This window comes from Silene latifolia, chromosome 9 (genome assembly GCF_048544455.1).
Source record: "Silene latifolia isolate original U9 population chromosome 9, ASM4854445v1, whole genome shotgun sequence".
Lineage (NCBI taxonomy): Eukaryota > Viridiplantae > Streptophyta > Magnoliopsida > Caryophyllales > Caryophyllaceae > Silene > Silene latifolia.
In genome coordinates this window covers 67639106-67711194 of record NC_133534.1, presented here as the reverse complement: position 1 = coordinate 67711194, position 72089 = coordinate 67639106, and the positions used below count along the sequence as shown (strand labels likewise).

The 72089-nt window shown below is 39.1% G+C and overlaps 2 protein-coding genes, 1 long non-coding RNA gene and 1 other non-coding gene across 5 annotated transcripts; 2 read left to right on the top strand and 2 right to left on the bottom strand.

The window, feature by feature from the left end:
- Positions 1-19300: 19300 nt before the first annotated feature.
- On the top strand, positions 19301-19407 carry LOC141603374 (small nucleolar RNA R71). The gene has a single exon (XR_012525254.1). It is a non-coding gene; the product is annotated as a small nucleolar RNA R71 (small nucleolar RNA).
- A 23336-nt stretch (positions 19408-42743) lies between these two features.
- Positions 42744-43070, top strand: LOC141601157 (uncharacterized). The gene has a single exon (XM_074421427.1). It carries the CDS (start codon positions 42744-42746, stop codon positions 43068-43070), a length of 327 nt encoding a protein of 108 aa, XP_074277528.1.
- A 9466-nt stretch (positions 43071-52536) lies between these two features.
- LOC141599889 (uncharacterized) lies at positions 52537-53471 on the bottom strand. The gene is made up of 2 exons (XR_012524005.1): positions 53144-53471; positions 52537-52919 (listed from the first exon to the last, which is right to left on the bottom strand). It is a non-coding gene; the product is annotated as an uncharacterized LOC141599889 (long non-coding RNA).
- A 1476-nt stretch (positions 53472-54947) lies between these two features.
- Positions 54948-57522, bottom strand: LOC141599888 (uncharacterized). Of its 2 annotated transcripts, none has more exons than XM_074420017.1 (2): positions 57396-57522; positions 54948-55541 (listed from the first exon to the last, which is right to left on the bottom strand). In XM_074420017.1, the coding sequence occupies exon 2, from the start codon at positions 55533-55535 to the stop codon at positions 55191-55193; it is 345 nt and encodes a 114-aa protein (XP_074276118.1). In that variant the 5' UTR covers positions 55536-55541; positions 57396-57522; the 3' UTR covers positions 54948-55190. The 2 variants fall into 2 exon arrangements, with proteins under 2 accessions (XP_074276118.1, XP_074276119.1); XM_074420018.1 differs by lacking the exon at positions 57396-57522 and adding an exon at positions 57185-57339.
- Between the last annotated feature and the right edge of the window lie 14567 nt (positions 57523-72089).

Here is a 72089-nt window from a genome sequence, read left to right as displayed (position 1 = left end):
AATGAAATGCGGCAATTCCTAACATAATTAATCTTGATTAACATCTTCATGTCAATCCATGCGTTTGAGTACTCTAAAACTCTATTTACTTTTAAAGAGACCCTCGCCTTAAAGTAAATCTACTCTTGAGTAACAATCTTTGGATTGTAATGCTATGGCTTGTATGCAACAACGTCGATTTGGGACAAGGTCATAATACCATTGCTTTCGCAAACCAACATTTTAACAACAAGACATGTGTGCTAAACTCCCACTGAGCTATACTCCCATTCTATCTTTATAGATTATAGTTCCATTACTTTCTCAAAGTAACACTTTAACTATAAGACATATTTGTAACGATCCAATCTACTCCCACTCTATCTCTCAGAAATACATCTATCTTTTTGAGAGATAGCTTTGTGAGTTACAAACATATATATGGTGGAGTATTGGGAGTTTCTCAAGACAAACGCATTAGCTCATAAAAGACCAGCTCTACAATGGCAGCTTGATTCACGTTATATACGAATCTGATCCATGTAATTTGTTAAATAGACTCTATATTTCAGGTATTTCCTGGTTGACCATTCGTTTAGAATTACTTGTCCTTTATGGGTAGTGACACTAGATCATAATCCATATTATAATAAATCAAATTCATTACTTAGATCTTTGCCACTACGATCGGATCGTAATGCTTTAGTACTTTGTTCAATTGTTTCTCTACACCATTTAGAAATTTCTCAAATTTCTCAAATGCTTCACTTTATATTTTATTAAGTAAATATACTCATATCTACTTTAATCATTGGTAAAAGTGACGAAGTAGTCATCAATTCCCTTTGCGGTGATGCTCATTAGAACACATACATCGGCATGTATTAGTTCCAATAAATCACTTTCTCATGTCCCTTTACCCCTAAAGGGAGTACAAATCATTTTGCAAAGGAGATAAGATTCGCATATTCCATATGATAGTAAATCAAATGGTTTAATAATTCTAGTCGACACTAGTGTTTAATGCGTTTCTGATTTATGTGACTTAATTGAAAAAGCCAAATGTACAAATCATTTGGATTAATAGTTTGAGTCTCTTGGATCGTATTATGAAGATATCTTTGCTCGAGTTGGAAGTGTCTAAAACTTTTATATCATAAAGATAAGTGATATGGCTCACAACGATGTCTATTTTCAACAAATACAACGATTGTTTTTTATGGCAAAATATAAATCCTTTCATGTCTAACATTGAAATGGAAATAATGTTTTAGACAAAATGGGTACATAATAACAACTATGTTGATTACAACTCAAAGCTATTAGCTAAAACAAGTACATAAGTCCCTCTTGAAGTGGTGGCTACCCTAGCTCCATTTCCTTAGCTTATCGGAGATTTATATCACTCTTGTTTAGTTTTTCCACATTTTCAAGTCCCACTTGGAGTGATAAGTCCAACTTTGATATCTCTCAAATACTTAGGGCAATTTCACTTCCAATGGCCCATGACATTACAATAATGACATTCTTTATAAGATTGGGCACCCATCTTGGTCTTGGTTGTGGTAGTCTCACTATCCATTTTCAATTCATTATCAGGTTTGGGTTTCTCACCCATCTTTGCCTTTCCTTTATTAATACCAATACTCCTTTCAGTTGCAAGGCCACTCTTGCTAGAACTCCCACTGAATTTAATATTTCTCCTTGTTTCTTCAAACAAGGATGCCTTGGGTTTAGCAAGATTTTCTTCACACGATTTTCTTACTAAGGTGGTGGGCATTAATATTGGAGTGGGTGGTGTGGAGGTGGTAAAGAAGCAAAGATTTTCATCCTGACCAATGCCACAGCGTAATTCTCTAATCGTATCATTGTCATACGCGGAGCGCTTTTCATCGAATGATTAGAGCCATGAATCAATCGTGATTGGTTTTGGAGTATTAGATGAATTCATTGCGAATAAATAACTACAAAAACGGAAATGAAGGAAATAATTAACATCTATCGTTTTAATAATACTTGTAAACACTTTTAAACAAGTTTTAGCATTTATATAGTGACCTTTACCCAACTATCATAAATGATTCTGAGATCCAAATTCATATTAACTCGGGCACGGTGAGCCGATTCATCCCTTATTAATATAACTCGGTGGATTAACTCTTTAATCGATTCTACTTCTAGAACTCTCGGTCGATAAAAATTACTTTAATATTTATCTTTGGCCCGGAACACATGCGACTACGGTCACGAATACTTCCATTGAGCTCAATCCAAATTTCGATGTAATAACATTTTATTACCCACTTACCCAACGTAACAAGTTTAGTACCCCGGTGAGCCGAGCCTACTTCCTCATGAAATTGGGACTCATGGTTTCTACTATTTGGTAAGGCTAATTCTCAATTATTAATATGTGAGAGGTCGTATCAATCTATTATCTATCACGTTTTAAGTGAACTAAAGCGGTAAACTACGATAATTATAATTGACACGGTCGATGACTCGATATGATATGCATGTGTTGTTATGGCGATTTGGCAATGCATGTAACATATTAAAATAAATGCTAAGCAATAATAATAAATTCCTAGTATGGCCTTCCTAAAATAGAAAATAAAATAATCTATTACATATTCGGAAACCAACTCCTTTGGTCCCTTAAATATTCAAGTGGCACGCCTCCCAAGAACACCGTCTTTGTTAGAACGCCTTTCCGAATGGCACCGTCTTGAAGAAGCTCCATAATTACAAATAATAAAAATACAACGTTATTCCTATTATACATTTGTAAGATGAAAAACTAGTAAAAATAAAAGTGATACGAGATCACATTAAATTACAACCGAATCAATATTCCCTTTCATTACGGTTATGTCGATTAAAACTAAGGTCATACTAAGATAAAATTACATAATTCAAAATTATATAAATAAAATAAATTCAACAATTGAAATATGCAGCATTATAATATGTATCTATCCTGCCAAACTATGTGCCAAATCGCCCTATTTAACTTATATCGTATATATAACCCGGTTTTATGGAAATGCGTGATAATAACTTCTTAAAATCACAAATTAACACTTAAATCACATTTAATCTCAAGTTAATTATCCTAACACTCTTAGGACTCAAAATTTAGTCATCACTCAATTTTTGACAATAATTCAACTTGATTTAATTTTTATGCTCATTTTTGACCTTAAAATCATAATATTTATGAAATAAATCCAAATTAAATTACAATAATTTTGAATTTTGAATTTTAAATTTTTGAATATTCTGGAATAATTCCATGACACTCATAATTTCAAAATCATGGTTAAAATTTTCGAATTAATTTCGAGAAAATATAGTTGCAATTTATCGGTTTTATCTCATAAAACATCTAAAGTATCCAAAAATCAATCCAATCAATTTTACAACCTTATATCTGATTCGTCGGATATTTATGCAACCTAAAATAATTTTCTCATACCATGCAATTCGTTTTAGCTATTTATGCTAAAATAATCACTATTTATGCCATTTTTACACTAAAAATTCATAAATCATGCTAAATGAGATCGTTTCATCTCAAAATTTACATATACTCTGTAAATCATACATGTGACAACATATTAAAATCTCATGGCCTAATTCGAAATTTAACTATTTTTAACCATTTTACCTATTTTAATCCATTTTTATCTAATAAAAATCATAAAACATGAAATATTAATCAAATTAATACGAGATTTTACACACAACTTGTAAAATATCCATGTGAGTTTATATAAAATTTTCAAGGTCAGAAACTAAATTTAGCCATTTTTAGTCATTTAACCTCCATTTATTCCATTTTTATCTCATAAAAATCATAAATCATGAAATATTAATCACATTAATATAAAATTTTACATGCAATGCATAAAATATTCATGTGAGGTCATACTTAAAAATCACGGCCAGTAGTGATATTTAACTATTTTTAGTGAATAAAAGTCCATGTTACTCATAAAAATGTAATAAAATCACTAAAAATCATTAAAATGAGCAATAAATTACTATAAATCATAAAAATGACCTAAAACATTTTAGGACCAGAATATATAACATGTATCATGATTTTGTGACCTACTCTTATAAATCACAAATTTTTAGTTTTATATGTTAACATTTTAACTCGGGAAAACAATAACCGATTATGCATGCAACATCCTATGCTCTGATACCACTTGTTAGGTTCATATACCTATTATTAGACTCTTCTAATAGTGAACTAATTAACTTCTTAATATTTGTTCTTTAGATCTAGTGCATGCATAACAAAATAAGAAATTAATAAGAAAAACAATGTCCCTTACATTGTTATTTTCGGTTTTATGGGCACAAGTAAGGTATCCTACCTTCACTTGTTCTTGATCTATGATGAATATTAGGATGATCCTCCAAGATCCCAATGTAGAGATCCTCCTCTTGATTGCACCCAAAATTAGCCCTTATCACTACTAAATAATATTTGCTAGATATTTATTTAGTAATCTACCTTAAAATTGATTACTAATACTCATATATTACATTAATAATATTAGTAATATTGTTGAACAATTTGGATCATCATTTCTCAAGTTTTAGAGAAAGATGAACAAGAATGTGTGAGAGAGGAAAGTTTTTTGCATGTAAGATTATTGAATGAATGTTGAATGTGTAAGAGTATATAATGAAAGAGCCAAAACTACTCTTAAAAGAGTAGTATGGCCGGCTCATATAAGGCCAAGAAAGGCATCTTCCTTTTTCTTTTTCTCTTATCAAAGTGTAGGTTGTGTAAGGCTAGTAGTGTAGGTTCTATTATTTATCATTTTATCACATAAAATAAAATAATCACAACCCACTAACACTCCCTCCATTTCGGTCCAACACATAAAATGGACTACTATTTTATTTTGTCAATATGTCATTTGTCACACAATATGTCACATGTAGTATGTTACATGTTATTAATTACTTTAATGCATATTTATCACATAAATATCATTTTATAAATTAATTAAATTACATACAACAAATTGATTAGTGATACTTGATCACATAAATAAAATGGGTCGTATAATTATAATTCACAACATCTTGTAATTATAATTAACCATTCATTCTCATTTATATTGTTTCACAAACAATAAACAATTTTAGTAATAAAATATTTCAATTACTAAAATAAATCTTATTTAATCCCATTACAATAAGATATTAATATTCTCTCTCACAATTGAATTGTTCAATTTTAAGGAATTGATTAACTTGTATCGTCATACAATTAATCAACTTTACTGATAAGGGCATCATCCTTTAGGTGTGACCTTAAGGGATCAACTGACCACCACCGTCCTACGACAGTAACGTCAAACTCTAGCAAGCCAATCGTTACCGATTAATGTTGATCAGTTGACTATATAAATGAATCATTTCTTACGTATTCTTAATATGAGATTTAATTATGATATTAAATCATGTGATCGCACTATTGTTGAGGACACATACTCCAACAGCTTCCTCAAACTTCAACCAATTCCTCAATCAATTTAGGATTTTCGAAGTCTTGCCCAAACCCTAAAAAATTAATTCAATTTGTGAGGAATTTGATGTTTAGATGGTCTTTTGTTGATAAAGGAGTGATTTAATCTTTTTTTGAGCAAGTTTTGTTTGAATGGTGGTGAATTTTGTTGAAAAATTGGTGTTTTTGAATGGGTTGATTGAGGGTTTGAGTGGGAGAAAAGGTGTGTGTTTGTGTTTTTGAAAGATAGAAATTAATTGGGAAGGAAGGTAGGGGAGTCCTGTGTTTTTGTTAAGTACAGGCTAGGGACGCTCGGATCCTTGTCGGGACGCGCGGATCGTCTTACAGGATTTCCTGAAAAATTAATTCAGTGCCAGGATGCGCAGATCCTCCTCAGCTCGAGCGGATTTCTGCTGGGATGCTCGGATCCTTCCTGGGACTTGCGGATTTCCTTACAGGAAAATTTGATAAATTTTGGAACGTCTCAGGACGCGCAGATTTCCTTACAGGACTTTTCCTTCAATTCAAAACTTCCCAGCTCCCACGTCCTAAGGCCAGGACGCTCGGATTGATGTTGGGGACGCTCGGATTCTCTTGGGGACGCTCAGATCTTCTTCAGCTCCCACGTGCTCAGGTCCGCTCGTGGGGATTCCTTTTCCCGTGTCATCCTTTCTTCTTCTCCTTTCTTAAATGTCGTGGGTGCACTACAAAGGCTTGGTTAGCCTAGGCATTTGCCATCCCTACACTTGGTCAAACACTACACATCAAAACACGTTAAAATACCTCCCTCACTTGCTCTCATATCAAAAATCTTGATCAAAGCACAAAAATGCAAATCCAAAAATGACAAAAATGCAATAATGGAAATAAAATGCGAGTTAAGGGGTTAGAATATTTATAAATGATGGTTTAGGGAGGACTCCACCAAACTCTCATTCCTGGATGAGATGTCAAGGGGACAAAGCCAAGGTGTTGTTGATGTTGCTCAACAACTTGTAGAAGTAGTCGAAGACTTGCTCATTTTCATGATATAGGTCTTGGGTAGACATTTGCAGATTGTTCTCTTCATTGTTGCATTCTAAGTCAAAGTGATGACAAGGATCAACAAAGCCTTGGTCTAAGGTCATAGCATTTCCAATATAAGGATTGACCAATCCTTCAAATTCATCGTCCCATAGACCTCAAACTTCACTAGCTTGTTCCCCAATGATGTCATGAGTTGACAAGAGCAACTCTTCTTTCTTGTTATCTTGGCCAATGAGGCCTTCTTCATTACTTGTCATGATGGGTGAGCTATTCAAGCTCTCATTGTTGTTGAAAATTCCTTGCTCTCCGAATAGAGCTACTTGAAGGTCATCCACTTTCTTCTTCCATATGGGTGGTGTTTCTTTACCCATGGCTTGATCTTTGCATAGAGATTCTAACTTCTTCCTATCACATTCTTGGCTATAGTGATCGACCATGAAGCATGGCTCATGTAGTCGGGGAGCTCTCATTGTTTTGTCAAGATTGAAAGTGATTGTCTCGTTCCCTACTTAGAGTGTGAACTCTCCATGTTTCACATCGATTACCGCTCCGGCGGTATGCAAGAAAGGTCTTACTATGATGATATGAATGTTGAAGTCCTCTTCCATGTCTACAATGACAAAGTCTACCGGGATGAAGAATTTGCCAATTCTCACGGGCACAACCTCCCATACCCCTAAAGGTATCTTTGTTGATTGATTCGCCATTTGAAGAGTAATGTTGGTGCATTTGAGCTCTCCCATTTCTAGCCTCTTACATACCGAGTATGGCATGACACTTACACTTGCTCCAAGATCACATAATGCTTTGTTGATTGTAGTGTCGCCAATGGTACATGGAATAGAAAAACTTCTCGGATCTTTGAGCTTTAGAGGGGAACTCCCTTGAATAATAGCACTACTCACTTTGGTGAAGGCAATAGTCTCCAACTTTCGGATGGAATTCTTCTTGGTAAGAATGTCCTTCATGTACTTTGCATAAGCCGGAACATGATTGATCAATTCCGTGAATGCATGGGATTGAGACTTCTAAGTTCTTCACAATTTCCATGAACTTTCCAAGTTGGTCATCAAGCTTAGGCTTAGCTTGGCGACTTGGGAATGGAAGTCGAATCACAATAGGCTCTTTTTCCTTAGCCTTATCTTCATTCTTATTCTTTGAAACTTCATTGGTGGTAGGGTCTACCTCCTTAGAGTTCTCCACAACTCTTTGCTTGTCACTAGCATCCACAATATCTTCATCAATTGGCCTCTTCGGCCCCTCATATCTTGTACCACTCCTCAAATGGATGGCACTAACCGTCTCATATCTTGGGGGATTACCTTGAGGCGGTAATTGCCCCTTTTATCATTGAGAGCTAGAAGATGCTAATTGAGTCATTTAAGTCTCTAATATTTTGGTATGGGACAAGAATGTTGTTGATGGTGATTTCCTTAGCTTGGCTATCCTTTTGCATTTGGGTGAAAAATTCTTGTTGATTCTTTTGCATTTGGAGGACCGCTTTTTGAACATAAAAGCTTTGGTCATTTGATTGGTTGTAAGAAGGTTGATTTTGATAACCTTAGCTTTGGTTGAAAAAGGGTCTTTGAGCTTGGTTTCTCATTGGAAGTAGGGTGTATGTGGGTTGGGGGTTTTAAACATTTTGGCTCTTATATGAAAGTGTTCCGGATGTAATTCCGGAGCAGGATTGTGACCACTTAAGCTTGTAGAATGATGTCGTTGCTTGTCTCTTCCTTTCACTCTCTCCTGTAAAGATGAACAAACTGAGGGCTCAGCTTGGTACCGAGCGTACTCACTCCGACGCTCAAGTCAGTAAACTTAAAGAGATAAGTTGTGTGTTAACTTGGCAAAGTATATTGTAGAGAGATAAGTGAGTTTATACCAGATTAAGATGATATTCGGATAGTTTTTGGGATCCTTTTCTCAATGAGAGAAGTGGAGTATTTATAGACTTTCACCTTCTGTCACGTAGTGGCCAAGTGGCCAAGTGGCTAGCAGGTGGAAAGACTATCTTACCCTCGGCCAAGGGACCCATGCCGGGCCGGCAGGCCTGGTTGACTCCATGCCGAGGGGACTGGATGTGAGTACGCGGATATGCTTCTCGGCCGGCTAGCTGCCTAGCCGAGACCCAAGTGACAGGCCGATAGGCTTCGTCGGTTAGGCTGTTAAGCCTTGACCTTCTTCAATATGTTGACTCGGTCAGCGGGTGCAGAATATGCCCCATCAATTTGCCCTCAGCGTAGTCTATGCCGTGGTATGGACCTTCGATGAGTGTTGAGCGTATTCTGCGCATGTCGAACTTCCTCCTCGGCTTGGTTCTGTTCAGGCCGTACCATATCCCCCCTCCACATGGTTGTGTAATGGACATCGAATGTGGAAAAGGAAATGGCGTTGGCCGAGACCAAGGTTGAGAGTGTCGTGTGCCTTTGATTGCCCCCGGCCGGTGCTGTCAAGCTTGGTTGATCAGCTGGCCGTTTGGCAAGTAGGTACCAAGGAGCGTGTCGAAGAAGATTGGTACTGTATGTCGATTGACATTCCGTGGCTGCATGCTTGACACGTGGCCTGGTTTTGATTGGTGGACGCTTCATGGGCTTTGCTCTGATTGGTCCACTGAATGGGCTTTGCCCTATAAATAGAGCAGTGTGCCCCTCATTTTGACTTGCAAATTTCATTTTCTTCAAAAAATTTCTCTCTCTAGTTTTTCGAAGAGTTTCTTTCTCTCTCTAATTTTCGAAGCGTTACTCGGCGTAACACTTTCTTTCAAGGTAAACAAACAAATTCTTCCCCAACTTTTACTTGTTAATTAATTATTGTCACCATGTCTTCTGCTGATGCTCTGCCTAGTACCTCAACTCTGGGGGGCGAACCGTCGCATCCTGATGAGCAGGAGCCACTGGTTGTCACCCCGATAGGGTTCGGGGGCCGCAAGTCGCCTTCTCCTGAAATTGATGAGAAATTTTTGGAGGATTTTGATGATGACGATGATGAAAAGACCTAATCAGACTCAGAGAGGCCGCATTATTCGTGGCACGGCGAAGCCTGCTCGATTAATCCTGATCGCGTTTGGACAAACAAGTTCGCCTCTGTCTCCGGGCCTGAACTTTTTGAAGACCATTACTCCTTCGGCAGGGGGTATAGAATTATTGTCCCTGAGGGTGATCAGGCAGTCTGTTGCCCTCCCGAAGGCTGTATCGGCGTGTACATCAGACATCTGGAGTATGGGCTCCGATTTCCTCTTAATGAACACGTCGGGCCATAATTAAAGCCATGAACGTCGCCGTGGCACAACTGCATCCGTTGGCCATCAGGACGATTATTGGCTTCGTATGGTTATGTCTCTTTAAGGGGGAGGCCCCGACGGTGAACCTTTTCCGCCGGCTCCACCATCTTCGGCAGACTACCCTAGGCGGCACGGGGTGGTATAACATACAGACCGAGCCGGGTTATGTGACCGTCTCTAAGCTGACCTCTTGCAAAGACTGGAAGGGGCGGTGGGTATACGTCGAGGTTCCGGAGGACTATCCACTGCCCCGGTCCTTCCAGAGCCGCGTCAATTTGCGGTGTGAGAGTCAGGGGGAGCATGACAGATATGTCTCCCGTAATAAGATTAAGATGGACGCCAAGAAGGTCTATCTTAAGGAAGACGAAGTGCGGGCAATGAGGCTGTTTGAGGCTGAGAAGGATGGCACGCCGAAGGGATGGATGCCCCCGACGCAGATCGTCCTTCAAGACGAGCCGCTTTGCCACGTCGGCCTCATACCGGCCCTCGGCCAGGGTGAGTGGGGTCGGTATGAGGCCCGCCTTTGCTTTTTATGCTTCTGTATTAGAGCCTTTTTTACTTCTTTTGCTTAACTGTTGACTTTGTTTCTTTTGCAGATCGATTTGGCCGGGATCTGCCTGTCTCCATCCTAAACAAGTTGGGACTTGACCAGGACGGGATAGTTATTGAGCTGCATCCTAAGGCCGCGCCGCGTGATCGCAGACCGGCCCCGCACAAACTTATGGAGCAGGCGTTGAAGGCAATGGATGTGGGGGCGACTCAAGCGGAGATTGGCGGTAACGTGCCGCGACGGAGACCAAAAACAACGTCTACGGCGGCTACGACGCCGACTCCAACTCAATCTCCAATCCCCGCAATCCAAAAGGAGAAGGTGGTCGTCAATGTTGACGAGGACGTCACCGTGATGGAGGGTCCCCCTCCTTCAAATAAGAGGAAGGAAGCAACGCCTGCTGCTGCTGTTACCGAGGCAGGGAAAGAGAAGGGGTCAGCCGGCCCTCTGTCCAAGAAGGCTAAGACTGGTACGGATCTAACCCATGGCTCGGATTTAGCAGGTTCTTTAGGCATTCCTGATGACAGGCTTTCTGATATGTCAATGAATGTTGACATGGATGCTTTGTCTGGGTTTTTTATAGATCAGCCGTCGCCGGCTGTCATTCTCATTGAACGGCAATTGGAGAAGCAGCCTGTGCAGACAGGCGATAAAAATGTCACCGCCGACTCCTCATCCCAGAAGGTTTCCTGCGATCAGCTCAGGGCGGACGGCGTAAAGTTGGCCAAAAGGCTGGTGAAGTGGGCTGAACTAGCCGGCACTCAGCTTATCGAGCAAGAAAAGCTCATGGCTCAATCTGCCCCTGCGCTCGAACGGCTTAGGCTTGAGCTTGCCGCTGCTAAGAAGGAGGCCGAGAGGATGAAGAGGGACTTCCTCGCCACCATGAAGGACTTCCTCACCGAGCGAAATCTTAAGGAGGAAGCTGAGAAGGCGGTCCTAGCCGAGAGAACCAAGGTTGAGGCTGCGTTGGCTGATGTTGCTAAGCTGCGGGAGGAGAGAAACAAGTTTGAGGGCGGCTATAAGGCCATGGTTGAGCAGAGGGAAAAATGGAAGTCCCTGCATTCGGCCGAGGCGAAGGAGCATAAGAGCACAAAGGCTACCCTTGCTCAGAGGGAGAAGGATATTGAGATGCTTAAAACCGTCATCATCCCTGAGATGTGTGCCCGATACCGGGACCAAGCTGAAGATGCTACCAGGGATGCGATTAAAGAGCTCCTTCCTGAAGGTACCTTCCCGTGGCAAGATTTTGACAGGCTTCTTGATGAGAAGGCGGCTGCTGCGGAGGCCAAGGCCGCGGATGAGGCAAAGGCTGCTCAGGAAGCTGAGGCCAAGGCGGCCCGTGATGCTAAGGTGAAGAGGCTAGAGAGGAGGCTGAGAGGGCAAAGGCAAGTGAAGCTGCCAAGTGATCCTCCGGGCCGCCCATCGTTGGTGATGCTGCTACCGCTGCCGGTGGCGAGCAGCAACAAGCATAGGGAGACGGGCGGTCGTCACCAGATTCACCCGGCCCTTCGGACAGCTTCAGCTGTTCGGGGGCCAACTATTGAGCGTTTCCTCCCTGCCATCCTTTTGGCGCTTCATGTCTTATGTTGTAATCTTTTGTTGTACCTTCTTTTTCTGTTAAACTTTGGTAGGTTGTGTTTAGGCTATCCCTATGGGGACGGCCGTCGACTTCGTTTTGCCTCACTTGTAAACATTTTTCAATAAGGTTTGTTTATTTGCCTTCGGCTTGGCCGAGGCTTTTGATCTCATCCTCCATTAAGTTGTCTTCTTACGTTTTTAAACATATTGAGCGCTTTTTTTCGTTTTACCTTCGGCTTGGCCGAGGCAGTTAGATTGCGTATCTCAACTGTACTTAAACGTTTTTAAACAAGTTGGCATGTCAGTCGCTTCCTCCTCCACTCCCGGTCTTGGCCGAGGCGGTCGATTTTGCGCTTCCTAATCGCTTTGTTGTGAACATGTTAGCGTATCGGTCGTTTCCCCGTCACTCCCGGCTTTGGCCGAGGCAATCGAGGTTACGGCTCGACGGCGTTCGTATCTATAGACATATTGATCGCTTCCTCTGCCACTCCCGGATTGGCCGAGGCGATCATTGCGTTCTCAATCAGTACTTATACGTTCTTAAGCATGTTGGTCGCTTTCGCAGTATCAATCGCATTTGTAGTATTGCCGGCTTTGGCCGTGGCGTCTACTTTGGTACGACTACGGAGGGGACAAGCATTTCGATGGAAAACTTGGATCACTCTTCATAAAGTATAATCACGCGTTGGGGTGCCCACAACGGCCTCGGACACCTCCGCCGCTATACAAAATATTTCCTAAGGTTGTCTGTGTTCCAGTGGCTCATTAGAGGCACACCCTCCATGTCTGTCAGCCGGTATGTCCCCGGCCTCATTTCTTCAACCACCTTGTAAGGTCCTTCCCAGTTGGCCGTCATCTTACCATGGATGTTTCCTTTGTTGGTTGCGGACGACTTTCTTAGGACTAGATCTCCTACTCTTAAGTCCCTTTTGTGGACCCTACGGTTGTATGCTCTTCTCATTCGGTTTTGATACACTGCCAAGTTGAGCCGAGCCGTGCCGTGTCTCGACTTTCTTCGACCAGGTCTAGAGAGGCTCTCAGGCCTTCCCCATTTTCGACTGGGTCAAAGGTTTGCGTTCTGAATGCTCGGCACCGCCGCTTCAATTGGCAGGACGGCCTCAGACCCATAGACTAGGTGGAATGGACTGTACCCTGTTGCTTCTTGCTCCGTGGTTCGAAGGGACCACAGGACGCCGGATAGTTCATCAGCCTATCTTCCCTTTAGATCTTCAACCTTCTTTTTCAACCCGTTCAGTATTGTTTTATTAGCCGCCTCCGCCTGTCCGTTGCTCTGAGGGTGGCAGACGGAGGAGTATGCAAATTTGATACCGAGCTCTTCCAACCAATTCATCACCATGTCGCTCCAAAACTCTCGGCCGTGGTCAAATACAATGACTTGGGGTAGCCCAAAACGAGTTATGACGTTCTCCCAAATCACCTTTCTTACGGCCGCCGTGGTCTTGGCAGGTACCGCGACAGCCTCGACCCATTTGGTGAAGTAGTCAACGGCGACAATCAGGTACTTCCTTCCTCTGGTGGCCGTCGGAAATGGTCCTAATAAATCCATCCCCCACTGTGCAAATGGTAGGGGACTAAGTACTGGTTGCAGGTCTCGGGAAGGTGCATGTATCACCGGAGCATGCATCTGACAATTCTTGCACTTCTTGGTTTTTGCCCTGGAATCTTTCAGCATGGTAGGCCAGAAGTAGCCGGCTCGGAGAGCTTTGTGGGCTAGCGTTCTTGTCCCCATGTGGTGTCCGCAGATGCCTTCGTGAATCTCTGTCAGTATGAGCTCCGCGTCGGCTGGGCCGACACATTTCAAGAGTGGTCTTATCACGGACCTTCTGTATAATTCTCCTACGAACACCAAGTACCTTGCGGCGATCCTTCTTATCTTCTGAGAGAGACTGCGGTCCTCCGGTAACTCTTTTGTCAGCTTGTATTTCATTATCGGAGTCATCCACGTCGTCTCGGCTTCGATGTCGCCCACCATGCCGACGGTCTCAGTGATGCTTTTAGCATTCCTGATATCCACCAAAGACGGTTCGACCGACATTCTTGGTGCTTGAACGGCAAGTTTTGAGAGAGCGTCGGCTCGGTTGTTCTCGGACACAGGGATGCACTGTATTTGGAAAGATTTCAATTTTGAGGTGTCAGCTTTTACCCTTTCCAGGTACCTCGCCATCCCATCGTCTCGAGTCTCATACTCTCCTCTGATTTGATTAGTCACTAAGAGTGAATATGTTTTCACCACAACATGCTCCGCCCCGGCGGCTCTAGCTAACTCGACTCCAGTTATCACCGCCTCATATTCGGATTCGTTATTTGAGGCCGAGAAGGTAAACTTCAAGGCGTACTCAAACTCGTCTCCGTTAGGGCGATGATAAGGATGCCGGCTCTGAGTCATTCGCCGTGGAGGACCCGTCGGTATACACTTCCCACACGCCGGGATGTGATTCTTCTTGATATGTGCACTCGGCCGGGGAAGTCCGCAGCGCGTGCCCCTTTATCGAAGGCCTCGGCTTGTCTTTGTATGCTTGGCCGGAAAGCTCCACCGCCCATTTGATAAGTCTGCCGGATTTTTCGAATTTTTCCAATGCTTTCTCCAATGGCTGGTCGGTTAAAACCGTCACGGGATGTGCGTCGAAGTAGGGTTTCAGCTTCCTTACGGCAATGACGACGGCGAGGGCTGCCTTTTCGATTAGTGGGTAATTTCTTTCGGCGGCCAGCAGTGTATGGCTGATAAAGTAAATTGGGTGTTCTTTGCTTATTTTCTTCCTTGACGATTACGGCACTGACCGTGGCCGAGGTAACTGCTAAGTATAGATATAGCGTCTCCCCCAACGTCGGCCTGGACAGAGTCGGAAGTGTTAGAAGGTGGGCTTTCAGATGCTTGAAAGTCGTGCTCTGTTCCTCCCCCCAGCTAAAGTCTTTATTCCCTTTCAGCACTTTAAAGAAATGAGTGCTCTTGTCGGCCGACCGAGAGATGAAGCGGGCGAGAGCCGCCATCCTTCCGGTCAGCGTCATAACCTCTTTTCGATTTCTCGGCTCCGGTAGGTCTAGTATCGCTTGGACTTTCTCTGGATTGGCATCAATTCCCCTGGCGCTGACAAGCACGCCGAGGAACTTGCCGGCCCGGACACCGAAGCTGCACTTCTTTGGGTTAAGCTTCATTTTATATTTCCTTAGTGAACAAAATGTCTCGCTCAAATAGGCCAAGTGCTCGCTGTCAGACTTGCTTTTTACAATAGCATCGTCGACGTAAGCCTCGATGTTTCGCCCTTTTTTATCTTGAAACACTTTGTCCACCAATCTGGTGTAAGTTGCGCCAGCGTTCTTCAAACCGAACGGCATCATTTTATACATGTATGTGCCGTGTATCGTGATTAATGCGCACTTAGGCATGTCTTCCTCGGCCATGAATACCTGATGATACCCAGAGAAGGCGTCTAGCAGGCTTAACATAGTGTAGCCTGCCGTGGCGTCAATTAAACTATCTATTCGAGGCAAGGGATATCAATCTTTAGGGCACGCTTTATTAAGATTGGTAAAATCAACACACATCCTCCACGCCCCTGATGACTTCCTCACCATTACAACATTTGCTAGCCACTCAGGGTAAGTACAAGGCATGATAAAGCCCGCCTCTAATAATTTGTCTACTTCAGCTTTGATGGCCTCATCCTTCTCGGCCGAGGAGTTCCTCATCTTCTCGCTTGACGGGCGAGCGGTGGAGTACGTTCGGCTTGTGAACGATCACCTCCCGGCTCACGCCGGCATCTCGCTCTTGAGTATGCGAAGACATCTTTGTTCTTCCTCGGCGGTCTAGGAGATCGGCTCCGAATTTTGGCTCCCGGTCGGCACCGACGATTCACGGTGCGCTCCGGTCAATTTCCACTTCCTCGGTCTCGGCTCCTTCGACCATGCCGACGTTGGTATCCATCGATTCGCCCTCCTGCTGTAAGGATGGGCTCTTCCCTTTCTCTGATTTCTTCGCCACTTTGAGGGATTGCATGTTGCACCCCCTGGCAGACACCTGAATATTGACGATTTCATCTCTCTCGTCCTTTGAGACGAGCTTTTGTGCTTCCCCCGGTCCGAGACGTACATTAATGTCGGGGCCGGATGGACATCACAAAGATCGGCCTCGCTCAAAGTGACCCGGCCTATGAGAACATTGTAGGCGGACGAACCATCAATAACCACGAACTCGGATAGAACATTTTTGGCCGCATTCGCTTGGCGAACATCACCGGCGACTGATTGACCCCGGGGTACCAGGCCGGCCCCGGAGAAGTCAGTATAGCGGGTTAGTGCGAGGGCTCGGGTCTCCAATCTTGAGACCGAGATTGAGAAAGCACTCCCCGAACATGATGTTTTTGTAGGCGCCCGTGTGTCAATCGGCACCTTTTGACCAAGTGGTTGGCTATATCCGGTGGACTACAAGCGGGTCGTTGTGCGGGCAAACGACTCCTTCGTAGTCCTTCTTTCCGATGGTTATATCGGGGATGGTGGAAGCGGGGATCGCTGTTTTGGGCACAAAGTTGATGGCTTGGTACAACTCATTTAGGTGCCGTTTGTGCCCATTAGCTGACCCACCGTTCTCGTTTCCCCGATGACAACCTGGATCACTCCCATCCTTTGGAGTACTGATTTTCTATTCGCCCCGTCGGAGCTTGTTTCTGGGCCTCCAGCTACATACTTGCTGAGGGCCCCCTTTCGGATCACCTCTTCGATGGCGTTCCTCAGATGCCGACAGTTGTCGGTCTTATGGCCGGTGTGGCCGTGGTACTCGCAAAACTGGCTTGTGTCGCCGTCCCCCCTCGCCTTGGGGGGCCTTGCCCACTTCTGCCCTTCATTCTTGCTTAGGGCAAAGACCTCGGCTGGAGATTTGACCAGGGGGGTGAGACTACTGTACCGCTTCTGGGTGTATGATCCCGAACTCCCCCCGACACCCGCCGAGTGCTGTTTCCTATTAAATCTCTCAGACCGTGACCTATTCCCATCACGGCGTCCTTCATCTACGTTGTCCCGGCGGCTCCTCCTTTCTGGGTGCCCAGCTTCACTGTGGCCCACTCAGGTTTTGTGATAGTCCTCCACCTTTACGGCTCGGTCGGCCATCTTTCTGGCGGAGTCTAGGTTTAGGTCTTCACACTTGATCAGCTCGTTTTTGAACTCGCCTTTCGGGAGGCCTTTCATCAGTGCGAAGGCCGCCAGTTCGGTGTTCAGCTCACGGATCTGTTGGACCTTAGCGTCGAACCTTTTCACATAGCTTCGGAGGGACTCGTCCTCCCCTTGTCGGATAGTTAGGAGATCCGAGGTTTCCACGGCCCTTCTCTTATTGCAAGCGTACTGGGCTATGAAATTGTCTCTCAGGTCGGCATAACAGTATACCGAGCCATTAGGTAGCCCCTTGTACCAACTGTGAGCCATGCCATGGAGGGTCGTTGGGAAGACTCGGCACCACACCTCATCGGGTTGCTCCCACACCGACATGTACGACTCGAAAGCCTCGGCATGGTCGGTTGGGTCGCTATCCCCTTTGTATGATAGGGGCGGCAGCTTCAGTTTAGTCGGCACAGGGAGTTCGAGGACATAGACACTGAGGGGCTGTCTGACCACGTGTCGAATGACACGCGGCGATCGGCTCCTCGCAACCTTAGTCCGGCTTCTCTCCCTCTGGTGGGAAGGGCTCCTTGTTGTCCAACTTTGGTGAGTCGGACTTCTTTCATTCCTTCGGGGGTGGCCTCGTTGTTGCCGCGGCGACGCTGTCCTCCCACGAGTGGGGGAAGGACTTAGGTCTGCCACTGGCACCACGGGCTCTGTCGGCGTCCTAGCATGCCCAGCTCCTTGTATCGCTCCGGTCAAGTTGTTCGGAGTCACTTTATGGGCTCTGGTCACCTGTGGGTGCGCTGCCGTCACCGTCGTCGTGACAGGGGTGACCGGCGTACTACCCATCAGGTCCAGGAATAGCTTTAATTTGGCTGCATCGACCACGTGTCCCATGACAGTGACTTGGCCGGTAGGCAGCGGTGTTTCTGGCTCTTTCGGCATCCCATACACCGGTTCAGCGACTAGGCCGGTGGGGGACTGCCCGATCTCAGAATTAGGGAACGTGTCATCCTGGAAGAATGCAGTTCCTTCAATCACAGTTTCTTGTTGTTTTGACATCTTCTTAGCTCTTTGAATGGTTTTGGTTCTTTTTTTTTTTTGTAAGGTAGGTGACTAGCTTTTAGTATCTATCCCCACAGACGGCGCCAATTGTTCCGGGTGTAATTCCGGAGCAGGATTGTGACCACTTAAGCTTGTAGAATGATGTCGTTGCTTGTCTCTTCCTTTCACTCTCTCCTGTAAAGATGAAGAAACTGAGGGCTCGGCTTGGTACCGAGCGTACTCACTCCAACGCTCAAGTCAGTAAACTTAAAGAGATAAGTTGTGTGTTAACTTGGCAAAGTATATTGTAGAGAGATAAGTGAGTTTATACCAGATTAAGATGATATTCGGATAGTTTTTGGGATCCTTTTCTCAATGAGAGAAGTGGAGTATTTATAGACTTTCACCTTTTGTCACGTAGTGGCCAAGTGGCCAAGTGGCTAGCAGGTGGAAAGACTATCTTACCCTCGGCCGAGGGACCCATGCCGGGCCGGCAGGCCTGGTTGACTCCATGCCGAGGGGACTGGATGTGAGTACGCGGATATGCTTCTCGGCCGGCTAGCTGCCTAGCCGAGACCCAAGTGACAGTAAGCGAGGCTTAAATCGGCTAGGGTCATTAATATGTTGACTTGCTGTCTATTAGCCTTAACCTTCCTCAATATGTTGATTCGGTCAGCGGGTGCGGAATATGCCCCATCAGAAAGATTTGGATGGAATTTGGTGTTCTCATTATAGTAGTTGGAATAGGGGGTGCCATTCTTGTATGCTTGGAAAGCATTAACTTGTTCATTTGTTCCTCTACATTCATTTTGATCATGTCCCAAGGTTCCACAACTTTCACATACTCCACTTGGAATTGAGGATGATGCCACCATAGCATTAACATGTTGTTTGGGTGATTTGGAAGCTTCATCAAGCTTAGCCATGGCCTTCTCAAACTTCAAATTGATGGTGTCGATATGAGCACTTAGTTGAGCACCCAATTGAGTGATGGAATCTACCTCATGCTTTCCTCCTCTAGTGGCCTTTCGGGGCCTACTATATTGGGAATTATGAACAGCCATCTCTTCGATTTTGGCCCATGTTTGATTGTCATCAACTTCGGTAAACATCCCATTGGATCCCATATTAAGAACATTGTGGATTGCGGGAGTCTTCATATAAGCCGTTCCAAAATTGTTGCACAAGGAACCACACACAAAGTTCATGGTGTGGACAAGAACGACAAGTGTCCTTAAATCTCTCCAATGCTTCATATAATTATTCCTCATCCTTTTGCTTGAACCCGGTGATTTGAGCTCTCAACATATTAGTCTTCTCCGGAGGATAGAATTTCTTGTAGAAGGCAAGTGCTAACTTCTTCCATTAATGAATAACAAGGGTGGCCTTGTATAGGCTCTTCAACCATTGTTTTGCGGTACCGATCAAATAAAAAGGAAACAATACCCATCGGATTTGGTCTTGTGTAACTCCGGTTTGAGAAATTGCATCACAATAGTCACAGAAAGTCTTCATATGTGAATGAGGGTCTTCACTAGGCATCCGTCCAAATTGACTTCTCTCAACTAATTGTATGAATGCGGATTTGGCAATGAAATTACCGGTTAAATGTGGTGGTGTAGGTGTACCGTTTGGTAGGTTCTCCTCGGTTGGTACGAAATGTGATGAAAATTTAGGCATTGTGGGTTGATTTTGTGGTGGGTTTTGAATTGGGTTATCCTCTCCTTCTCTTGCAAAAGGGTTGACAAACTCAATGTTATTTGGTTGAATGTCCACAATCTCACCAATACCTACAACTCTTGAAGTACCTCCAGCAACTCTTCTATTGTTGGTTAAGGTCCTTTGAATCTCGAAATCAATAGGTAATAAATTACCTTGTGATATCCTAGTCATGCAAAATATCAAACAACTCGAAAACCATTAGAACAACCTTGAGAAGATTGACTTCTCCAAGGTAAAGAAAGACACAACTAAAAACAATTAACGAATATCAAATCAATTGATCACCGTCCCCGGCAACGGCGCCATTTTTTATCCGGATTAGACTCGTCGTCAAAAGCTACCAACCAAAACAATATTTATAACTTCACAAACTACTCTTAGTAAAGAGGTAAGTAAAGGTCGGATCCCAAGGGACGGGTATTAATATAGGATTTTCAATTGCATGTAGCTATGTATTAGGGTGTCACAAATTGGGTTGAGATGAGATGTAATCTAAACTAATCAACAAGATGAATGAAAATAAAGTAAAGCAAATAAAGGGGTTGTAAACAATTGATTAAAACCACTAGGGTGTCATGGGTTCATAGGGGATTCATGGAAATAGATTATACAAACGTGTTCTCAAATATATGCAAGGACTTATTGTTGTGATGGGATCGAGTTAGTGTATATCTTACAATCACTAGGAAGATTTAGGTCCCGGAGCCGAGTCGTCTAGAATGTACAACACCTACAAGTCGACTTAGTCTCCTCCTATTCAACTCTATGCATGGTCTAATGAGACTCGAGTTGGTTTATGTCTTACAAGCCTCATTGAAAAGATAAGTGATGGGTAAAAAATGCAAGGATTCATAGGCTCGCATTTCATCAAACATCACATGTGCATAAGTTGAAATCACAACAATCAAGCAATTTAATTATGAAAACATATTAGATTAAGCATAGATCAATCCCCGTGTTTGTTTCCCCTAATTCTCCATTAACCCTACCTAAATAACTACTCACTCATGATCAACTTTAGCGTGCTAATAAGGTTTCAAACATACTAACAAAGCAAAACGTGATGAATAGATGATGTGATTAACAATAATTAAACAAGGGTAAAAAGGGATTATACCTATTTGATGATCCAAATAATAAAGCAAAGAATAATAGAAGTACTTGATGATTGATGGAAGGTTGTCAATCCTCCAATAAACCCAAATAATCTTCTAATTACCTAAATAAAACTAAGAACAATTGAGAAATTAAGGAAAGATTAAGATGTAATTAATATTGAGAAGTGTATTATAACTAAATTAAGAGATGATTAAGGATTTATTAAAGCTTGATTAAGAATTGATAGAAATCTAGGTAGTACAATGGGGTATTTATACTAAAATTAAGTACAAGGATTAGGGTTACTAAGGGCTTAAATGACTATTAAGACCCTAAGAGAAGCTTGAGGAATTACAACTCCCGAGGGACATGCGCGAATCATGCTTGAAACTCCCACCGGGATCCGCTCGTCCTCACTTGAAGCATGGCATGTCCTGTAAGAACGATCGCTCAGGCTGGCAGTCAGGACGCTCAGATCGAGCTCTGGTACGCTCGGATTATGCTCAAGGGCGCTCGGATCATTGCTCTGATCTGCTCGTCCTGAGCTCGGGCCGCTTCGATCATTGGACAGGGTTCTTCTTTTGTTTGGCTCCTTAACAATCCGCGGGGATTGTGTTGGGGATGCAAGGATCTTTTCATCATTGCCCATTTCACTCTATTTATTTACTTAGGTCTCTAGTATCGGTCTCCTCCTCGATGCTTGGTCATTAGATGCAATCCATTTAGCTCCATTTCGCTCCATAAATGCAAGGTTAGCAATCCTCTCCTACCAAGGCACAAAACCTCAAAGAATATGCAAAATGGGAAACTAAAGATAAGAAATGACCCTAATATATGCTAGAAAGCATGGGAACGAGGTTAACTCGGGGACTAAATGTGCTCAAATATGAGTCACATCAATATGCAAAGTAGGGAACTAAACATAAGAAACGACCCTAATAAGTACTAGAAAGCATAGGAACGAGGCTAGTTTGGTGACTAAATGTGCACAAATATGAGTCACATCAAGTATCCCCAAACCAAACCTTTGCTCGTCCAGATAAAAGAGGTGACTAAAACTATGACCCTTATTAATACTACTAGCCGATGTGAGACAATGTCTCACTCCGCCCCTTCAACTCACAACAAGACACCTATGAGGTAAGATGCCTTCTTGCAAGGCAAGGTGGAACTTGCCAAAATGGCGATCCGTCCTATCATTTAAGCACACAAGATCGAGTAAGGGATGCATCTACAAAAAAAAAATAGCCACTTTCCTCATCTAAGTGGCGGAAATCATCTAAAGGGAAGGAATCTAAGGGTACACATTCTATTGTAGATATTATTTCTCCAAGTTACTAGGTCTAAAAGGATACCAACAAATCACCTCTAAGTTGTGTCAAACTATGGTACTTTTATCCTCAATCGCTAAATGCTTTCGTCAAGAGTTGGCTCCCCATGGTGTTAGAAACACTGTAGGATCACGGAATTCCCCCTCTTGGCTAGACAAGAAGAAGGGTCGTCCCCTCTCCACCATGTAACAAAGAAAGGATCATCAATGGATAAAAGGGATCAATATGCTTTGAGTTTCACAATGGTAGTTTGCTTTTGTTTTTCCCCCCAAATTTCTTGTGGCTTTTGTCTTTTGAAAACTTTTCTTTGCCATTTTTTATGTTTGACAATTTGATACTTGACAATTCTTTGCATTCTTTTTGAACATTTTCAAAGTAACCCCACTTTGTAGCAAGGGTACTTTTATTGAAGCATAGGAGTCTATTTTTGCTCCTCTTTTCATTGATGCGATTTTTGCAAACTTTTTTACTTACACTTTGGTACTTTGAACTCAAATTGGAGATTTATTGTGCCCATTCCCTTTTTGTTGGTGAAACATGATGATAAAAATGAAAGAACGGTTGCATGGCTTCAAAGGTCACCTTGGAATAAACGGTAGCCAAGGAGTTATCACACCACAAGGTACTCGATCTTGACTAGGCCTTAGTCCATGGGTCAAAAGATACTAGTATGACACATCCTAGGGTGTCTTAAGGGTATTCTAGCAAACAAAGTCTCAAAGAGAACAATTATCTACAAGGGCCTATATACACTTGCCAAGCTTCCCAACTAGACATTTTCACAAAATCTTTCCTAATATGCAACTACATGCCATGATGCAACTAGCGTATATACAACATAATGCAAATGCTAATATCACTAGTATGCCATATAATCTAAATGCAACTCCTATGATCACATTGGTTTGTACCGCATCAAACAAAAAGAAGCCACATTGTCATTAACATATAAGAAGAAAAAGGAGGTTTGGAAAGATCATAACATGTGGTCTTCATATTCCTCATGCCTCGAATGTGACGTATTCGTCCAATGTGATAAGAGTGAACATCAAACAACAAATATATACAATATATACATTTCTACACTACAAAAGGGAAGAACATGTTTTTGGATTTTTGAAAATTTTCAAATTTTTATCATTTTTGAAATAAGTGTTAGAAAGTGTTAGAAAAGGGAAGAACATAGCTTCACTTTTATGGACCATAAATGATTTTCCCCTACGGTATTCTATCTGGATGGTCTACCGCGAGACAAAAGGCATGCCCTTATTTCATGGACAAGAGCAAAGCATTTTGGCTTCCTAATTCCAAAAAAATAAGTTGATTTGATTGTCATAGAACCTTCTTATCGGATAGACATCTTCATAGAAGGAATAAGAAAGCTTTTATTAAAAGTAAGGAGGTGCTTGATGATGCTTCAGATCGGCTTTCAGGAGATGAGTTATGGGAGTTGATACGTGATTTGCCATATAGTGTTGATGGTGCTGAAAAAGAATTTAAAGAGTTGAAAAAGAAGAAGAGCAGTTCGTTTAGAAGAAGCATTTTTTGGGACCTTTCGTATTTGAATACATTGTTAGTTAAGCGCAATTTGGATGTAATGTACATAGAGAAGAACTTCTTTGAGCAACTCATTCATACGATTATGGATGTAGAAGGAAAGTCAGGTGATACTATTGCTTCAAGAAAAGAGTTTAATAACTTTTGTGATCGTCAAAAACTTCACATTCGTAAGGACGGGTCTAAGCCAAAAGCTATTTTTGCTTCTGACAAAGCTCAAAGGAAGGCATTGTGTCAGTGGTTAGGAAAGTTGAAGTTTCCTGATCAATATGCATCCGATTTCAAACGTTGTGTTGATCTTAAGAAACTAAAGTTGCAAGGGTTGAAAAGCCACGGTTGCCATGTTTTCATGGAGCGCTTATTACCCGTTGCATTGAAACGTCTCCTTCCACCTACCGTGTGGAATGCAGTAACAGAGATTAGTCAATTTTTTCGAGATTTATGTTTGTCCACAATATCGGTTAATGACATGATTCATCTTGAAGACCAAATTCCAGAAGTATTATGTAAACTTGAGATTATCTTTCCTTCTTCATTTTTTAATTCCATGGAGCATCTACCGGTCCATTTGCCTTATGAAGCAAAAGTTGGTGCGCCCGTCCAATATAGGTGGATGTATCCATTTGAAAGGTACGTAGGACTTAACTAGTATTGCAATTATAATTGTTATTGATTTATATAATTAAGCCTATTAATAATTAACCTCATCAATCATTGTATAAGTGCTTAATCATTTGAAGAAAAAAATTGGTAATAAAGCTCTGGTGGAAGGTTTTATTTGCAATGCCTATTTAACGGAAAAGATTGCAAATTTTTTGCTCTCTTTATTTCGGAAAAATATATAGAAACAAAAGCGAAAAACATAAATATTGATAAAGCCGATCAAGTAGACACAAGTTTACCGGAGTTTTTCCAAACTCATGATGATGAAGGTTAATTAACAAGTGGGGAAACAAAATATTTGGATTATAAAGAATATAATCGTGATCACCTTTACGTTATTTCTAACTGTGAAATCTTGGAGCCATATGAAACACAATTTGTGAGTGATTTCATTAAAGAACATCCAAATGTGAGCAAGAATGATGGTTGGAATAAACATGAGGATCAATTTCCACCATGGTTTCAGAACCATGTAGTTGAGTATAATATCCAAGATGATTTGGTAAGAAGTTTGGCCTTTGTTCCTTCACGAAAGGTTAGAACGTTGAATCGATATTCAGTTAATGAGTTTAATTTCAAAACATTCAATTACGGGAAGAGGAAGGCTAGATGCAATTATGATGTTACAATTTCTTCTCTTAATGACAATAATGAATATTATGGCATATTAGAGGATGTCATTGAGTTGTGCTATAATGGACGTGACCGTACTTATAAAACCGTCTTATTAAAGTGTGAATGGAAAGATAATTTCGTAGCCGGAATGAGAGTCCATGATCGTTAGAAACTCGTAGAAGTTAATCATATTCGAACATACTTGACGTATGATCCATATATACTCGCAAATCAAGCTCATCAAGTGTATTTCGCTTCTTATCCAAGCACGAGTAATGATAAACATCAAAAACAATGGTGGGCGGTCTTTAAGACAAAGGCAAGATCAAAATTTGATACAACATTTTTCAAGACGAAATTGTTTCAAAATCAGTTTTATCTCCAGTTAATGAAATCATTTACGTGAATGAGAAAGAAGCGAAAGGGGAGGAGTTGGAAGAAGAGGAAGAGGATAATGGGGGGGATGATCATATGGAGTTGGAGTTGGAGGAGGAGGAGGAGGAGGATGAGGATGAGGATGAGGGGGAGGATGTCGATGACGAAAGATAATTGGGTATTGTTTTTTACATATTTTTGCTAACAATTTTTGTTATTGTGTTTTATAATATTTTTTTATGTTATTGTGTTTTATTTTAATAACACTTTATAACAATTTTATTTCTACAATTGTAGTTATATAAATGGCAGGCGTTCGAGGTGGTAGACAGCGAGGCAGCTCTAGTAGGGGCCGTAGTACGCAGGAGGAGGAGGAGGAGACGGAGGAGGAGGAGGAGGAGGAGGAGGAGGAGGAGGAGGCTAATCAGGGGGGTCCCTATCACGTACAACGAGGATCACAAGATGATACTTGACATAAAGGGCCTTTGGTAAGATTTTCTCTTTATTTATTTTTATTAATAGTTGACTTTTTTTAATATAAACATTTTTTAATCTAAATACGTATTTAACAAATTTAATTTCTGGTTTACATCTAAAATTGTGGTACGGGGAGTTACATCTAGTACTAAGTAAAAGATGACCAAAGGTGTTACTTGTTGGTCACAGGTGAGTAAAGAAGACAAGTAGGGATGATTCAATAACTTTTTAGTATGTTCTTTAATATTTAATGTACATTTATTCTAATTACTTCTTATTAGTGATTTGTTTCTCTAACGAAAATTTTATTTTGTGTAGCAAAACTGTTATTAGCCTCCGGAACAAAAGTGTTAAGTTTGGGAGACGTTCAACGACATCGGCAAAAAGCGGTTAAGAGATAACATGTATAAGATTTCTTGAAGGAAGAAAGCGCCACAGTTTATGCAAGGTATTTAGTTACTTTTGATGGTTGAATTTAGTTCAAATTATCGTCAAATTTATCTATTTAATTAGTTAATAATAGTTTAAATATTTTTTTATTATAGGTGGTGCATATGAAGAATTATGCAGCAAAGAAATACCAAAGAATTTAAGGAAAAGTCGGTTCAAGCACAAAACAATAAAAAGGGAGGAAAGAAAGATGGTGAAGTTGAGGCTACTCATTATGGAGGTTCTCAATCGTTCTATGACCACGCATTGTCAAGTGTACGTCGTATATCTAATTTTGTAAATAATATAGATTATATTTGAAATTAGGACTGAAACTATTAATTAGTCTTTATAATTTATCCTTTCTTTTTCTTTCCGGAAGGCTAAGAAGAATAAGGGTAAGATGCCTACGATTTCGGAGCATTTCTATGAGACGCATACCAAAGAGGAAGCTTAGGGTAAAATGGTGTTCAGTTCGAAGAAGGACAAAGATTTATATGTAAGTATCAAACAATTTTGTAGTGTTTTGATTACATATTATTATATAAGTATAACCTCTAATCTTTAACATTTTCATTTTTTAGAATCATTTTCAGGTTCGAAAGGCGAAGAACCCCGATGTGTCCGATAATGAGCTTTGATTTGACTTAGTGGAGGGCTTCAATAAGGAGGAGATGTATGGAACTGGAACGGCAAGAGCGTTTTTCTACGACCAACCAAATGCGAGAACGCCCTCCTCTCAAAAGCAAACATATGTGCCCGAGATCGTCACTCAACTTCAAACTACACTTGAGGCCGAAAGACAAGAAAGGAAGGTCAAAAGGGAAGCAAGGGAGGCCGCAAGGGATGAAGAATTGAGTAAAATGAAGGAGCAAATGGAGTTGATGACCTTTTATTTCTCGTCTTGCAATCCGGGATGGCGTCCACAAAACTAAGACCCTAAAGATCCTTCCGGAGGAGGTGGTAGTGGAGCGGGAGCTACTTTGCCGTGTAGTTGAGTTGTAGGTTTATCCTAGTGGTTTGTCCGACATGTCTACCAATAAATTAACTAATTAATCGACAAACTTCCCAATTTATGTTATTATGCAACAAGGTGATATCATGATGCCAAATCCACTTTCCTAACCATGAGAGATGATGAACACTCAACATTAGTATACAAACAAACTCTAATGACTTACTTACTCATGTTATCATACAATTAATACATGTATTATACAATTCATGACAACTAATGTACAAGCAAACACCCATATTATCAAAGCTAAGTAGGTAAACCCTACCTCTTGTTAATCTCCAAGAACTCAATCAAGCAAGCTAGAAGGGCTCCTCAATGAAGTCTCCTACACAAATTATGACTAACTATCATAACAACATACTACAACAATAATAATACTAATTAACCCCTTAATTAGCCTACTTAATTAGTCAAAACCATAATTAAAATCTCATAAGACAACATACTAAAAACTAGGGTTTACAAACTATGAATAAAAGAAAAAGTGTGAAAGTATACTTACAAGTGTAAACGATTGACAAAGGATGTGAATTGGAAAATCAAATTTTCAAGGTATGGGTAAGATTTGAGTGGATAAAGTTTGAGAGGATTTTTTTGGGATTTTGAGAGATAGGGGGATAGTTTATGAGTGAGAGTGAGTGGAAAAATTGAAAAGAGGGTTTAAATACCAAATTCCAATAACAAACCTCAACGCGAAAAAAAAAGGACTGAGCAGTGGCGCACGGCCGAGTGCACCAGCCACTCGGTCGAGTGACTCACAATTAGAGTTTGGTCAAAAGTCCCACTGGCCACTCGGTTATCCCACTCGATCGAGTGAGCATCCACTCGGTCGAGTACTCGGTGTGCTTGGTCGAGTACTCGGTGTACTCGGTCGAGTGCAGCACTATAAAATATGAGGTATTACATGCTGCTACTTACCTTTTTACTAGACTTAACTTTGTTGTTGTTAAGGGAGTGGGAGCTCAGATAGTATCTCGGCTGCCCACTAATTTATTGCAAAATTTTGTTTGATCTCAATAAAAGTTTGCAGTTTTTATAAAATAAATAAATAATAATTATAATAAAACAATCTATTGTTTGCCTAATGTTAAATTTAACATAGGACATTTTTTTTTTACTTTTGGCATGTTTGGCAACTTAAAATTGGAATTGAATTCCGTAATTAAAACATTTCAAGTGTTTGGGAACCTCTAGAATTTGGAATTAGAATTTGACTCAATTCCTTACCAATTCCAACCTAGTTAAAATTTGAGCCTCTCAAATTCCTACCATATAGTAGTCATTTCAATTTCATCACTATTTACGTCTTTTTTATATACAAATTTAATCGCAGTATTTTTATTTTCTATATTTTTTTCCAATCGTAAATATTTTCCGTGAAAGTTTTTATTTTTTTCCAATAAAAACATTTCCCGATAACCTCGACCAATATCGGTCCCGCCCAATTCCAATTCCAATTCCAATTTCAGGGATTTCCCCAACGAACTTTTTGAATTGGATTTGGAATTGAATTCAAACATTTTGATTTCTACAATTGAATAATGAAAATGAAATCAATTCCTACTTTCCAAACACTACCTTAGAGTATTTCATGCATTGTGATTTGTGATATGTCAATGATTCAAGAGCAAGTTTCCTAAGCCAGTCACAAACTTACGACGGATCAAATATTTGATCCGTCATAAGCTTGCCACAGATACGCCCGTCACAAATGAAAATTTGTGATGATTCAATGACTTGCCCTTTTATAAAGTCTGCATTGTTTAAGTGTTGGTTGATAAGGTGTGTTACCTGTACTGAATTGAATTCTTGTACATTTAAAAAGAAAATTGCAATGAAGTCTAAGATTTATTATTCTTTAATTTTAGATTATGAAGGAATAAATAAAAAATGCTCCGCTAAAGAGGTTGTGATATTTCTCTTGTGAATTAATGGTCTTTCAATGCAGTTTTCGACGTAATTTTGATCTTGGGATCATTTGAAAAAGATCTATTTATATTGCTAACACATAGTAAAGCTGCATACAAAGACACACAGGTAAGACTAGGTATATCAAACCGCCTCACCCCTTACGCTACCATTTGCATTGGTAACGTTTCTATTGTAAAATATAGGAAAAATTCGAAATTACACCCTTATATTTACAGTTTTTTCAAAGTTACTCCCTTTTAAAATAAAATTTCAAAATTACTCCCTTATAACAGAGTTCCGATTAAAAATTGCTACCAAGACCTAACTTTGGTAGCAATTTTTGATCAGAACTCTCTTATAAAGGAGTATTTGATATTTTAAGAAAACGTCGTCGTTTGTCCTCTATAATTCTTCTCAGTTTTCCAAGGCTCAACTAAGGCCCTGTTCTTTCTGGCTTTTTAGAGCTGAATCAATCGAATCGAATCAATGGAGCTGAATCAATCAATCGAAATGAATCGAATCAATGGAGCCGAATCAATCAATCGAATCAATCGAATGGAGCCAATCAATCGAATCAATCGAATCAATAGAGCCGAGTGAATCGAATCGAATCAATAAAGTCAATTGAGTCAATTGAATCGAAATAATCATATTAATAATAATAATAGTATTCAATATTATTGTTATTATCAACTATAATATATTAATATTCATAGTATAATAGTAATACTAAAATTAATATTTATAAGTGATGGGGCATATTCTGCACCGCTGACCAAGTCAACATATTGAGCAAGGTCAAAGATATCCACAGCAAGTCAACGACTTAGACAGCCTAGCCGATGCAGCCCATCGGCTGTCGGCTGGTCTCGGCATGGCAACCGCCACCGGGACACATACCCGCGTACTCATATCCAAGACCCCTCGGCGGTGAGTCAACAGGGCCCGCCGGCCTGCCATAGGTCCCTCGGCCGAGGGGTAGATCAGTCTTTCCACCTGCTAGCCACTTGGCCACTTGGCCACTACGTGACAAAAGGTGAAAACCTATAAATACTCCTCAACCTTCATTGAGGAATGGATCCACAACTTAACTAAATACACTATTCATCTGGTAATATCTTCCTTATCTCTCTACAATACATACCTAGCCAAGTAACACAACTTAATCCTTTAAGTTTACTGACTTGAGCGTCGGAGTGAGTACGCTTGGCGCAAAGCCAAGCCCTCAGTTCGTTCATTGTTGCATTAGAGGCCGAGAGGAACAACTAAGGAAGGAAGGATTCAACCAAAGACATTATTCTACAAGCCACGGGTGGTAACAATACTTGCTCTGGAATTACACCCGGAATAATTGGCGCCGTCTGTGGGAAAACGCTACTAGAAGCTAGTCACATTCATTCCCAAACAAAAAAAAAACAACAAAAACCCACCCAAAAAGCTAAGAAGATGTCGAAACAACAAGACGCAGTCGTGACCGACGAAACCGCATTCTACCAAGATGATACCTTCAACAATTCTGGAGTCGTGCAGCCCTCCACCGGCGGAGTAAACCAACCGGAGTTCGGGATGCCGATAATACTGACACGCCGCCGCCCACCAACCAGTCACCATCATGGGACATGTGGTTGACGTAGCAAAACTGAAAATGCTCCTGGACTTAATTAGTAATACGCCTGCTCACACTGTCACACCGACAAGAGCGGCGGAAACCGTCCAGGAGACCAGGGCCCGAAACGTGACTCCGAGAAATTTGAACGGAGCACTAGGAGAAGCTGACCCAGCCAAGTCGCCGGGGGAGCCCAAAGTGGGCGTGGTAGACCTAAGTCCTTCCCGCACTCATGGGAGGACAGCGTCCCCGCAGCACGAACGAGGCTTACCCCAAAGGAGCCAGAGGAGTCCGACTCAGCAGAGTTGGAGAAGAAGTCCGAGTCGAAGAAGGAGTCCTTCCCGCTACGAGGGGAGGAGCCGGATTAGGAATGCGAGGAGCCGATCGCCGCGTGTCGTTCGACACGTGGTCAGACAGCCCCTCAGTGCCTACGTCCTAGAAGTCCAGGTGCCAACCAAGCTCAAGTTACCACCTCTATCATACAAAGGAGATAGTGATCCAGCCGACCACGCTGAGGCTTTCGAGTCTTACATGTCGGTATGGGAGCAGCCCGATGAGGTCTGGTGCCGAGTTTTCCCAACAACCCTGCATGGGATGGCTCAAAGTTGGTACAAGGGGCTTCCCGACGGCTCGGTATACTATTACGCCGACCTAAGGGACGCCTTTCTAGCCCAGTACTCTTGCAATAAGAGGAGGGCCGTGGAGACGTCGGACCTCCTAACTATCAAACAGGAGGGGGGCGAGTCTCTACGAAGCTATGTGAAGAGGTTCGACGGAAAGGTCCAGCAGATTCGAGAAATTAATCCCGAATTGGCGGCTTTCGCGCTGATGAAAGGCCTCCCAAGGGGAGACTTAAAAAATGAGCTCATCAAGTGCGGAGGCCTGGGCTTGGACGCCGCCAGGAAAATGGCTGACCAAGCCATCAAGGTAGAGGACTATCACAAGACCTGGGTAGGCCCCAGCGAGGCCGAGCACTCGAAAAGAAGAGCGCCGGAGGACAACCCGGATGAAAGACGCCGTGACAACAACGGGTCACGGTCCGATGAAAGACGCCGTGAGAATAATAGGTCACGGTCGACAAGTCTGCCCAGAAACGAGCTCGGCGGATGCGGGGAGCTCGGGAACGTACTACAAAAAACGGTACGATGATCACACCCCCTAGTCGTATCGGCCGCCGAGGTCTTCGCTTTGAGCAAGAACGAGGGCCGAAAGTGGGAAAGACCCCTAGGCCGAGGAGTGACGGTGACACGAGCCAAGATCGTGAGTACCACGGCCACACCGGACACTTAACCAACGATTGCCGACATCTGAAGAATGCCATTGAAGAGCTGATCCGGAAGGGGAGCCTCGGCAAATATGTTGCCGGAGGCCAGAAACCAGATGCCAACAGGGGCAACGGGAACGATGGGTCCGCTCATGGGCACAAACGGCACCTGAATGAACCATATCAGGCCATCAACTTTGTGCCCAACACAGCCACCCCCGCTCCCAACATCCCCGATATGACCATCGGACAGGAGGACTACGAGGGAGTCATCGCTCTTCATAGCGACCCACTTACAAATCCGCCGGACATAGCCAACCACTTGGTGAAGAGGTGCCTGATTGACACAGGCGCCTACACGAACATTATGTACAGAGAATGCTTTCTCAGCCTCGGTCTGAGGGTTGAAGATTTGAGCCCCTGCACCAACCCGTTGTACAGCTTTTCTGGGGCCGGTTTGGTACCCCTGGGGTCAGTCAGATTGCCGGTGAGGTTCGGTGAGGGAGGTGCAGCCAAGAATGTTATGTCTGAATTCGTAGTCATCGACGGCACGTCTGCCTACAACGTTCTCATAGGTCGGGTCACTTTGAGCGAAATCGACGCTGTGATATCCATCCGGGCCCTGACATTGATATACGTCTCGGACCGGGGGGAAGCACATAAAATCGTCTCGAAGAAGGAGAAGGATCCCGGCGTATGGGAGATACACACCAACGGCCCTTCCACGACGGATAGCTCGAAAGCCAGCATCATTATTTTTAGCCCGGACGGAGACGTGTTTGAGCACGCCTTGAAGCTTACCTCCTCGATCTCAAACAACGAATCCAAGTACAAGGCAGTGATAACCGGAGTCAAGCTAGCCAGAACCGCAGGGGCGGAGCATGTCGTAACAACTCTGAAAGTTAGAAGACAAAGAAGCCCTTGAAAGTTTAGAAAGAAGAAAATTTTGGAGAATGAAATTGGTGGCCAATTTCACGGAATAACTGCCCTATTTATAGGGAAAAGCCCATAAAGAAGGACCAATCAGAGAACAGCCCATGAAGCGTCAACCAATCAGCGAACAGACACGTGTCGGACATGCAACCACGGGATGTCAATCGTTGCAACAGTTGAACGTCAATCAATGCAACAGTGACCAAGCGTCTTCAACACGCCCATTCATGTCTCTCCGCCTATTCACCTTCCTCAACAAATTCTCAAGCATCTGTTCTCCGCCGGCCGCATGATCAACCAAGCTAAGTAGCGCCGGCCGGGGGCAATCAAAAACAACCGGCACTCTCAACCCTGGTCTCGGCAAGCGTCACTTTCTTTTCCACATCGGATGCCCTTTACACATCCATGTGGAGGGGGGATATGGTACGGCCTAAGCAGAACCAAGCCGCAGAAGAGGCCGCCGCAGAAGAAGCCGATGCAGAAAATTTTTTACAAATTACTTGCGCAGAATATACGCTCAAACGAACATCGGAGCCCATACCACGGCATAGACTACGCTGGGGGCAAATTGATGGGGCATATTCTCACACCGACCAAGTCAACATATTGAGCAAGGTCAAAGATATCCACAAAGAAGTCAACGACTTAGACAACCCTAGCCGATGCGACCCCATCGGCTGTCGGCTGGGTCTCGGCATGGCAACCCGCGGTAGGGACACATACCCGCGTACTCATATCCAAGACCCCTCGGCGGTGAGTCAACAGGGCCCGCCGGCCTGCCATAGGTCCCTCGGCCGAGGGGTAGATCAGTCTTTCCACCTGCTAGCCACTTGGCCACTACGTGACAAAAGGTGAAAGCCTATAAATACTCCTCAACCTTCATTGAGGAATGGATCCACAACTTAACCTAAATACACTATTCATCTGGTAATATCTTCCTTATCTCTCTACAATACATACCTAGCCAAGTAACACAACTTAATCCTTTAAGTTTACTGACTTGAGCGTCGGAGTGAGTACGCTTGGCGCAAAGCCAAGCCCTCAGTTCGTTCATTGTTGCAGGAGAGGCCGAGAGGAACAACTAAGGAAGGAAGGATTCAACCAAAGACATTATTCTACAAGCCACGGGTGGTAACAATACTTGCTCTGGAATTACACCCGGAACAATAAGAAAAAAATTATAATATTATATATGAATAATCATAAATTATAATAATGAAAAAATAGTATTTTTCTACTAATAATATTTTTAATAACAATAATAAATAATAAGGTCATATTAATAATGATATTAGTAAAATAATTGTTTATAATAAAAACACTCAAGTAAGCGTTGCTCGAATTCAGGTAGTAGCTCAAGTAGTCTTACTTCTAGAGAGAGGAAGTTGTTGGTGAGAAGTTTTTACCATTGATTGGTGAATAGTGAGATATTTATAGGTTTTATGTGTACCTCAAATGATGGTTTGGCAAGCACGGTTACCATATTCGCTATGAATACGCCTTACCGATTCGCGATTCGCTTATAGAAAATGTGTTACATGTATTTTCAGTAATCAACTTGATAGAATTTGCTTTTAACGATTTGTGATTCGTAGGGTACCAAGCGAATTTGTAACAATGTTGGCAAGCGTGTTGACTTGTAAGACCCCGTATTGGCAAGTGAGTCAAGTCGGTTCGGTGTGCCTCATTAATAATATTAATAATAAATGTTATGAATTTTAATAATAATACCAATAAATGTTATGAATTTTAATAATAATACCAATAATAATTATAATAACAACGACGACAACAACAACAACAACAACAATAATAATAATAATAATAATAATAATAATAATAATAATAATAATAATAATAATAATAATAATAATAATAATAATAATAATAATAATAATAATAATAATAATAATAATAATAATAATAATATCAACAACAACAACAACAACAACAACAACAATAACATTAACATTAACATTAATAACATTATTATTCATTTTAATAATAATATTCATCATCATCATCATCATAATAATAATAATAATAATAATAATAATAATAATAATAGTAATAATAATAAATAAATAAATTATTAACAATATTATTAATTATAATTATAATAATAATAAATAGTAAATAATATTAAAATAAAAAAAATAGTATTATTGTTAACAAAATTAATAATAACTATTATTTAAATTAGTAAAGGTGAAATGAAATTTGAATTTAATGGAATGAAATGAAATGAAATGAATGAATCAATCGAATCGAATGAATCAATCAATCAATCGAATGGAGTGAATCGAATCAATCGAATCGAATGGAGTCAATCAATCAATCGAAATGAATCGAATCAATAGAAATGAAATGAATCAAATAAAATGAAAATAAGCGAGAAAAAAGCAGGCCTAAGTCCTAAACACATAGAAGTATAACTTTTTAATCAGTCTCAGATCTAAATTGAGAAGGCCAATTCAACTCAATCATCCTTTTAAAAGAACTGGAGTATTTTGTGTATTTTAATATACACAAATTCTTGTTTATATTTGCAGCATATCAAATCATCTTGAGTGACGGATAATAAATTTACTTTTTAAGATTTACTTTTTTCTTTCGCAATTATATTCATGTGGTCCCCTTTCATCCATAACCCATTTTTATTCTGTTTTAATCACAAAATATCCGCACAAATGGTAACGTCACAAGGAGACCAATTGTTTAATCAATTGGTCTCCCTTGTGACGGACGGTACCATTTGTGACGATATTTTGTGAGATAAAATGGAATAAAATGGGTTAGTGGAAAAAGGACCACATGAATAGTGTTGCGAAGAAAAAAAAATGCGATATCATGAGTAAAAATGGTATCCGTCTTCAGCTTGTGACGGATATGTCATGTCTTCAATGAGAATTTGTGTTGTTTAATATAAATGGGGGACATGGGTACCTAAAGTTGTCCCAAAAAAGTAGGGAAAGGTGGCATGATGAGAACCAATGGACTAATGAAAGAGGCATATATGATACAAATTGAGCTGGGTTTGGCCTAATCTTTGCACATGTAATTAAGCAGAATAATTTTGTTATAGATCATGAATCATCAATGAGTTAACACTTTTTTATTGAAGAAGTTTCGAGACTTGACAAAAATGGTGTACTAGTGTACTACTACTGACACTGTATGAGCTCTCTATTGATAAAGTTGGGAGTACAATGGACCCCACCATGTTAGTGCACTAGTAGTGCTGCTGCAGTATAGGTCAAAACCCCAACTAATCTTAACTTAAAGACTAGATCGATATATTTTTATCAGCTAGTCTTGCTATAGACGGATATATCCGTCTATAGCTAAAGATGGGTCAAATAACTTGAAAGTGGTGAAATTTTTGACCCCTATCACCCCACTTGTTGGTTGTCCTATTAGGAATGTGGTATTGTATTTGGTCCGTCTTTAGTTATAGACGGATATGTGCCGTCTATAATGAGATTTTGTGATATTTTATAATCTTTTCTAAACTATGAGTTGTAATCATTTAATTAAAATAAAACAAAACTGATATAAATCTAAAAATTATAAATTCCTAAATCGTTTATTAGTGTTATTATTATATACGGAGTATTAGAGAATGACTTAACACATAAATACCCTGTATAAAAATAAACTATAAAAATATTTTTAGTTTCATAAAAAAAATTCAAGAAAATTATTTGATAAAATATATAAATTGAAATCATTAATTTTGTGTTAAAACAATATAATACATATTTCATGACTTCACACAATTCTCTTGATTAATTTTCAAATTCATTTTTTTTTCTCATCTCTCTGAACTAAAAGAATACAAAGCGTCTTGCTTGTGACAGGCTAATCCCGTCACAAGCTGAAAATCTCTCACAAAAAAGGGAGAGGGGACAAGGTGGGGCACCCCCCATGTGCTTCTCACTCACCTCTCAATGGGTATTTTGTGAGAGGAAACGGTATCCGTCACAAGCTTGTGACGGATATCGCCGTCTTCAATGAGATTTTGTGAAAAGAATAACTCTTACTTTATGTTTTTCCGCTCAACTATTTTAGTAAAGAGTTGGGCTCTATTAATTGTTAATTTGTCATTATTCTAAAAGTTGAGTCTTACATCTAATTTTTTTTCTTTGGTTCGCGTCCCAAGGCTGAAATATCTAAGGGGGTGTTTGGTTTGTTGGGGCTGGTGTCCTTTATAGTTAGTGCAAGGACTTATAAATCTCTAAAAGGATCAAAGGGCATACTTTTGGTATAATAATCAGTTGGTCCACGTTTATCAATAACGGTTGGCTTGCTAGATAAGTTTGACGTTATTGTCATACAGATGGCGGTGATCAACTGGTCCCTAAAAGTCACACCTATAGGATACGTTTGAGAGATGTGACGGTATGAAAATACAGTCATGTAGATGCCAAATTTGACTAACCATTAGTCAGTTATTTGACTAGTAATTAGTCAAAAATGTGATGTTGAGATATTTTATTTAATACGGATTAAATAATAACGGCTAAGGCGAATTAAGAAATTAATTCGTAAATTAAATATAAACGATTATATTTAATTAATGTATATTGAATAAATTATACAATATCGTCTTTGTCGGACATATATTAATACTTCAACTAACCCGTGTTATTAGTTGATGTTTTAATAGCCGATAACCGATGACGATTTATAAAAACCGCGTCATATACATTTTAGCGAGACGAGTCGGATCAGTCGGATCACGAGTTAAATGAGGAGAAAGTGGAAAGCCCACTCCCTCCTCTCATGACCCGCGGACCGAGACCACAAAAGGAGAGGCTCCCTCTCCTTTTGACCTAGACAATTTCATTTACAGAAAAACTAGGGTTTTGGAGATCATTTCTCTCTGAAACCTAGATCTCACATCGGTAAAAACCTCACAATAGCTCTCTCGATATTGCAAGTCAATTAGAGAGCATTTCTAGCACAAGGGCATATTCTCAGACGGTCTTGGGTGCAACGATTAGGAGGAAATCTCTGTTGATTTCTGTTCTTTACGCCGCACTACAAAGGACCCGAGGTTGATTCTTAATCTTTATCGTTTCATTGTTGTATTTCGTTTATGACCATATTTCACATGTTAAATTTACGTTATAGTCCTAAATTTAAAGGGTCTTATACGGATATTACCCCACATGGTTGAGGGGTATGGAATGGAATGGATATTACCCATTCAAGTGTTTGATTGGCCACTTTTGGAATGGATTTAGAAACCCAAGGGATTCTCAATCCACCCCAACCCCTTGGAATTCCATACTTTACCCATTCCCCAAGTTTCTAAATCCAATCCCCCCTAGATACAAAACCTAAAGTTAAAAAAGAAGAAAACAACCCAAATTGCTGTTGTTATATTCTATGTAAGTCTTCATCTTCTACTTTCATCATATTTTTTTGCTTTTATAAAACTATAATATGCTCTATATTCATGAAATTTTATCGTATGTTCTTTTCGATTCGTATTTATATATGGACTATGTGTATTTGAATAAAAATCTACACTATTTCTACACTATAACCGTCATTGAAAGGAACTTTGTTTTTGAATATGAATCCACGCTATTCATCATGCTTTTTTTTTAGAGAGAATTTGTTTTTTAATAAGAATGCACACTACTTCCGTCTTTAGTATAGATTGTGATGTGTATGTGTTAAATCAGATTGTTTAAGCCTCTTCATTCATAAAAAATACACATTGGTTTTAGAGGACAATGCTAGTGATGCAGGAGCAATGTCGAGCTCTAGCGCACTCTCACTTAACGCTAGTCTGAATCCTTATTTTGGCGCTAAAAGAAATGCGAGCTATGTCACAATGATAAGTTGGACGTCCTTTGATAGTCCAACTGCTCAATAAGTCGTATTCCTACAGTCCATCAAGAAATAATGCGAAGTCAAGTTCATCGGTATTAGCACAAGCTAGCTCAAACCCGTGAGGGCCCAAGAAGTGTCGTCCAAAAGAAGAAGAGTGATGCCCAAGGGAGAGGATGAATCTAGTCTTCCTCACCTAGTTTTCCTCGCCTAGTTTTTACAAAAATCTAGTATATTTTTCTACATAGTTTTAAATAATGCCTTGGAGCCCAAGCACACTTAGGAAATTGGCCCTAGCATTTAATGTTGCCTTGGAGCCCAAGCACATCTTTTGCTATATAAGGGCCAGAATACCCCTTTGTAAATCATCCAATTTCAGAAATACAAACCCAAGTGTCGAGATCTTTTCTCAAACTTTGAACTCTTGCGAGTGTTCTTGTCTTCCTTGCGAAGTTGGCGCCTTGTTTCATCCTTGTTTACTGTGTGTTCTTGGTTGAAATATCCTTTGTTTCCTTCATTGTTCCTGTTTGGTCTTGGTTGGAAACGTTAGTTTTAGTTGAGTTGTCTTGCGAGGTTTCTTAACTAATCCATATCCATTTTACTTAACATTTTCCGCTACAATTTAAACTCTAAAAACACCAAAAAAATCACTCACAATACTTCACCAAATCTGGCCCTTGTCGAACAACTCGGTCTACATCAGATTGGTGGTTGTTTTACATCAAATTGGTATCAGAGCTTCGGCTCTTGATTTTCCATAAGCAAGACGATCTATTGCTAGTGTTATTATCTTGAAAAAAAAAAACTACTGTTCACGTCCTGGTACTGTTCACCCGTGAGAAAAAAAAAAGATGTCTTCTCATGATGGTTCATATCAAGAACCATGGGAGGAACGTATGGATTACTTAACAAAACGAATGGCACAAATGGATTACAAGATTGATCAGATTTGTAATCATACTCTTAGAAATAAGGGGAGGAGGCACGTTGAAAGTTCAGATTCCGATGAGGGCCATCATTCCATTCCTGAACCAAGGAGGAATAATGATGATGATCGTGGATTAAAACTTGATATCCCGGAGTTTGAAAGGGAACTTAACGCTAAAAAATTCTTAGATTGGGTGAGACAAGCAGAGAGAGTCTTTGAATATAAAGGCTATGATGAACACAAGCAATTCAAGGTTGCTACCTTGAAAATGACCAAGTATGCATCCTTGTGGTATGAGAACCTTAAGAAGCAAAGAAGGCGTGAAGGAAAAAGTAAGATTGAGACTTGGAATAAGTTGAAGAAGCACTTGCAAAAACGCTTCATGCCAAGAGACTATGAACAAGAGCAGTACTTGAAGCTTACATCTCTTTCTCAAGGTAATTTAAGTGTGACTGATTACATTAAGGAGTTTGAAAGACTAATTATGGTGTGTGATCTTGAGGAACGGGAGGAGATGCAAATTGCTCGATTCATTAAGGGTTTGAGTCCTTCATTGGCCCAACGAGTTGAAGTTCAGAATTTCCTTGATTTTAATGATGTGTGTAAGCTTGCTCTTAAGTTTGAAAAGCAGGACAAAGGAAAGAAACCCCTGGTTGCTCGTGATGGTTCTAAGGGTGTTAATCCTTTTTATAAGTCAAGCGCTACATCATCGTTCAATAAGGAAGCCAAAAAGGAAGAAACCAAAGACAAAGGCAAAGGAGTTGCTACTGATTTCAAAGATATGCGTGCTAGGAGATGCTTTAAGTGCCAAGGTTATGGACACATCGCTAATGAATGTCCCCAAAAGAGAGCGCTTAATCTTCAAGAGTTAGGTGAGATTACTCCATGTTTCGTGGTGACAAATGAGACGGAGGTCAGTTCTGTCCATAACGATGGAGATGAAGAATATGATGAGGTTCACACTCATATTGTCGAACCATCATATGACACTAATAAGGAGATGTTCGTGGTGAGAAACTTGCATATTCAATCCACACCGATTGAAATGGAGCAACGTGAACAGATTTTCCATGCTCATTGTAAGGTGCATGGTAAGACTTGCAATTTGATTATTGATAATGGGTCTTGTACAAATGCGGTTGCTACTGAATTGGTGGATTCCTTTAAGCTTGAGACTCGTAATCACCATAAACCATATATGCCGCATTGGTTGAATGAAAACAGTGGGATTAAAGTGAAGAAACAAGCTTTACTTTCATTTGTTATGGGTCCCTATGAAGATGAAGTATGGTGTGACGTGTTACCCATGAGTGCATGTCATATTATATTGGGTCGACCATGGCAGTTTGTTAGAGAAGTTGTTCATCAAGGAAGGGATAACATTTACATTGTTTGCAAGGGTAAAAGCAGATTCCACTTGAAACCCCTTGTCACCTAACAAAGTAAGGAAGAAAAATGAGAATTTGTTTATGAATGCTAAAGAATTTGTTGAAGCATTAGAACAAGGGGAACAAGCTTATGTTCTTATGGTTCGAGATGTGGATAAAGGAGTTGGTGTTCATGATGAGGCTGTTCAGATGTTGTTGAATGAGTTTGGCGATGTGTTCCCGGAAGAGTTGCCACTTGGATTACCTCCTAAGCGTGGCATAGAGCACCAAATTGATCTTATTCTAGGAGCTACACTTCCAAACAAACCAGCCTATCGATGCAATCCAGAAGAGGCTAAAAAGTTGTAAAGACAAGTGCAAGAATTGATTGATCGAGGCTATGTGCAAGAGAGTCTTAGTCCTTGTGCCGTACCTACTCTTTTGGTACCCAAGAAGGATGGGACATGGCGTATATGTATTGATAGCCGAGCGGTGAACAATATTACAATCAAGTATCGCTTTCCTATGCCAAGGCTAGATGATATGCTTGATGAGTTGAATGGAGCTCATGTGTTCTCGAAAATTGATCTTCGAAGTGGTTATCATCAAATGAGGATTCGAGAAGGTGACGAATGGAAAATAGCCTTCAAAACAAAGCAAGGGTTGTATGAGTGGCTTGTTATGCCATTTGGGTTATGCACAGCTCCTAGTTCTTTCATGCAACTTATGAATGAGGTCCTAAGGCAATTTCTTAATAAGTTTGTTGTTGTTTATCTTGACGACATTCTTATTTACAGCAAAAATAAGGAACAACACTTGGAGGATTTGAGGAAGGTATTTGAGAAGCTACGAGAACAGAAACTTTATGGAAAGCTCGAGAAATGTATGTTCATGGTGCCCAGTATGACCTTTCTTGGTTACATTGTTGGAGAAGAAGGATTGAGCGTTGATCCTTCAAAGGTGGAAACAATTTGATCATGGCCTATTCCTGAAACAACTGCTGAAGTTAGGAGTTTTCATGGATTGGCTTCGTTTTATCGAAGCTTCATTCGGAATTTTAGCTCTATTGTTGCACCTATCACCGAGCTAACAAAGAAAGGAGAGTTTGTGTGGAATCCAAGCGCACAAAAAGCATTTGATGAGATCAAAGATAAGTTGTGTTCAGCGCCTATTCTAGCTTTGCCCAACTTTGACAAATTGTTCGAAGTTGAGTGCGACGCTAGCGGAGTTGGAGTTGGAGCTGTTCTAATCCAAGAGAAACGACCTATTGCATTATTTAGTGAGAAATTGGGTGGAGCAAGGCTGAAGTATTCCACCTATGACAAGGAGTTCTATGAGATTGTGCGAGCACTGGATCATTGGGCTCATTATCTTCGCCCAAAACCATTTGTTCTGCATTCTGATCACGAGGCTCTAAAGCACAGTCATGGATAGCAAAAGTTGAATGCAAGACATGCCAAATGGGTAGAGTTCTTACAATCTTTTACCTTTTCTTCAAAGTATAAGATGGGAAACTCTAATGTTGTGGCTGATGCGCTTTCAAGGAGGCATTGTTTTCTTGTTGCACTCGATGCAAGGTTACTTGGATTTGAGCATTTGAAAGAGTTGTACAAAGATGATCCAGATTTTTCAAATGAACTAATTAGTCCTATTAATTTGTTCTCGGTGCAAGAAGGTTATTTGTTCAAAGGAAACAAACTTTGTGTTCCTAAGAGCTCAATTCGAGAGCTACTGGTTAGAGAGGCACATGGAGGAGCGCTGGCTGGACACTTTGGCGTCAATACGACTTATGACATTCTTGGAGAGCACTTCTACTGGACTAAGATGCTCTAGGATGTGCAAGACGTGATAGCGAGGTGTGCTACATGCCAAATGTCGAAGAGTTCATTCACTAAGGGGCTTTACATTCCCTTACCAGTTCCTACACAACCATGGGACGAGGTAAGCATGGATTTTATTGTTGGGTTGACTCGAACTCAAAGAGGTAAAGATTCAATCATGGTGGTGGTTGATCGATTCTTAAAAATAGCTCATTTCATACCATGTCACAAAACTGATGATGCTTCTAAAGTTGCTGAGTTGTATTATAAGGAAGTTGTTCGTCTACATGGCATTCCAAAAACTATTGTTTCCGATCGAGACACTAAGTTTTTAAGCTACTTTTGGAAGACATTGTGGCGTTTGGTTGGTACTAAGTTGTTGTTTAGTACTTCTCACCATCCCCAAACTGATGGTCAAACAGAGGTGACAAATCGAACTCTTGGAAGTTTGTTACGAGGTTTAGTGAGTAAGAGCACAAAGGTTTGGGATGTGAAGTTGGCACATGCTGAGTTTGCCTATAATCGTACACCGTCTATGACTACCGGTCGTGCACCATTTGAGATCGTTTATGGGGTAAATCCTTATCTCCCTATTGATCTTATTCCTATTCCAAAGAAGGAGATGGTAAATTTTGAAGCAAAGGAAAGACAAGCTGCATTATTGCGTACTTGTGAGCAAATCAAAGCTCAAATTGAGAAGGTTAATGCAAGATACAAGGAGAAAGCCAATAAGCATCGAAAGCAACCTACTTTCAAGGTGGGAGATCTTGTTTGGTTACATCTTCACAAAGAAAGGTTTCCATCAAAGTGAAAGAACAAGTTAATGCCAAGATCTGATCGTCCATTTCGAGTGCTTGAGCGCTATGGTGATAGTGCTTACATGATTGAACTTCCTGATGAATACGGTGGTGTAAGTGCTACTTTCAATGTTGGTGGTTTATCTCCATACTTGGATGATGAAAATTTGAGGACAAACTCTTTTGAAGAAGGAGAGAATGATGCAAGAGCAATGTCGAGCTGTAGCGCACTCTCACTTAACGCTGGTCTGAATCCTTATTTTGGCGCTAAAAGAAATGCAAGCTATGTCACAATTCATTGGACGTCCTTTGATAGTCCAACTCCTCAATAAGTCGTATTCCTACAGTCCATCAAGAAATAATGCGAAGTCAAGTTCGTCGGTATTAGCACAAGCTAACGCAAACCCGTGAGGGCCCAAGAAGTGTCGTCCAAAAGAAGAAGAGTGCCGCCCAAGGGAGAGGATGAATCTAGTCTTCCTCACCTAGTTTTCCTTACCTAGTTTTTACAAAAATCTAGCATATTTTTCTACATAGTCTTAAATAATGCCTTGGAGCCCAAGCACACTTAGGAAATTGCCCCTAGCATTTAATGTTGCCTTGGAGCCCAAGCACATCTTTTGTTATATAAGGGCCAGAATACCCCTTTGTAAATCATCCAATTTTAGAAATACAAACCCAAGTGTCGAGATCGTTTCTCAAACTTTGAACTCTTGCAAGTGTTCTTGTCTTCCTTGCGAGGTTGGCGCCTTATTTCATCCTTGTTTACTGTGTGTTCTTGGTTGAAATATCCTTTGTTTCCCTCCTTGTTCCTGTGTGGTCTTGGTTGGAAACGTTAGTTTTAGTTGAGTTGTCTTGCAAGGTTTCTTAATGATGCGTGTCTTTTATATGATGTTTTGCACCTCATTTTACACGCATTTCAGAGCTCATTTGTGTAGTTTAAGCAACCATTTCCCCCATTTCCGTCTACTTTCGTGTTTTTGTACTTTATTGCAGAAATATGAAGAATTTAACGGAAATCAAGCTAAATCCATCCCCGAGTATCCTGCATTCCATTTTCTCATGAAGAATCCACTTAAGGAACAAGCTTGGTGCGCGTTTCGAGGCCTAAAAGACAAGTCCACAGGATTTTAGAAGTTAAGTAGCAGCTCAAGCAGTCGATCGACCACTACCTTCAGTCGATCGACCAAAATGCGGGTTCCAGAAGCTACTGTACACTGAGGATCAGTCGATCGACCACTACCATCAGTCGATCGACCAATCTGCTATCCCAGATGAGAATTAAAAGACCGAAGAAGCGCAAGCCCATTATGTTTAGGTTTTGATAATAAGTTGTTACGTATGTTGGCTATATAACGTAACCTAGAACATCAGAATAAGTATTTAGTTTTGATCCCGATCTTACCTAAGTTTTTACACAGTAATATTTAGTTTTATAATTAGGGTTTGGAATATTGATTAGCATTGGAATTTTCGTTCTTATTCTCAATCGTTCCTCTGCAATCTCGGTATTCTTCTGCCTTATTTCGATTTATCCTTATTTCATTGTTAGTATAGAATTGCTAGTTAGTATCCAAAGCCAATTATCGTTTATCGCTATTTGTTATTTGAATACTTCAAGCATGAATTCATTAGTTCATATTATTATTGTTGTTTTTATCAGTACCATGAGTAGCTAGATTAATTGTGCTAGGATGTAGGCGAATTATAGCGTAGGCGGCGTAGTATTGTTTTGGACTGAATTCGCAGGTCAGTCGATCGACGGCGGTCGATCGACTGACCATGTGAGGTTACCTTTCTTTTTAAATGATTTTAATGTTGTATTTAACGAATCGAATGCATGCGACCAGTTAGATGCTTAATTTATAACTGACCCATTAGATCGAAAGATAGGGACAGTTGTTAGACCACCAATTAAAATGACTAAACTGTGCTGAGATCGAAAGATAGGTATAGTTTAGACCGTTAGTCACTTTTCAGGACGAGATTCAGTATTAGTGATATTAGGGACTTATAGCGAGATCGAAAGATGATATCTGTTAAGAGTGGACCGAGAGGACCTCTTGTTTTCCCGCCTCACATGTGTTTGATTCAGACCGACTTAGTATGCTGCCGCCGAAGCTATAATGAACCGACCATCCTAGTACCCCCTCTTTATCTGTTTAATCCGTCTTTTTAGTTTATTGTCTTTATTTACTCTTAGCTATAGACCAATTCAACTCAACCCCTACACTCGTTACCTTAGACTAGAATTAGACAGCTAGAAATTACGTCTGCCTCCTTGTGGTTCGACCCTGTTACCGCTAGCCTAGGTTAGTCTTAATAGGAAAATTATAAATCTTATTTTTGGTACTCACAATGACGGGTATCAAATTTTGGCGCCGTTGCCGGGGAGGCAATTGTTCTAATTTTTGGTTGTCTTTATTTTAGTCTGTTTTTCGCCTCAAGGGAAGACTGAGTACCTTAAGGCAGTTCTTATCTTCTCCTTTAGTTTTGTTTATTTGCAGTACTTCAGGAGAGTCCACTCATGTTCCATTCTTGGGAGCGAGCGGTGGAGATTTGTGGGAGATGTGGCGCTGAGGGGCATGCTTCTGTTATGTGCCGAGCAGATATGGACCAAGTTTATGCTTACTGGCATTATAAACAAGATCATTATGCGCCGCCACATCCGTGCTATCAGCAAGGCTTCCAAGAGACTTCATATTACTTTGCACCGCCTCAGCAAGACCCCCTTCCTTCTGAAGAGAGTGCGGAATTGAAGTCTATGGTGGAGATGCTTAAACTCCAAATGCAAGAAGTCGCTGAACAGAGAGAAGCTTCTTTCAAAAGACTTGAGCTTCTCTTGGCTCAAGTAGTCACGAGCAAAATGATGATATGTATGACTCGGAGGATGATGATTTGGAGGGAGATGAAGCGTCAATTGAAGACTTCAATGCTGTGCCACAAGAAGAATTCGATCAAGCAGATTTGTGTGGTCGAACGAATGACATTGCAGAAGGAAGAGCGGTCGATCGAACGGAACCAGTGGTCGATCGACCAGTTATGCTGGAGGAGGAAACTACTCAGTCGAGTAGTGACGCTGTTCGATCGACCCCTGCAGCCTTGGAAAATGTTCAATCGTCACAAACGCCTATTCCGGATGACGATGAGAAGGTAAATGAAGACCATTCCTATCCGATTAGAGGTAATTCCACTCCTTTAGTCGATTATGTATACCTTATTACTCCTTCTGTTGAAGCATTTGCCGCTGTAGAATTGACGCCTCCGCCCCAGTTTGGGGACAAATTGGAGGAACATCGCTTTGTTTCTCTTTCTACAGGTCTTGGCAAGTTCAAAGACCCCGGAGGTGAGTTGGGTGTTCCTAGTTTGAAGTCTGGCACTGCCCAGATATATGATCCAGGAGGAGGTCCTGATGAGGATATGCCGTCTAAGAAGAAGCTGTGCGCTAAGGTGAAAGATTAGGATCCGGATGCTGCGAGACGTTGTTGTTCTTCCGTTGCCATGTTGTGGACGTCGGGAGTACATTTGACAGTTGCTGAAGCCACTGCGTTCAGTCAGAAGCCTAGTAGTGGGCCAGTGATTTGTGCTTTTTGATGATCGAAAAGTGGGTCGAGCTGGGACCGTCTAATCTAGCGCTACCGGGAGGCAACCCGGAGTTTGAAACATTTCATTTATTTTGGTTTTTGAACATTTAGCTTTATTTGTTTTTGTGTGCTCTAAAAATTAGCAATACTTTCGTCGGATACTTTGGGCTTTGCGCAATTTTGGGCACGTTATTATGTGTGTATACAAGTATATGGACCTTATTAGCTCAAGTTATTGAGCTAATTCGAAGAAATCGAAAAGTTCAAAGATTTTTTCCCGATCGATCGATCGCCTTCCATGGTCGATCGACTGAGGTGCGACTTCCAGAGCTTCATTCTGTTCATTCCGATCGATCGATCGCCATATGGTCGATCGACCACTGCCGCTGCTGTACCTATTCACGACCTTTCCCCTGCTGTGTTGGGTCGTTTTGCGGGATTGAGGGAGTTTTCTACTCTATTTTATTTCCCGACTCATTTCTGATTTCTTCCATTTTCGTAACTTTGCACATAATTACCGCTTCAATATTGTTTTCTCGGTTTTACGCGCGGTTTTTGTTTGTCTTTTCAGGTATTTATTGGTAGCACTGCTGGCTACTGAAACCTCCTAGCTTACGCTGGTTTGGGGAGGTTTCCTTTTGCTGCGCTTAAAGTCTTGTGAGTTCCCAAGTTCCACTTCATGTCATATTTATTTCTTTTCTCGCAAATTCCCGTTTCTCTTTTATTTCATTACATGATTTTGCACAATGGGGACATTGTGCGATTTGGTTTGGGGAAGGGTTTTGCGTCGCATTTGCATAAGTTTATTGCATTTCACTTTTATATTTTTGTATGCATTGTTTATTTCATTTCCTATATATATACAAAAATCCAAAAAAAAAATTGAAAAATTTTAAAATTCAAAAAAATGCACGTTTATTTTAGCATATAGGTCGAGTCGGAATGGTAGTATTTCCATGATGACATTGCATTTGCATTTTGTTTATGCCTAAGCCTTGCTTGACTAACATGTTATTAGTAGAATCATAAGTGCATATCCACGAGTTTTCGTTAATTATTCGCTGAACTTGAGACTTGACTTAGAATATTGGCAAACTACATCATTTTCTGAGATTAGAGCCTATAACTGGTGACATCTATGACCGGTTTATCTAGGATTGTGAGTAGTACTCCTTATAAGACATGTCATATCAATTTGCATAAATATGAACTTAATCTGCTTAATACCTGTATGCATTCGGTTTGTGGTTTGCTGACACATGTGGTAGAGGTTCCCCTTATTCGTTTTGTCCATAAGCTCCACACTGCCAAAAATAGCCTTTTTTGTCCCATCACTACATCCTACATATAGCCTGTCCTTTGTCAAGCTAGTAGCCCATGTTTTTGGGATTGTTACTTCGTTTTTGGTGGTAAATGCTCAATTGAGATGATTGTTGGGAAAATGAAAAGAAAGGAAGGAAGGAAACAAAAGTTGAAAAGAAAAGAAAAGAAGTGGAAAAAAAAAATGATTCAAAAGAGAAAAAAAAAAAAAGAAAGAAAAAGAGTTTTGTACTGTTGAAGTGGTCGATCGACTGGCATCATAGGTCGATCGACCGAGGTTCGTGAGAAAGAAAGAAATCAAATTCGCATAATTCAAATCCTTATCTTTTGGCGATTTTTGCTCCCATGTATTATTCTTATTTTATGGGGAGTTGGTTGATTGCTTTACACCTGGAGATGGTGAGATTTGTGCTTGTTATAGCACCGTTTCATTTGTTTTTGAGCAAGAAGTTGGATGTTGCCATATGGTTCCGTTTTGGTACTAGCTTGATCACCTGTACCTCCACTTTTCCATAAAATGTTTTGCCTCTTCTTACCCATACCTCACATATCCCATATTTACCTCGGCATGTGTCATGGTCTTTTGTTGGTTGGAATGCGTATGTACGGTTGTAGAGATTACTTTCATATTAGATTGCAGGCATGTTCTTATAGGTCGTAGTTAGGTGAGAGTCTTTACAAAATTACTTCTTTCTATCTTACATATATTCACCTGTGCTTTTGAGTGGTTTGAGCGACCCGTGAGAGTCCAATTTGATAAGTCCCTACAGTTGACGGTTCAGCAGTTTTTAATGACTACATAACTCGTTTGCATGATTCACATTGCTAATTGATTGTTGGTTATTGCATTAAAATGGTTTAGGCTTTCCTTGTTGCAATTCGCTCTGAGATTGAACTCGTTCCATTTAGATCGAGTCTAGTTCTTGCTTGGGGACAAGCAAGGGTTTGGTTTGGGGAAGTTTGATGCGTGTCTTTTATATGATGTTTTGCACCTCATTTTACACGCATTTCAGAGCTCATTTGTGTAGTTTAAGCAACCATTTCCCCCATTTCCGTCTACTTTCGTGTTTTTGTACTTTATTGCAGAAATATGAAGAATTTAACGGAAATCAAGCTAAATCCATCCCCGAGTATCCTGCATTGCATTTTGCCGTGAAGAATCCACTTAAGGAACAAGCTTGGTGCGCGTTTCGAGGCCTAAAAGACAAGTCCACGGGATTTTAGAAGCTAAGTAGCAGCTCAAGCAGTCGATCGACCACTCCCTTCAGTCGATCGACCAAAATGCGGGTTCCAGAAGCTACTGTACACTGAGGATCAGTCGATCGACCACTACCATCAGTCGATCGACCAATCTGCTATCCCAGACGAGAATTAAAAGACCGAAGAAGCGCAAGCCCATTATGTTTAGGTTTTGATAATAAGTTGTTACGTATGTTGGCTATATAACGTAACCTAGAACATCAGAATAAGTATTTAGTTTTGATCCCGATCTTACCTAAGTTTTTACACAGTAATATTTAGTTTTATAATTAGGGTTTGGAATATTGATTAGCATTGGAATTTTCGTTCTTATTCTCAATCGTTCCTCTGCAATCTCGGTATTCTTCTGCCTTATTTCGATTTATCCTTATTTCATTGTTAGTATAGAATTGCTAGTTAGTATCCAAAGCCAATTATCGTTTATCGCTATTTGTTATTTGAATACTTCAAGCATGAATTCATTAGTTCATATTATTATTGTTGTTTTTATCAGTACCATGAGTAGCTAGATTAATTGTGCTAGGATGTAGGCGAATTATAGCGTAGGCGGCGTAGTATTGTTTTGGATCGAATTCGCAGTCGTCGATCGATCGACGGTCGATCGATCGACCACCATGTGAGGTTACCTTTCGTTTTAAATGATTTTAATGTTGTATTTAACGAATCGAATGCATGCGACCAGTTAGATGCTTAATTTATAACTGACCCATTAGATCGAAAGATAGGGACAGTTGTTAGACCACCAATTAAAATGACTAAACTGTGCTGAGATCGAAAGATAGGTATAGTTTAGACCGTTAGTCACTTTTCAGGACGAGAGTCAGTATTAGTGATATTAGGGACTTATAGCGAGATCGAAAGATGCTATCTGTTAAGAGTGGACCGAGAGGACCTCTTGTTTTCCCGCCTCACATGTGTTTGATTCGGACCGACTTAGTATCTTTGCCGCCGAAGCTATAATGAACCGACCATCCTAGTACCCCCTCTTTATCTGTTTAATCCGTCTTTTTAGTTTATTGTCTTTATTTACTCTTAGCTATAGACCAATTCAACTCAACCCCTACACTCGTTACCTTAGACTAGAATTAGACAGCTAGAAATTACGTCTGCCTCCTTGTGGTTCGACCCTGTTACCGCTAGCCTAGGTTAGTCTTAATAGGAAAATTATAAATCTTATTTTTGGTACTCACAACTACGGGTATCACTTAACTAATCCATATCCATTTTACTTAACATTTTTCCGCTGCAATTTAAACTCTAAAAACACCAAAAAATCACTCACAATACTTCACCAAATCAGGCCCTTGTCGAACAACTCGGTCTACATCAGATTGGTGGTTGTTTTACATCAGCTAGTAATGATAATATAGTACGATGCCTTTTATGCAAGGGCAATTAATAGTTACAAGTTTGTCAATTGGTCTCCCTTGAGACGGGTATATCCCTCTTAACAGTAAAACGGATTAAATACTACTCCCCTTTGTCTAGATAAGGAAATTGGCATCTAATCCCAGTGATCTCTCTCTTTTTTACCAGAGACCTGATGAAGCATGGAAAAGAGAGTTTATTATGAACCTCATTCATCCGCTCTTGTCTCGAAATGGGAACGTTTAATATGTTTGATTTTTAGACTCACCAGTATTTTTTCATGAAACATTTTCCATGAGTTTTTTGTTTAAGAATATTTTTATTTTGGACGCTTAATATTAATATGAATAATTTGGATTGTTCATTGGCTAATATTTTTTGTTATTTAATTTATGTCATAGTAAGTTATAGTTAATGGAAAAAAAAATGTGGAACTCTTTTTATAATTTAAAAAACCAGCCTATTATGAAGAGAGAAAAAATTGGATATTGAATCCATTCCAAATGTGAACCAAACACAATGTATGGCATATACAATCCATTACAGAATCAAACCAAACAAGTGTTAAAAGGTATGGGGTTCTAACTCAATTCCTCCCTGGATTCTCATCTAAATCCATTCCATTCCAAGATTTTGAACCAAACAGCCCCTAAAGCACATAAAACTTCTTGTTGTTGATAAGTAGCTTGTGCATATCTAAGCCAAAATGTTGGTTGAATGAAAGTGCAACCATGGAAAAATAATTAAAGAGATACGTAGTACAACATTCACGATGTCAGTTCAGTCATATGGACGAACCAGGCCACTATAGTTGTTCTCATTGTGGTGGTCTTCATCACCACCTTGATCTTCCACCCATAGTTCTTAATCGAGTTAACCTTGTGCATCTTTTTTCCTTTCTTTGCCATGTTGTTCGTAGTCGATCTAGCACTTGAAAAACAATTAAGGTATCGTTTGGGAACCAAAATTTGATTTAGAATCACTCATTTCAATTTAGGAATGTGAAATTAGGAATCATAAATCCAAATTCTTTGTTTGGAAAACAAAGAATTTGAAATTTTGGATTTTGAAATCCAAATTTTCTGTTTGGGAAACACAGAATTTGGAAATCCAAATTTGTACTCAGATTTATTTTTAAAGGCTTCAAATTAAATTCTAAGGCTTAGGCAAAAAGTTTCCATTTTCAACATAAAAATAGAATGCTTGAACATAAGTTATCAAATACAACCAGTAAATCTGAACATAAAACTACTAATGGTCAAGTTTTAACAACTATTACTTCTAGATTTCAACTACAAACCTCGACTACGCTCATCAAGGCAAAGGATTATCCTGTTTTCTCTTCTTGTTGGAGCTAGTTGAAGTAGTATCCATGCTTGAACTCGCACCATCGCATGCCTCTTCGTCCATCATAGTAGCACCCTCTTCATGATGCTTTACCCCATCACCAACAGCCTGATCCAGTCCAACCAAAGCACATATGTCATCCCAATGCTCAATAGACTTATTTGAATAAGCCGCAGCATTTGGGTTAGCCTGCAATAAAAACACCACAATTGAGAATGAGACACATAATATAAAACATCATGACTCAGTCTGCGCTTCCAACAGTAAAAATTTCATAATGTAAAACAAACAAAATCGATCAAACTAAGACGCATATTCAAGGATAACAATAATTAATCGATCGTACTATTGATTAAATAAACCCTAGAAATAAAATTGAAACAATTAATAGTTTAAAATAAAATTCAACTTACTTGAACATAGTAAAGATCGGAATCTCGATGAATTGTGCAAAAACCCTATCAATGGAAGCTCGATTTGATTTCCATGGAAGCTCCGATGGTGAAGAGAAGCGGATGAGATAGAGAGTAGTGAGAGGAGATAGAGAGTCGAGGTGGAGGATATGAAGTCACAGAGAGAGTGATTTGTAAATGACACCTATTTTGATGGTATTTGATTTATGCCCAATTGGATTCTAAACAAACTCGGATGGATTTGGCCCAAATTAGAATTCTAAAATTTTAGAGACTCCCAAACATGGTATTTGGGCCGAATCCATATTTAAGAATGGAATGCCCATTCCCAAACAGCTGTAATCTAATTTCTTAAATTTTGCTTTATTTGTTTATAACTATGTTCTTAGTCCCTTAACTCCTTCACTTTGGTCTTGTATTCGATAATTAAATATTCCAAGAAAATTCAACTTTATCTAATACTCTTACCACTGTTGTGTCTTATACTTATAACCGAGTCTGTGTACATAAAACTATATTGAATGATTGTTATACACATATGTTTGATCGACCAAGTTAGTTACTACTTTCATTCTAATGAGAAGCTAATTATCTTAAACCCGAGCCGACTAAAATACAACCACTAGTCAAGAGGAGGAAGGAGTAAGTTACAATTGGTGATTGTCGAAAGAGCTCGTACAAAGGTCGAATCTTAATTAGTGTCATTATCCCTTGAAAAAAAAAATTAGTGTCATTATACGGGGTCCTTGTGAGTTTTGTGAGTTGTGACCCCTCATTTGTTAACAAAAAAATGATAGTTTAACAAAGCAATGCCGTGAAACATTTCACTTTTGAGGGAACCGCACCAAGAAACAAAGTAGAGCTCGTATGATTCAGCAACTACAATTGTGGTAAACATTTGCTTAGTCTATTTACTGGACGAATTAAGGGCTAAAGATTCATGATACTTTCTCTATATTTATTAGAGACGTCTTAAAATAAATGAAGGCTCGGTGTACCACAGAAAAATAAGGCCCCAAATATAAATACACAAGTGTACCCGGTTTTCGCATCCGTGGTTGTCCAGGGTCTTAGATGCCCCTGATATTTATCAACATTTTATCCAATTATAATACTATACATTCATCGTTAATGATACTATTAACACTTTAACAGCCGCCTCTCTTGAATTATATTCAACTTCACAACAATTCAAAACAACTTTTCATTTTCGCTTTCTTTCTTCCCCCTTTTTTTTCTTGTTTATATATGAAAATGATTGGTAGTCCCATTTACGTCTCACCAACTTGTTTATTGTCCAGCTCATAGTAACACAAGCTAGGTCAATAATGCTACACAATTTTTTTTGTTTTGAGGAAATGCTAGACACAGTTAATGTAGACTTTCAAGATTTTAAGATTAAACCTAAATGATACCAATATTGTACAGATTATTTCTTAAAGAATGATGATTAGTTCTTATAATGAGTTTGCTTGAGATGGAGTAACTATTACGGAGTAACAGACTGAAGAAGCTCAAAGCAAAAAGAGAATGTCGGAAAGTGAAGGTAGCGTAGGGTGAAAATAAAACGGGCAGAATACATTTACCCATAAATTGAGTAATAATCCTCACCCTCCATGGGTAACATTAACCCAAACACCCAATGGTCACTGTCTTGCCCGGCGCCCATGTTTATAGCTTTTATTCCTCAGAAATAAGGATGCTATTTTCTACCCTCCCTTTACCGCCACTATACCCATTCTGTTGATTTTCATTACGCGAGTAATAATGACCTTGCTAATGCAATCAAAGATGATGGAAAACATTTTTCAACAGCAAATATATGTCTAAACAAAGGAAACCAGTGCAAGAAAATGACTCAAGTCATCAAAGTAGCCACAATCACAGAGACCTTAAGGCTTAAGCAACTCCATACAAATCCTTCTCGAACAAACGAATTGGCCATACGGGCCTCTATAGAATCACTATCTTCAGATTTGACTTAGAATGAGTAGTTGAAAGGGTGATATGGAGAATGCTGTTAAGAAATGAGTTCAACTGATTTGACTTACAGCAATTTCACTCCAGCATCCCTCATATTATCAATTACCGCTTTGATCTTACCATGATACTTTTGTTCTCTTTTCAGGAAGACTTGAACGGCAGGAATATTGTTAACCAGCAAGCGCTCACCAAGAATCTTTCCAATTTTGGCAGCAGCAGTAACATCCCGGGTGATGCTCATGGTTGATCTCAATGCCTTTTCCTGTGAACTCGCAGAAGCAACAACTGTTGCAGTTGGTGAGTGAATAACTTGAGCGTGGACAAATTTGTTTGTGAAGTGCATTTTCAGCAAGTATGGCTTCAGAAACTCAGTGATTTTAGGTAGTCTAACTGGTGGTGGAATAACCATATTGCCCTGCAAAATGTTTTCTAGATATCATCATGAATCTGAAAATATGATTTGGAGGAGATAGGACACAGTAATGAGAGGTAGCCCACAAGTAGAGATGAAAGCGCGATATGATTTTGAACATATAAATCAAGTATAAAAGCCTGTGGTTATGAAAACTAGAGTTACTGTCTGGCGGAGTAATTGAAATTTGAAAATTGAAATACAGAAGGGAGATAATTAACCATTCGAATAACACATCACGCAGATGGCGAAATTCATAGTTACATTACATAGTAGAAAATTGGCTTACTTTAATTTGCACATGAGTTGTTTTACAAATTGCCATCAAAATGGAATGAATACTAGTTACTTCGAAACATGATAACAAAGTTAACAGCAAAATAAAACATTTTCTTCCCCAAATAGCCATAATTTTTTTACAAAAGGAGACAAGATAATTTCACACAATAAACTCCATTAAAATGTCCATTTTCAATGGAGCCAAAGATTCATTGTTCTTTTTGCATCGCAAAAAAAATAGGTTCGATTAAAATAACTCTAATCCTTGCCACTTAGGTAGCCTTCTATGTTCGAGTTACACAAAGTATTCAGTAAGCCTGTGACTCAACTTCATATTCCCTTACCTTTCAATGAATATGTTAGCCAAGTTAAACCTCTAGTGGATGGATTGATGTAGAGGGATATGAAAGGAAGGGAAAGGAAGGAGGATAATAGCTTGTTTAGACAGTAAGTTCGGTTGCAGTGAAATCAAGACGAGGGAAACGATGGTGTCCATTTCGGTTGTCCTTCCTCCAAGCAAAACTAAAATCCTTCCGACATACTACATATTCGAAATGGATACATCAAACCTCCATTCCTCCTCCCTTTCCCTCCTAAACTGTATCCAAATGATACCACTAGACAAGAAACAACTATTAGAAGGGGTTAAGCAAACCTCACTCGCTTCTTTTACCAGATGAACGCCATTTGTTTAAAGAAACCTCGCAGGCTAAACCACCCACCCCCACCCATTTGATAGAAGAGAGGGTCTTCATGGAGGCATTGGGGTAATTGAGATGATGACGATAAGCACTTTGTCCCCGCATACTCTGGCTATTGTGACATTGGGATAATCCAATAGTACTTTGTCCCTAAATACTCTAGTTATTGTGACATTTTCCAGACAACTTGGAGTCCATAAGCACTTTGTCCCTAAATACGCTGGCTATTGTGACATTTTTCTAGACAACTTGGTTTCTTAGTCCATAAGCACTTTGTCCCCGTATACTCAGGCTATTGTCCTGCAATTTCTCACTTCACTATGGAATACTCACTAGACGTCAACATTTTCGCATTGCCATTCTCAATTTGGCATTCGTTCTATCTAGGGGCTATTCGCTAACAAAAGTTAATTGCAACATTGCATACAAGTGAGATGACAAACAATTCTTTTTCCTTTCTACTCGTTTCGAAAATCTAAAAGTCGTAACATTGCTAATTTCACGCTACCACACCAAACTGTACTCATCAAATGCCAGGAATTATGAAAAAACATAAAATCAATAACCCAAAAAAGATGAAACCAAATGTCAACTAGTTAGTGCAAAATGATACCCACAATCTAATTACAAAAAATAAGAAATCAGATAAAATTAGGCATACTATACCTGATCAATGATAACTACATTGACGCATATATGGGCATACAAAAGTTGATCAAGAAGTTTAATTATGCAGAACAATTCATCGAACAAGTTGCGGGCATTGTGAAATTAAATATGTTTTAACTATCAAGCTTAAACTAACAAACATAGAGAAGAATAAGTAATGTGAATATAAGTAAGTCATAGGATTAGTAGTGCGAAGAAATAAGCTGACCTGAAAATGATTAAACAAGAAGGTAGAGATTAAGAAATGTTGGGAAAAATATACGAAATTGGAATTAGACTAAGAAATTGCAGGCAACCAGATTGGTCCGAATGTGGTAAGCTATGTTCTTTCTTTTTTTTTTCACTTCACTTGATTGATTCGATTGATTCGATTAAATTTTTTTATTCGATTCATTCAACTTTATTCAGATTCGATTCGATTCACTTTATTGATTGATTCAACTCGATTCGATTCGATTCGATTCAGTTCATTTCACTTACTCCATTCGATTCAAATCATTCACCACTTCATTCACTCCACTAAATTCAGCCAATTTCAATCTTAAACTTAATAGTTTTTATTACTATTATATTATTATTATTATTAATAATATTTTATTATTAATAATATTTTATTATTATTATTATTATTATTATTATTATTATTATTAATTAATTAATCATCCTCATTATTGTTATTATTATGAATATTATGGTTACTAAAATCAATAATATTCATATTAATATAATTAATACTATTACTATTATTATTATTATTATGATTATTATTATTATGAATATGAATATGAATATGAATATGAATATGAATATGAATATTAATTAATAATAATATTATTAATAACATTGTTAATTTTAATATTACTATTATTAATACCTAATTATTTTTTTATATACGAACTTTACTCTTTCACATACACTTTTTCATAACGTTCTATTCTCATACCCTTTTCACCTCAAATCAACCAAGTGAACTCTTAAATCAATATTTTTCCCTAAAACTTAATTTAATTGCTCAAATGACTTAAAACTTACAAGATGAATTCTAATTTTTAAAATAATTAATTAATTTACTTGTTATCAATTATTAATATTATTGGTTGAGTTTTAATTAATTAACCAAATTTTATTTATTTGTTAAAGATGAAATTAGGGTCTGTCGATTTTTATTTATCTAATTAATTAAATTAGGATTGTTGGTGCTTTGTGGTGGTTACCTAATCTGTCAAATTAGGATGATAAACGGCTAGACTTTGAACATCAATCTAGCAAATTGGTGCTCCATTATTTCACCTAATTAGATTGATGGCGAACCGTGGTTCATGGTGGCTACCTAGTTAATCACTCAAATTATTATTATTATTATTATTATTATTATTATTATTATTATTATTATTATTATTATTATTATTATTATTATTATTATTATTATTATTATTATTATTATTATTATTATTATTATTATTATTATTATTATTATTATTATTATTATTATTATTAGAATAATAATAATAATAATAATAATAATAATAATAATAATAATAATAATAATAATAATAATAATAATAATAATAATAGTAATAATATTAATAATATTAATAATAATAATATTATTATTATTATTAATATTAATACCTATTATAATAATAATAATAATTATTATTATTATTATTATAATAATAATAATAATAATAATAATAATTATTATTATTATTATTATTATTATTATTATTATTATTATTATTATTATTATTATTATTATTATTATTATTATTATTATTATTATTATTATTATTATTATTATTATTATTATTTTTATGAAAGGATGCGCGCAGCTATCATTAATAAAAAAACAAAAGTTTACATGAAATTGGCGGGGAGCCGAGAAACAAGCTGGGCTCCCACACCCTTAGCAACAGCAAAGTTAAGTTTAGTAAAAATGTAAGCGGCCACCCGAGCCCCCGCATCTTGAGATACCGAGAATTTCTGGATCCGCTTGAGCAAGGCAACAACATTCGAACCCGCTCCCAAGTGATGAGAAGGAGAAGGGAAAGAAACCATAACTTGCCGCGCACAAATCCCCGTACTTAGCACACTTACACCGAGCAAAGATCAAGAATAACCCGACCAGCACAAAATCCGTCATCCCGATCGAGTCAAAGGATAATAGAAGTTCGATTCGATTCACTCCATTCGATTCGATTCGATTCACTCACTCCATTCGATTCGATTCGGCTCGATTCGATTCGATTCGCTCCATTCAGTTCAACTCGGTTCAGTTCAGCTCTAAAAAGCCAGAAAGAACAGGGCCTAATTAATCCCAAAGAAAAAAGAACGGGATAAAATCCGCGACTTTAGGCCGATTAGCTTATATAATGTGGCCTATCAAATTGTTTCCAAGTTGCTTGCAAATTGATTACAAATCTTTTTAGGCGAGATTGTGTCGGGAAATCAAAATGTCTTTACGCTAGGAGGATTAATTTCGGATAACACATTTTAATTGTCTTTGAAATGTTCTATTATATGAAAAATTCTCGAAATACTGGGGGCATATGGCGATTAAACTTGACATGGTGAAGGCGTATGATATAGTAGAGTGGATCTTCTTGAGACGGGTTCTTGTCACTATGGGATTCGATGGAGGTTGGGTGATAAGGGTAATGGAGCGTGTGTCTATAGTTACGTTCTCACTATTGATTAATGGTCCACCTTCGGAGGAATTTCGGCCAGCTAGAAGTCTTAGACAAGGGGAATTTAGGGGATCCACTTTTTACATATTTATTCATACTTGATGTGACTCATATTTGAGCACATTTAGTCCCCGAATTAACCTCGTACCTATGCTTTTTAGCACATATTTGGGTCATTTATTATCTTTAGTTTTCCGTTTTGCATATTCTTTGAGGTTTTGTCTCCTTGGTGGGAAAGGATTACTAACCTTACATTTATGAGGCGAAATGGAGCTAAATGGATTGCATCTAATGACCAAGCATCAAAGAGAAGACCAACACTAGAGGCCTAAGTAGATAAATAAAGTGAAATGGGCAATGATGAAAAGATCCTTGCATCCCCAACACGATCCTTGCGGATTGTTAAGGAGCTAAACAAGAGTAGCACTCTGCCCAGGGATCTGAGCGTGCCACACCACAAGGATCCGAGTGGCTTGACCCCAAGACGAGCGGGCCGTACAGCAAAGATCTGAGCGTCAACTCCAGAATTCGAGCGGATCCCAAGTCAGAACAGCTTGTGCCACAACATGGGACGAGCGGATGGAGGCAGGACTAGCAAGGAGGATCCGTGCATTTCCCTCGGGAGTAGCATTTCCTCAAGTTTTCTTAGGGTCTTAATAGTCATTTAAGCCCTTAGTAACCCTAATCCTTGTACCTAATCTTTAGTATAAATACCCCTTTGTACTACCTAGATTAGCATGCTCTCTTAATCAACTCCTAATCCAATCTTAATATTCTGTTAAATTAGTCTTAATTTAGTTGTAATACAATTCTCAATATTAATCACATCTTAATCTTTCCTTAATTTCTCTATTGTTCTTCCTTTTATTTGGGTAATTATAAGATTATTTGGGTTTATATGGAGGATTGACAACCTTCCATCAATCATCAAGTACTTCTATTATTCTTTGCTTTATTATTTTGGATCATCTCCATAGGTATAATTCCTTCTTAATCTTGTTTAATTATTGTTAATCACTTTCATTTATTCATCATGTTTTGCTTTGTTAGTATGATTGACAACCTTATTAGCATGCTAAACTTAATCATGAGTGGGTAGTTCTTTAGCTAGGGTTAATGGGGAATTAGGGGAAACAAACATGGGGATTGATCTATGCTTAATCTAATATGTTTTCATAATTAATTTGCTTGCTTGTTGTAATTTCAACCTATGCACATGTTATGTTTGATGAAATGCGAGCCTATGAATCCTTGCATTTTTTACCCATCTCCTATCTTTTGAATGAGGCTTGTAAGACATAAACCAACTCAAACCTCATTAGATCATGCATAGAGTTGAATAGGAAGGATTAAGTCGACTTGTAAGTGTTGTACACTCTAGACGACTCGGCTCCGGGACCCAAACCTTCTTAGGAATTGTAAGATATACACTAACTCGATCACATCACAACAATAAGTGCTTGTTTCTAATTGAGAACATGTTTGTATGATCAACTCCCATTAATCCCCTATGAACCCATGACACCCTAGTGCCTTAATCAACTGTTTACAACTCTCTTTTTAATTGCTTTGCTTTGCTTTCATTACTTTACTTTCATTTTGTTAATTAGTTTAGATTACACATCATCTCAACCCAAATTGTGACACCCTAAGACATAGCTATTTACAATTGAGAATCCTAGAACAATACTCGTCCCTTGGGATCCGACCTTTACTTACCTCTTTACTAAGAGTAGTTTGTGAAGTTATAAATATTGTTTTGGTTCGTATCTTTTGACGACGAGTTCAAACTGGACCAAAAATGGCGCCGTTGCTGGGGACGGTGTTAAATTGATTTGATTTTCATTAATTGTTTTTAGTTGTGTCTTTTTTTACCTTGGGGAAGTCAAACTCCTGAAGGTTGTTCTAATTTTTTTCGAGTTGTTTGATATTTTGTATGACGAGGAGATCACAAGGTAATCCATTACCTATTGATCTTGAAATTGAAAAGACCTTAACCAACAATAGAAGAGTTGCTAGAGGAACTTCAAGAGTTGTAGGTATTGGAGAGATTGTGGACATACAACCAAATAACATTGAGTTCACCAATCCTTTTGCAAGAAAAGGAGAGGATAACCAAATACAAAACCCACCACAAAATCAACTCACAATGCCTAAATTTTCATCATATTCCGTACCTACCGAGGAGAACCTACCAAATGGTACTCCTACACCACTACATTTAACCAGTAATTTCATTGCCAAATCCGCATTCATACAATTAGTTGAGAGAAGTCAATTTGGAGGGATGCCTAGTGAAGACCCTCATTCACATATGGAGACTTTTTGTGACTATTGTGATGCAATTTCTCAAACCGGAGGTACTCAAGACCAAATCTAATGGGTATTATTTCATTTTTCTTTGATCGGTACCGCAAAGCCATGGTTGAAGAGCCTAGAGAAGGCTACCCTTGGTATTGATTCATGGAAGAAGTTAGCACTTGCTTTCTACAAGAAATTCTATCCTCCGGAGAAGACCAATATATTGAGAGCCCAAATCACCGGGTTCAAGCAAAGAGATGAATAATCATTGTATGAAGAATGGGAGAGATTTAAGGACACTTGTCGTTCTTGTCCACACCATGGACTTAGCGAGTGGTTCCTTGTGCAATAATTTTGGAACGGTTTATATGAAGACTCCCGCAACATTCTCAATATGGGATTCAATGGGATGTTTACCGAAGTTGATGACAATCAAACATGGGCCAAAATCGAACAGATGGCGGTTCATAATTCCCAATATAGTAGGCTTCTAAAGGCCACTAGAGGAGGAAAGCATGAGGTAGATTCCATCACACAATTGGGTGCTCAACTAAGTGCTCATATTGACACCATCAATTTGAAGTTTGAGAAGGCCATGGCTAAGCTTGATGAAACTTCCAAATCACCCAAACAACATGTTAATGCTATGGTGGCATCATCCTCAATTCCAAGTGGAGTATGTGAGAGTTGTGGAACTTTGGGACATGACCAAAGTGAATGTAGGGGAACAAATGAACAAGTGAATGCTTTTCAAGAATACAAGAGTAGCACCCCTTATTCTAACTATTACAATGAGAATACCAAATTCCATCCAAATCTTTCATACAAGAGCCAAAATGTTCAAAACCCTCAACCAACATACACCCCACCTCCAATGAGAAATCAAGCTCAAAGACCCTTTTTACAACCAAAGCCAAAGTTAACAAAATCAACCTTCCTACAACCAATCCAATGACCAAGGCTTTAATGTTCAAAAAGTGGTCCTCCAAATGCAAAAGAACCAACAAGAATTCTTCACCCAAATGCAAAAAGATAGCCAAGCCAAAGATATCACAATCAACAACATCCTAGCCCACACCAAGATGTTGGAAACTCAAATGTCTCAATTAGCATCTTCTAGCTCTCAAAGACAAAAAGGGCAATTACCACCTCAAATTAATCCCCCAAGACATGAGTCGGTTAGTGCTATCCATTTGAGGAGTCGTACAAGATACGAAGGGCCGAAGAGGCCAATTGATGAAGATATTGTGAATTCTAGTGACAGGCAAAGATTTGTGGAGAACTCTAAGGAGGAAGAAGAACCCACCACCAATGAAGTTTCAAAGAAGAAGAATGAAGAGAAGGCTAAGGAAAAAGAGCCTATTGTGATTAGACTTCCATTCCCAAGTCGTTAAGCTAAGCCTAAGTTTGATGAACAACTTGGAAAGTTCATGGAAATTGTGAAGAACTTAGAAGTCTCAATCCCATTCACGGAATTGATCAATCATGTTCTGGCCTATGCAAAGTACATGAAATACATTCTTACGAAGAAGAAATCTATCCGGAAGCTAGAGACTATTGCCTTTACCAAAGTGAGTAGTGTTATTTTTCAAGGAAGTTCCCCTCCAAAACTCAAAGATCCGGGAAGTTTCTCTATTCCATGCACCATTGGCGACACTACAATCAACAAAGCATTATGTGACCTTGGAGCAAGTGTAAGTGTCATGCCATACTCGGTGTGTAAGAGGCTAGGAATGAAAGAGCTCAAATGCACCAACATTACTCTTCAAATGGCGGATCGATCAACAAAGGTACCTTTAGGGGTATGGGAAGATGTGCCCGTAAGAATTGGCAAATTCTTCATTCCGGTAGACTTTGTCATTGTAGATATGGAGGAGGACTCCAACATTCCTAACATTTTAGGAAGACCTTTTTTGCACACCGCAGGAGCGGTAATTGATATGAAACATGGAGAGCTCACACTTGAAGTGGGGGATGAGATAATCACTTTTAATCTTGATAAAACGATGAGAGCTTCCCGACTACATGAGCCATGTTTCAAGATCGATCACTATAGCCAAGAAAGTGATAGAAAGAAGTTAGCATCTCAATGCAAAGATCAAGCTATGGGTAAAGAATCACCACCCATATAGAAGAAGAAAGTGGATAACCCTCAAATTGCTCTATCCGGAGAGCAAGGAAATTCCAACAATGAGAACTTGAATAGCTCACCACCCATCATGACAAGCAATGAAGAAGGCCTCATTAGCCATGACAACAAAGAAGGAGAGTTGCTCTTGTCAACTCCGGATACCATTGCGGAACAAGCTAATGAAGTTTGTGGTCTATTGGATGACGAATTTGAAGGATTAGTCAATCCCTACATTGACAATGCTATGACCTTAGAATAAGGCTTTGTTGATCCTAGTCATCATCTTGACTCGGGTCACCACCATGAAGAACATAATGTGCAAAGATCTATGCAAGATCTTTACAATGAAAATGAACAAGCCTTCGACTACTTCTATAAGGTGTTGAGCAACATCAACAACACCTTGGCTTTGCCCCCTTGACATCTCATTCAAGAATGAGAGTTTGGTGGAGTCCTCCCTAAACCATCATTTGTAAATATTCTAACCCCTTAACTAGCATTTTATTTCCTTTATTGCATTTTTGTCACTTTTGAATTTACATTTTTGTGCTTTGATCAAGATTTTTGTTATGAGAGAAAGTGAGGGAGGTGTTTTAACGTGTTTTTATGTGTTGTGTTTGATTTAGTGTGGGGATAGCAATTTCCTAGGCTATCCGAGCCTTCGTAGTGCACCCGCAACAATGAACAAAGGAAATGAAGAAAGAATGATACGGGAAAAGGAGATCCCCACGGGTGAAACTGAACCCATGGAAGCAGAGGTGAATCCGAGTGTCCCCAGAGGGAATCCGTTCGAGCTGATGATGATCCGAGCGTCCTGGCTCTATGACGCGGGTCCTGGCATAACTTGAATTGAAAAATCTGTCCTATATCAAAATCTGAGCAAATTATATTCAGGACGCCCGTCCCAGACAATGGGCCACTCGTCGAAGGCGATCCGTGCGTCCTGGCATGCTTCAAAGTTGTAATTCCACGCTGTTTGTGAATCCGAGCGTCCCCAGGAAAATCCGAGCGTCCTCAGAAGAAAATCCGCTCGTCTTGAGCAGGATCCGCGTGTCCCAGCACAGGTTGGAAAAACAGACTGCACTGAATCAGGATCCGCGCGTCCCGAGTTGAATTTGAGCGTCCCCTGCTGCTATTTAGCAATATTACGGGATTCATTCTCCTCATCCCCAATTCATTTTTATCTTTTATAAACTCAAACACACATCCTTTCTCCCTCAAATCCCTCAATCTCCTCATCCAAAAACACAAATTTCTCAACGAAAATCACCACCATAAAAAAAAACTTCCTCAAATCAAATTTAAATCACTCCTTTATCAACAAAAGACCATCCAAACATCAAAATCCTCATAAATTGAATCGATTTTCTAGGGTTTGAATACAATTTCGAAAATCCTAAAATTGATTGAGAATTGATTGAAGCTTGAGGAAAGAAGGAGCATTCAAGCAAAATATTGGTTTGTTGATAAAAATTTGACAAGGAGAACAACATGGCAAGAACAAAAGGCAGAAACAAGGCACCCAAAACCTCAAATTTATCAAAGAGGCAACAAGCTCTTCTTGCCTCCAAAGCTTTGTGTTAGAAATCTATATCTCATTATACAACATATTCATATATGTTTCAAATTAATTGAGTCATAAAATTAATTACAAATCTTATGCATGCAAACATAAATAATTATAGAGAAGAAATCGTTTTCTCACCATATGATTTTCGGATTAAAAGGGCACCAACAAGATCTCCTTCTTGTTAGTTCTTGAGCTTTCCAATAATGGATGAACAAAGATTCAAGGATAGAATCTCCCAAGGAATTATACCCAAGATAACCTCCTAAAAGATTAATATCATTAATACTAGAACAATATTAATCTTAATAAAATTGACCCAAAATATTTATTTTGTGCTCTATTATTTCGGTAAATAGAGGAAGGAATTTTTGGAGTTTTATCTCTCTAATTTTATGAGATGATAGAGAGGAAAAATTATTTCTTACACTAGAAATAATTATGTAAAAGTATGAATGAAAAATGATGGAGAAAAACTCTCTAAATGGCACTTGGAAAACCAGTTGGGAGAGAGGAGAGGAGAGGAGAGATGAGCCAATGCATGGGCAAGTCATTCTTCTCAAGAAACACTAGGCTTGCATGGCTATAAGCTAGTTATCATCATTATGCTCTCCACTTAATAATTTAACACAAATTAAACATTATACTCCCTCCCATAATTCGGTCTACATGGGATAAAATGGATTCCATTTTATTTTTGTCAATATGTCAATTTGTCACATGTCACATGTCATGTAAAATTGTCATGTATTTTTAACGTATTAAAAATCAACGTATTAATAAAATACGTCATGTACAAAATCGACTTAGTAATTCACAATTACTTGTACCAAAACACTTTACCAATTATAAATTACAACATCTTGTATTTATAATAAATTATTCATTCAGTTCAATTGTTTCCGTAAACAATAATTTCATCTAAGCAATAAAACAATTCGATTACTTAGACCGTATCTTATTTTAATCAAATTACAATGAGACACGTAAATATTACTTCCAAAATCGTCCGTCAATTTTAAATAATTTAATTAACCCGTATCGTCATACGATCAATTAAATAATCAATTAAGAGTGTTATCCTTTAGGTATGACCTAAGAGGATCAACTGATCACCACCGTCGCACGACAGTAATGTTAAACTCTAGTCAGCAAATAATTACCGATATGTGTGGATCAGTTGACTGTAAAATATTACATCCCACATGTATTCTTAAAATGAGATTCAGACATGTGATCATTATGATCGACATTTGTGATCGCATTATTGTCGGAGGACACATATTCCAACAATCTCCCACTTGTCCTCGACAAATGTACGTCACCAATTCTCTTGTCCTATTACTATCTCCCACTCAATGCAAGGTGTCTTTCAGGTCGTACTTGCAAGTGATCATATCGAGAGTGGTTTCCTCGATCTGGAGAATAACTGATTGACCGGATTTATCTATCATAGATACCTTCCGAGCGTGGCCACGCATTTCCAGTTCATTACTCCTCGAGTGGCCCTGAGATATTGTTTTAACCGTGAAAAGGGGGTGGAAAATTCCTATCGCACTTATTCCCTTCGACTAGCCACAGCCATCATAACCCAAAATATGCCCATTTGACCCCATTTACAAAGGTCGTAGTAACACAAATCAAAGTTAATCTGAAACTGTGCCACCTTAGGCGAACAGTCTTTAGTCAAAAGAATCGACTCATTAGAATACTATAGTAGCTCTCGCCACGACCAGGCTATATAAATTTGCCAGAACTCTATAAGCGATCACTGCCCGACAAAGTGTTCCTAACAGTCTGCCTATGTGATCGACTAGTCATCTCACATGACTGTATGGCACTTGAACTTGCCATCAATCGCATCATACTCTAGTTACTTCGAGACGTCACCTCATACAAGTGACTATGGGCGAATACTATGTTAATCCGGGTTCACTTTAACGGGGTTCAATTGTCTCTACAACCCGTTTGGATGTAACAAAGTATAAAAGGAGTTTTCAGATTTAAAAACTCGAACGATAAATGTGATTATCATATGAGTAGTCAATACTTGATTACTACTTCATATTCGATAATCCAGTCGAACTTGAATGTAGTTGTTCATCTCAATTTAATTGAAATGACATGACTCATCATGTTAAGCCTATGAGAAGGCTTTGTTAGTAGGTTTTATCAACTTCTTGTACCTTACTCAACCTTACTACATACTCGTTTTCCTTTGTAATGTATACATTTGCATTACAAAACTTTCTGAGTACGTGTCTAGATCCAATCAAGACATAGGCTTTCTTGCCTTAAAATAGCTCCCACAGTTTTCACAGTGTGCGGAACTCATCCCTCTTGCATATCCCATGATTGCAAGTGTACTCAATTTCCGTTGTAAATATTTCTCATTGTTCTTCATTGCCTAGAATGATTCTAGAAAATCTATTCTTAAATAACGTAGCCACAATGGTATCTTAACCATCCTAATGTGTTTTGATTATGGTTTTGTCGAAAACCATGCGCAATATCAATTGTCAATTGTCATTTGTGTAACACCCTTACACAAAATTGCATCAAAAACACTTTGCATTACATCCTTAATGCTTCTGCAAGCACTTAAGGGTAATCATTATGGCTTACTTGGTAACTCTTACATAAATTCGATTTGAAACAATTCATCATACTCAAAGTATATGAAGTGTTTATACATCATTTTCTATTTAATTGATTCGGCAGCGGAAGCAAATGGAATCAATCAAATAAGTTCAATTTGATTGAACTAGTCATGAATCTTATCAACATAAGACTTCTTATTTGACGCTAATATCATGTGGATTTATCTCCATAAAACCGGATATTCAAGATGTATTATTATACTCCAAAAGTCTTAAATCATTCCCAATGATCAATGTCTCATCCACATATAAGACTAATTAAAATTTTCGTAACTCCCACTAAACTCCATGTATAATCACAACTTCTCAACCTATTGAGAAAAGTTTTATCACATGATCAAAATGTTGATTACAACTCATTGATGTCCTACTTAAGACCCTCTCTTAAGTTTCACATTATCTTAGGATTGCAAGAATCTACTAAACTCAAGACATGTATTGAATACATTCCTTCTAATTGAAGAAGCTAGTTTTAGATTCACTTGCTATATGTATATCATCATAATGAAACACAATCCCTAAGAAGATCCAAATAGACTTAAGCATTTCAACTAGTGCAAAACCCTTTGCAACCAATCAAGCTTTGATATCTAACAATTCACTTGGAATTTATTTCGGATTTTCATGGCACTAAGTCTTGTATTGAGTTATGACTTAAACACTCTCATGTAAGTCATATGTTCATTACTTTCCAGAAGTAATCAACTTGAATCAAACAATTTCTTTGTAAGTTGCAAGCTCTTTACTTTCTAAAAGTAACACTAATTCATCATCTTTAACAAGTGATGACTTTAACCTCCTAGGTTTTGAAGAAACAACGTCTTACACAAAACGTCTCATGTAGCCAAGAAAGATCAGTTTCTTGCAACATAACATTCTTTGTGGCTCTTTGAATAACATTCTTTGTGGCTCTTTGAATAATTTCTCACACTCTGTCTTCTAGAAATAAACTTGTATTTTAGAAAGACAGCTTCACGAGCCACAAACTCGTTGTACTCGTGATTATAGGAAGGAAAAATGAGCATTTGTTTCTTGTGAAAACTTACAAGCATGGTATATCATATCTCATATGATTCGTTTTAGATTTAGTGGAAAAATAATTTAGACAAAATGATAAAATCCCCAAAAGGATCAAGTAACTCAAAGTAACTTGATTGAAGTCCAAACAATATCGAATAGCGTTTGAATTCTTTATCCAACCACACATTATCCCATAATGCGTGCTAAGAGAGATTAATTTGTGATACCATATCACATTTCCTTTGGCTTATATCAAAGTCTTCACTTTGATAATCCCATCGCGACTAAATCGTGATTCTTTGAACTCTTTGAACTTCTTCAAAGATTTCTCTATTTACCTTATTAAGTGAACATATTAGCGTCAACTTAAATTGTTGGTAAAAGAAAATGATCAACCTATTTTGGATCAATGATTTACAACCTCGATCTCCTTTTCAACCAAAAGGCACGAGACATCTTGTTTTGAATACAAGATACACATATACCATAAGATTAACAATCTAATGGTTTCAAGAGTACTTGATAACTCTTTGCGTTCATCATTCCAGAATCTAAGGTTTAATCATGGGATACCATTTTGAGTCTTGCATCATCTACATGATGTATCATTCTAGTTTGGTTTAGAATATATTCACCTTGATAATGGGCTAGCCATATATCAAATCATGGTGTATAGGGTCACAAAGGTGAAACCTCTTTTGTATCTTAACAAATTTATATTCTTATTTGCAGTTTATACACTTAATAGTCACAATTAAGTACAACTTTAAACTCAAAAACTAGATTGAGTACACAATGACTCTATCTCTCAACATCATAGTTGCTAGTCGTCATATTCTAATCATCCTATGTATCAAATACAATGATGAAAACCTCCACTGGTTTCTAATATTGACGAAGTAGTACTAGCAAAATTTATGTCAATCAAATAAACATTTAAAGAAGAAGGTCTCATTAGATGTCCCACAACTAAATTGCTGATTCTTCAATAATTTGGGGTAGTTTCCTTTCTAGCGTCCAACACTTAATACAAAGGAAACTTTATCGATCGGCATTGATAGGTTTAGTATCGTTATTCTCAATAACTTTACTTTTAACATTACCTTATATCAATTCCATTCTAATTTTACTTCTTAGAACCTTATCCTTTTCTTAACGGTTTAAGAGAATGCTCCCACTCATTTCAATGAGTCTTTGCTTAGAGAAGCAAAATTTAATTTCATGAAGACTACTCTTCATTCGTTCGTTTAGTCTTAAAACTATCATTGAAGTGGTTGCGGTATTTTGGTCAATTTTGATTTCCAACAAATCTAGTTACCAAAATGATTTAACGTTTTAAAGTACTTAACTCAATTAAGCATATGAGAAACAATTGTAAGTAGATATGTTTAGTCAAGAATCAAAAACCCTTTTGATCACAAATAACTTCCATCTATACTCTTCACAAGAGATCCTTACAATGGATAATTCGAGGTCATTAGAAGAAAAATTCATATTTGTCTTTTGTTACGATGTTTTAATGGAGATTTGAATTAAAAATGAAATGATATCGTATATGAATTGTGGTAAAGAAATAGAACAATATAGTAACGGAATAGTGGAAAACATAACATTTATCGTTTTATTAATACTTGTAAATAACAAGTAAAGCATTTACATAGTGACCTCTACCCAACTATGATAAATGATTCCAAGACCCAAATTCATATTAACTTGGGCACGGGGTAGCCGATGAAACCCTTATCAATATAACTCGGTGGATTAACTCTTTAATATATTCTACTTTTAGAACTCTTGGTCGATAAAATTACTCTAATATTTATCTATAGCCCGGAACACATGCGACTACGGTCACGAATACTTCCGTTGAGGTCAATCCAAATTTCAAATAAATGTGTCCATGATCCAAATTCACATTAACTTGGGCACGGGGTAGCCGATGAAACCCTCATCAACATGAATTCGGTGGATAGACATTTATCACCCACTTCCCCTACGTAACAAGGTTTGTACCCCGGGGTGGCCGAGTGCACTCCCTCGCGAAATAGGTTTTCATGGTTTCTACTTTTTGGTAAGGCTAAGTCTCAATTGTTTATTTTAGCGAGAGGTCATGTCAATTTATTATCTATCACGTTTTAAGTGAACAAAAGCGGTGAACTACGATAATTGTAATTGACACGGTCGATAAACTCGCTTAAAATGAAAATGCATGTTTTAGTTATGGCGATTTAGCGATGCATGCAACATATAAATAAAATGCAAAGCATAAATTAAATCCTAATATGGCCTTCCTAAAATAGTAAATCTAATAAACTATTACATATTCGGAAACCAACTCTATTGGTCCCTTGAACTTCGGTTTTGGCACGCATCTCGAGATAACACCGTCTTTATGTATCGTCTTCCTTGAGTGATACCGTCTTCAAGGAACTCCGAAATAAATAAATTACATAACAAATTACATAATTTCCTATTATACATTTGTAATTAAAATAAAATAAATCTATTAAATTACAAAACGGTGATACGAGATCAC

Excerpts from the sequence above, each read along its gene's own strand:
- LOC141601157 (XM_074421427.1), top strand. The coding sequence starts at position 42,744 with ATGGGAAACTCTAATGTTGTGGCTGATGCGCTTTCAAGGAGGCATTGT.
- LOC141599888 (XM_074420017.1), bottom strand. The coding sequence starts at position 55,535 with ATGGTTATTCCACCACCAGTTAGACTACCTAAAATCACTGAGTTTCTG.